The 64,335-nt window shown below is 37.0% G+C and overlaps 3 protein-coding genes across 3 annotated transcripts; 2 read left to right on the top strand and 1 right to left on the bottom strand.

Annotated features, from left to right (window-relative positions):
- Nucleotides 1–988: 988 nt before the first annotated feature.
- Nucleotides 989–15,142, top strand: LOC145770306 (interleukin-1 receptor accessory protein-like). The gene is made up of 15 exons (XM_082581905.1): nucleotides 989–1,133; nucleotides 1,492–1,673; nucleotides 2,632–2,769; nucleotides 3,010–3,160; nucleotides 5,185–5,306; nucleotides 6,484–6,589; nucleotides 6,831–6,970; nucleotides 7,721–7,809; nucleotides 9,293–9,382; nucleotides 9,688–9,935; nucleotides 11,098–11,259; nucleotides 11,903–12,009; nucleotides 12,345–12,470; nucleotides 12,632–12,845; nucleotides 12,997–15,142. Exons 1-15 carry the CDS (start codon nucleotides 1,058–1,060, stop codon nucleotides 13,071–13,073), a joined length of 2,028 nt encoding a protein of 675 aa, XP_082438031.1. The 5' UTR covers nucleotides 989–1,057; the 3' UTR covers nucleotides 13,074–15,142.
- Nucleotides 15,143–31,376: 16,234 nt separating this feature from the next.
- Nucleotides 31,377–39,339, top strand: LOC145770432 (uncharacterized). Its single transcript, XM_082582075.1, has 10 exons — nucleotides 31,377–31,574; nucleotides 32,302–32,468; nucleotides 33,077–33,223; nucleotides 34,146–34,293; nucleotides 35,029–35,150; nucleotides 35,327–35,432; nucleotides 36,342–36,487; nucleotides 36,848–36,936; nucleotides 37,110–37,202; nucleotides 37,328–39,339. The coding sequence occupies exons 1-10, from the start codon at nucleotides 31,502–31,504 to the stop codon at nucleotides 37,614–37,616; spliced, it is 1,380 nt and encodes a 459-aa protein (XP_082438201.1). The 5' UTR covers nucleotides 31,377–31,501; the 3' UTR covers nucleotides 37,617–39,339.
- A 187-nt stretch (nucleotides 39,340–39,526) lies between these two features.
- Nucleotides 39,527–57,703, bottom strand: LOC145770182 (uncharacterized). The gene is made up of 14 exons (XM_082581768.1): nucleotides 57,571–57,703; nucleotides 56,327–56,487; nucleotides 55,620–55,751; nucleotides 53,618–53,753; nucleotides 52,648–52,745; nucleotides 50,182–50,287; nucleotides 49,005–49,156; nucleotides 47,617–47,702; nucleotides 46,344–46,606; nucleotides 45,774–45,935; nucleotides 45,350–45,456; nucleotides 44,775–44,900; nucleotides 44,050–44,269; nucleotides 39,527–41,941 (listed from the first exon to the last, which is right to left on the bottom strand). The coding sequence occupies exons 1-14, from the start codon at nucleotides 57,701–57,703 to the stop codon at nucleotides 41,874–41,876; spliced, it is 1,950 nt and encodes a 649-aa protein (XP_082437894.1). The 3' UTR covers nucleotides 39,527–41,873.
- Between the last annotated feature and the right edge of the window lie 6,632 nt (nucleotides 57,704–64,335).

A 64,335-nucleotide genomic window follows, 5' to 3' on the forward strand; every position in this document is an offset into this window, starting at 1 on the left:
ATATTAAATGAAGCAGCTGTTTTTGGATTTCATTCTAGGTCAAACATAACATTTGCAAAAATACTTTGAAAAAAATCCTTACATGGAAAACTGTTAGCATGTACAAAATACCTTGCATATAATTGTACATGTTTGCCCAGATATGAAACATTACTTTCAAAAACCAAATGGCTCTCTCCTTCATAAACAACTTTTATGCTTTACTGTAAGGAGTGATATAAATTAATCAGTGTCTTGAGAAAATAAAGACAAACAGCAACTGAAGTGGTTTAACGGCCATGACGAGAGAAGAAAAATTATTTATGTCCGCCCCGATAGCTCAGTTGGTTAGCGCGTGACTTCTGGAACGAAGAAGCTTCAAGATCAAGTGGCGCTGGTTCGACTCTCGGAGTGTGCGCTTGATTAAGGACTGCTCTTCATTCAGTGGCATCTAATGGATGGAATAGTTCCCTGGTAACAACACTTCAACAATCGCAAACTTCACTCTGCCAATCTCGGTGACCGGCCTGCGTCAGTGATTCAAAAGCCTCTACAAGTATGCGTGACTGCCAGGATTAAGCTCTTCAAGAAGCTTTCCCAGTCCGAGAATAAAGATTCAATCAATCAATCATGTATTTGGTTTAGGTCAAGGTGGTCTCATACTTGATTCAAATTTCGGGTATGAGAAGATAAGGTTCTCATTTTACTAAGCCGTCGGTACTAAAGAGAGTAAGGTGGCCAGTTCCTTTCTCTCGGCCGCCTTTTCTTCAGCAATTATGCTTAACCAATTTATTGCAACCTAGGTAGAGTTGAGTGGTGTTTTCAACAACCAGCTAAGCATGGAGTCGAACCTATTTGGTTTACTGAGGAGAAAAACATAATTTTCACGTTAGTTGTGAGGCTTTAAGCTATTTGGTCTTGGGCTCTTCAATACTTGTATCCAATATTACAGTACACAACCCATACTAAATTCTTTCCACAGTAATTGCCGATACACATCTAATGAAAATGTTAAGTTGAAGAGTAAGTTTGCCCAATGTTGCACTGCACATCACAATGAGGTTTCTGCGCTTGTAACATGGAAAGAGTTCTGCTTCTGTGTCTCATTGTTTCCCCTACTTGTCCTCAATCTGTGAAACATGAAGATAACATTGGTGAGGAATTTTGATACGTTTTTATTTATAAACTTCCTCGATAGTGCTTTTGTAATTACTCCTTGTCCGCTCGATATCATGATTCGCTTTGCTTTAGAATTCAAAATACGACCTTTTATGTCAAACACCTTATGCTTCAATCGAAAAATAAACAGCCCAAAATGTAAATACTAAACTTATGTTTAGCAAAACTGCTGAGTTTGACTGCTCAAGTTTGGAATTTTTTATTTTTTATTAGATTGATCAGATGTTCCAATCATTTCGTTGCGAACCTTGTGCTTGGTGCCAAAAAAATTGTGTTATGCTGTAGAAAAGTTATGGCTTTAAACAAGTGAATGATTTGATTGTAAAATTTCAGGGCAAACGACCAGGAAGTGTGTGGAGGAAGTTTGGAATGACAAAGTTTTCCTCGGATGGCCTCACTCTTTGCCTTGTAAGGTTCTTGAGAAACACTGGCAGAAGAAAATAATGTCCCAGGATTATTCAGAAGTGGAAATATTCGAGTACGAAGCTGACACCATTTTGGATCAAAACGCAACGGTAAGGATTGATCATTATTTGTTGGAAACTTTATTCAGGAACTGCAAAGACTTCCTTTAAAGCTTATCCTTGTAGTTTCGCATACTTGTAAAAGAGAGCTATACAAAGCGGTCAGTGAAATACTTACAGTAGATTAAACTTACACCCCAAGAGCCGAATCATCGTGGCTTGACCATGTCATTTTTTTGTACGCAAAGTTGAGCGCAAAACCGATTGTACTACAAAGAGGAAAGATTATTCCACTACCACTTTCGCATGTTTTCTCATTGAGCACAAATAAACTAGTTTAAGCTAATTGGTTGAGTTAGCCGAAAGACTGAGATGGCGAGAAAAACGAAGTTTTTATTGTTTGTAGTTTTGCCAATAAATGGTTAAAGCTTTCTCTTTCTCTACAGGACAATCACCCTTTTCTTAGTTTCGCATAAGTTAAACCACTGAGGGTACCAGAACAAATAGGTTGTTGTTGTTGCATGTAAATTATTCCATTTATTAGATTCTTCTAATAACTTCACAATGTACTGTAGATATTAACAACATGTTTCAGCCTGATGCTGCGTGTTCGCTGTGGTAATAGTGATATACACTAGCTTTCAGGACATGTGTTATGTGCTGTGACAAATGGTGTTGAAGTCGAGGTTATCGAGATTATACCTCAGAACAACGTCTTCACATTCAAGAAATTCTATAGCCAAGTGGATGGTCTACCACTGGAAAACTATCTGGAATCCTCGCCATCCTCTTCATGGACACTCTTGAAAAGCAGACACTGCGGAACTAGACAAACCTCACTCTCTAAGACGATACGTTGACAGCCAACAACAGAGAAGCCTTAGCCATCCAAAATGCTCTCAATCAACCGCACCCAGCTATTATCTTTGAAATAGAACTAACAACTGCAGACAACGCCATCTCACTAGAACTATCGCATAGAACTTTAGATGTCCATTTTAATTTGCAGTGCATCATTCGAGATTTGGAGAACAATCGTGTCTTGTACAATAAAAGTGCGAATCTACGCACCAGCTTCTCGAAGCTTTCCTATGACATCATGAATTTCAGCTATGACACACCGAGAAGTTATTTACTAGAAGGATGGGTGAGGAAAATGTTATTAAATTAATTTAAAGATTGCAGGCGTTAAAATTTGATCTTAGTATCTAAAAAAACGCTGACTAATGAAACAAAAGTGTTTGACTGAATAAAGAAATCCAAGTTGTTTTATAACGTTCTTCATATTTATGATCCTTAATTTGTTTTGAAGATATGACAGTTGTAAATATTTTGACAATCCTATGGATAACCAACTTTTTCAGAACCTGTATTTCTGTTACTTCAGGTTACTGGAAACACGTCCGATTGTATTGCCATCAAAAACAATCTGAATGTCACAGAATTACCACAGCTTTCGTGCTGGGATTCTTATGACCTTTCATTGCCAGGAGATAGACTTGGCAAAGTGATGAACGACGTCTCTTTCCTCTGTCTTGGTAATAAAGCAGTTCTTATATTCCAAGATAAGTTTTCCATATTTATCCAAACAACATTATGCATTTAGTTTCCACGTGTTGAAAGTATGTTAAAGATTATTATATGACATTTCATAATATGATAGTTATGATTTGATTTGTCTTTTGTACTCTGTAAGATAGATTCCTAAAACATGTTCCCTAGTCCCACACAATACATCAGCAGCAACAAGAGCTACCGTCACCTAATATTTCTGCGCATGTTTAGAATCATGTTTTCTTGCTTTTTATACTTGTTTTTACTTTTTTATTTTATCTAAAACTTAAAAAGTAAGGCCATGGATTAGTTGTTAAGATGGGCTTCTCAAGAATTTAATTGGTCTTACTTAACACCTTTGCAGTAACCTCGACCATAGGAGGCATATATATCGAAGGCAAACTTTCACGCAGATGTTTTCTGTTGCAATTTGTCCATTTATCGAAAACGTTTTTATGTCCTTCAGTATAGAGCAGCGTTGAAATAGAAATGTCACTTTTCCTGTAACGTAAAACCTGTTCTGTAATGTAAACATAATATTGGCTTTTTGGCCGATTATTCTCTCACTGTGACCGTTTTATAAAGACCTTATGAGCCAATGTGATTGAAAATTTGTCATATTCATGGAAATGATTTTATTTTGTAACATTTGGAAATGTATGACGACACCATGACCATTGGAGTGACCGACCTATCTTCAGAAGGTACACTAGTCAGAAGGCCCTCTAGCTAGATGGTCCACTGGTCAAAAAAGTCACCTAGACCACCTGGCTAGTGGACCATCTGTCTATGGTAAACCATCCAACTAATGCACCTTCTGAGAACTGTCCATAAACCACCCCTTACAGGATGGGTTACATTCACTTTCGCCTGAATGCTTGGTACCATTCCACTTTTTGATATATAACATCGGTTTTATCTTTTTCGCTGAACGTGGAACTTGTCTATAACTCATTCTTATTTGAATTTTCATGTATTCAGATTTTTTCATATTAGGAAGGTGTTAATTCGGTTTGTGGTGTGAATAAGTAGCAAGAGAAAGTGTGAAAATGACCTTGATTTTTTTTGTTACATATGTGGCAGTTATACTGTTCCTAACCAAAGGCAAACCATAACAAGTTTTGTGAAACAAGCACATCTTGCACGCTTTACTGTAAAATTGCCTGGGTGATCAGGACAAATCATGGGCTCCACATACTGCATGTAAAGCTTGTGTGGCAACCTAAAACGATAGATCAATGGAAATCCTAAATCCGCTCACAACATTCACGAAAACCATGCAAGCGAAAGTTTGTCCCAGAGTAACGTTTCCCAAGTGTGCATGTGAAATGTGAATTTCCTTTTTTTCTGTAGAATTGAACGTATTTTTACGTAGGCTATCTATTCTATTCAATTTCTTCAATTTTATTTTTCTTTGCTGGCGCAAGCATATAGCGAATGACATTACAAACACACAACTGTAGCACCAACAAAAGGAAAAGATGGCAAAACCAAAAGGTTTAAAATATGTATTGGGGATTTGCACAGCCACCAAATTACCTACTTCATAACACGAAAAAAATAACAATGTAGGCATACTTTTGTAAAAAAGGGACGTTGAACGTTTAGTGCTAGCAGATAAACTTTGAAAAATTGGGTTCATGTTAGCATACTTCAATAAAATTAAAAAAAAATAAAACAGATCTTGAAATACCTCAATGTTTTCATTAATATTATGTTGGTATCTGTTGTGTAGACTTTAGACTTTATCGCAGACCTTGTTGACATAAAAGGGTTCAAATTCCATGAAACGCCATAGTCTACCAATATAGATCAGGAGTCGATTTCACCAATTTTTACCAAAACAGCATTCAGATATCATAAAATCCTGATGTGATACAAAAAATCTGATGTGATTTTTGAATGCAGCACCCAAAATATACCCTGGAAAGACATGTACTATAGTACTATGCTGACACAAAATGTGTGTTGGCTTGTGTAATTCAATCTTTCATATTATTTTGCTTAGTTCCAACAAGTATCAAGCCCACCATCCACAAGCACATGCTCCCAAACTACACTGTCACTTGGTACAAAGACTGTGGACGGCTGCCCGAAGAACATTTCTTGGCTGGCCATTGGAATGATGAGGTAGGGGAAGCATGGTCGTCATATTACCAACTGTATTACGCAGAACCAAACTGAGGACTGAAAATTCAATAACTCTTTTTGTGCGTCTGTTGTGTAGGGGCCAGAAGCAATAATGTAGTTAAGTTGCACAACATCTCAATTTGGTGGGCAACTGACATTCTATCAATATCGGAATAATATTATCCCAATCCACCCCGTTAGCTCAGTGGTTACGCGCCCGGCGCAAGTTCGACTCTCGGGATATGCGCTTGAGCAACGCATTTTCAGGACTGCTCTCCATTCAGCGGCACCTAGTGAATGGAATAATCCCCGGCAACAAGACTTCAACAATCGAAAAACTTCACTCCGTCAATCTCGGTAACTGACCCTGCCTCAAGAGCCTCTACAAGTATGCGAAACTACCAGGAATAACCAATCAAGGCTTTGTCAGTCCGAGGATAAGGATTCAAAACCAACCAACTATATGAAAGTTTTTGATGGAAATCTAACTCTGTGTGCTGTGCGGTGTGCAACATAGCCTACCTATCGTATTCAGGCTTTGCCTGATGTTCGAAGATTTAGATTAAATAAACAGGAAGGACGATAAGCCAATCTTCCTGTCCACCTTCAGGCAAGATACCTCAAAGCGTCTTTACAAGACCCAGTTTCGTGTTCTTTGTGAGTGAGGACCGACATCTTTTCAAACGTTTGAGAGAATGATTCCAGCACCGAACCAATTCGTCGATGATAAGTCCTAATATTTGACGTGATCTTTCAGTCTCGTATAGTGTTGAGTGCCACATAGGCTACTTCAAAACGTGATTGGTTGATTGTATTGACATATTGCCGGCAGCCGTGGCCGAGTGGTTAGCGCGTTGGGCTCGCAGTCGAGAGCCTGCATGTTCGACTCCAGCCACCCGCACTTGCTGTTGTTTCTCTGGGCAAGAAACTTAACGATAATTGCCTCTACCTAGTGATCGATTTCGAGTAATGGGTAGTACCAAATTGAAGTCATAAGTAGAGTAGACAACCGGAAACAGACATTGCCGTCGGCTGCAGCGTGGGTCAGGTGTATGTCGGAAGGCGTACACCGATGCATAGCGCTCAAGTCCGCTTTCTCGCAATGCAGGATAAAGATAAACAAACAAACAAACAAAATGCACAAAAGTATCGACATTATATTCGAATCTTGTTTCAGCTGACAATTTCAAGATTGACCTATGAACATCCGGGAATCTACAGTTGTGCAGTCACGCATAACGGGATGAAAAGATTTGTTTATCATTCCCGGCTTTGTGTTGCTCGTAAGTGTTTACAACTAGCTTTGTGGAATATTGAACACGTGCATAGTTTGACACGTGTTGTAATTTATGGTGCAAAACATGTGGTTGTTTAATTTTTTTTTTCAAACTCCTTTTGTTTTTTAAAACGATACATGTTTGAAGACGATGTTTGCTAAACAATGTCGCTGATGCAGAATCATCACAGCAGACAAAAAACAAAAAATGTTTACATTTTATTGTCAGCTCTTTGTTGTATATGCAGCAGCACAAGACATCTCCCAGCATACAGTCACGTGCATGAAGAAAGTGTATCACGTAACCATGGGAACGAAAGTTGTCGTTGAATGCCGTGGTAATACTAAGCTCAATAACGCCTTGCACCTGGTAATTCAATGGTCCAAGGTAAGTACGCATAATTGTTAAACAATGTAATAATAGTGTTTCTTAAATTGCATAGAACAGGGGTTCGTAGCATATGCTACGGCAGCTTCAAAATTGGACTTATTTCCAGTTTAAACTAATATGTCTCAATGATTGGTTTCCTTGGAGAATCTGCATCAGTAGGAACTGAGTAGGTATGCTTGTTATGTTTTTCAAAAAATCTGTTGTGCAACTTTTGTTAATCTTGTGCTGTTCAAATGACGTTATATAAATTGTGATTGTTTTCGCATACATGCTGCAAATATATTCTTTTCGTATTTTTAATTGTTTTTTTTAACAAATCCAATCTGGTTTAAAGATTTGTTAATTAATCACAACAAATTATCTAAAGCACTCCCTTTATTAGTTGATTTTAGAAATCTTTATCCTCAGACTGATAAAGCTGCTTTATTAGCTTCATCCTGGCAGTTTTGCATACTTGTAGAGACTTTGCACTACTGACGCAGGGCCGGTTATCAAGATTGACAGAATGAAGTTTTTTGAATGTTGAAGTATTGTTGTCCTTTAATTATTCCATTCACTAGGTGCTACCGAATGATGAGCAGCCCTTGGATTGTGTTGCTCCAACGCATACCCTAAGAGTCGAACCAGCGTCTCTTGATCCTGACGTTTCAATGTCAGACGCTTAACCAGCTAAACTACTGGAGCGGACATTCAAAGCTCTTCTTCTTTTTCCAAACTTTTATTAAGTTAATGTTTTCTTGCTATCAGGTAACAATTGGAGGGAACGCTGTGAACTGCACCAACCACCTGCAAGGAGAGGCAAGAAGCGAAAACCACGGAAGGGTGACATGCTCCTAGTAAGTCGTCACTTCACAGTACACTCAGGGGTCACAATTCTATCGGCACTCACATTTTATACTAATTGGTCGTGGACTGTGAACACACTTTCATCACACAAGATTCCCGGTTCTAGCAACTTAACTTCAATCAAATATTTTGGCCTTCTGCCTACACCAGGGCTACTCAACTGGCGGACCGCGGTCCGAATCCGGACCTGCTGCGTGTTGATAGTCGACCTCAGGCTTTCTGAAGAATAACCTCATTGCCACTTTTTGGACTTGGTTTAAACAGATTTTAACTAGGAGAAAGCATTTTTTTCTGTGATTATCCTAGTAGCTGGTGGCGGGCCGCGAAAAATTTTTTCCCACGAGATTTCTGTCTCATTTACATATTTTGGTAAAAGTTTGTATTAAATCCGTGTGAATGCAACATTTTCTCTATGGCACGGTTTGTTCAGTGGCTTCATACCCTGCCTAGTGATCGTGAGAACGAGGGTTCGACGCCCGTCGAAGTCAAACTTTTTTTTTCTTTACATTAATTTTTGCGGTGCACAAGAGCTTTTCAAAAAAAGTAGAGTTAGGGAAAGCTTATATTTTATTATCATTGCAGAATTTCATTAGCAAATAGTTATTTCGCAATCTGAATCAACCAATCTCTCAAAACACTTTCGGAAAATCTTACTTTTAGAGTGACTAAAATCAATGAGACAGAAATCTCGTGGGAAAAAAAATTTCGCTGGCGGGCCACCCAGACCCCCAACTCTTTGTCAAAAATCTTAGAAGAGTTACATTTTACCTAAAAAATGGTTTGTCACTATCATTGATAGTTTAACTTCCGTGGTTGGTATGAAATAATTTACTCACCGGACCGCTAAAAGCATTCAATTTGTCACACTGGACCTTTATTAACATTAGTTGAGTAATCCTGACCTACGCCCACACTTCATGTGTGTTCACTCATGCTCGTCGGGTTGCCCCGCACGTTGTTTAATCGTTTTTTTCCATTGAAACAAAACTTCTTTCTATGAAATCTCCAAATAAACTAAAAAGGTTGTTCTAGTTTTGATCAATAACGACCTTGGGTTGGCATTTCGCGATGTGAGTGCTCCATCGGTCATCATGCAAGCAAATACCGCAATGAAATGTAAAGTTACTGAACATTACTTTTACAGTAAAGTCTGCAACTTCAAAAACATGTCAAATTGTAACTGAAAGAACTATGTTTAGATTCACAAGCTCATGTAATACTCCTTGAAAAAAATTAGAAAAATTAAGTTTTAGCTTCAAGTTGAACTATCACTGCGCTGCCGCACATATATCTATCCTTGCTCTTTTGTTAGTTGTACACACCGTCTGTTGAACCATCTGTGCTTCATTTCAAAATTCTTCACTGATTCAAGTCTTCACAGAGCTTCAATATGACATTATCAAAATGATAAGATTTTAATTACTGCTGTAGTTCTTTCATTGTTATATATTTTTTATTTTGTTCATCTCGTAGTCGATTGGATCAAGTTTGTTTTGATCGTGTACCCAGTGACCTGGAGCGCCAAACTCCTCCTAAAGTCGTCGTCATGAGATTGGTTATTGAGTAAGTGTGTACAATTGTGTTGGCATCTTTGCAACCAAGTTTTGTGCTTTGCGTTGGAAGATCAAACCCAACAGTTAAAACTAAAATTTTCAAGCAATAAAAATCAATTTTCAAAAGTATATTTTTCAGGTTTTTGAATTTTGCTTCAGTTGAAAAAAAGTTTTCATGCCTAAAAATATGAACAAGATAGACAAACTGCATATTCAACATTTCTTAAACATATCTTGCAGAAGAAGAGTTTTTTTGCTTCTCATTCTAATTGGAGGATGTCGGACTAAAATTCATTTGTTTTTATTCTCATCCAGAGATGTAGATGTTGACGATCTTGGATTGTACATGGTAGAAATGACATCAACAGTGAAAGGATCTCTGATTGCTCAAGAGTATATTTCTCTGGAGGAAGACTACATTCCTTTCCTTCTTGGAAATGTGAAAGTGATTGTAGCTTGTGGAATTCTTTTGGTCATCATCATGATGTTGGTGTTTATAATGTGGTGGCGAAGAATTCACATCAGAATATTTTGTCGTAGAAGATTTGAACCCTACCAATCAGGTGAAGAGTTTTTCCAGCATCATAAGGAGCCATCTTGCTTATTATTTCACCAACTTAAGCATAACGCAAAATTACGGTCCCAGCACTGTTCTTTCCAATAAAATATAACAAAATTTGATCAACCTTTAAAAGCGTTTTTAATATACTGCACGAACTGTTGGTTAGGTTATAAACTTATAATAATTGAATGCACTTTTGGTAGAGAGGTGATTTTTTAACCATAGACAGATAAAACCTATTAACCACAAGGCATTTAACGTAATAACATGACAACTAAAAATTACAAATGTTTTCGGCCATATTCGTGTTAGCCCTTATCAAGTAACCATGTTCTTCATAAAGTGAAATTACAGAACTGATCTACACACACAAAACCCAGTCAATAAATATTATCAGCTATACTAATAACTTTAAACATCGGTTGCCACTCGACCAACTCCCCATCCATGGCGATAGTATGAAAGGATTGTGGATTTCTATTTAAAAGTTTCCTAGAAATGTTTTTAATAAGCGGCTTTACTGTTCGAGTATAGAAGAGTGATGTTTTGTCTTGTGCACCGCTTTGCTGCCTCGAGGCATGGCCATTAATTGAGGCTTGAGTAAAGATTGAACAAAAGCATTGAAGACTCCTTTCAAATAAATTATTTCAGTAAACATCTCAAACAACAATGTCAGGTCAACTTCTTCATGCGTTTCAAATGAATTGACTTTGTGTAAGTTTGAAGTAAAAATATAACATATACAATTGTCATGGCATGAGAGGTCAAGCTTGTATAATTGTATTTTATCATTAAAACCGCTGCTTGTAATGACGTAGTGACATGATGGCAATGACGTATATCAACATATGTCAATCCCGTTTCAACGTATTATGTAGATAGTTAATTCTTGCTTTTTTTTGCCAAAAAATATAATCAAAATACGTAGGTTGTTAAGTTTTGGAACGTGGTTGACTTTTCTACCTAGCGCCACAGGATCAATAGAGGTTTAGATCAGGGCGAATTTGTTAAATTAAAGCGTGACCAAAATATTTAAGAATGAAAGATTATATCGAACAAGATATTGTAAATAAACTTTTGGAAATGTTTTCTACCGTCTTGAGGTACTAGCCTACCTCGGCTTTTGTGGGACAATATTACTCTATTAAAAATACATCTTCTAGAAACAAAGCTGTATGGAGTCTATCTTTCCTATTATTTCTCCTATGACCTGGACACATTCGCACAACGTCAGACGCGTGACGCAATCGCGTTCGTGCGCGATGAACTTGAACGGCAAGGTTATAAAATTTATGACGAAACAAAGGACAACTGTCACATAGAAAGTATGTATTAGTCACTAATGGTTTTCCATTTCGAGAAAGTTAGAATGTATTTTTAGTCGACTAAATTTTAAGTATGCTGAAAATTGAATGAGGTTGTTCACCAGGCATTTAGTTAAATAACATGATGCGTTCTACTGGTGCAAGTTCAGCTTAGTTTGCACCAGTGGAACGCATCATGTTATTTAAATTTTGATTTAAGTGCCGTATGGGCGAACGACATGGAACTGGCCAAGAGAAAAAAACTGGCTCTTTCCATTCGTTGTTATCAAAAATTTAGCATAACGAAACCTTTATCTTATTCCACAATGCTTGGAGTCAACTAGTGGACCACTTACCTTTTATTTAGTACAGTTATGCTGGTTATCATGGTACAGTTAGTACCTCCAGTACACTGGATATGAAAAATCGTAATAATTGCATTGAAGCACATGCGTTGCGATTTTTGTAGCTAGGGAATTTATTGAGATGTGTGAAATGTAATTATTGAGACGTTCAGGAATGTACGTTTTTGTTAATTAAATAAATATGTTGAAATTGCTTGAATAGTCTCTCCTTACGAAACCATAGAAGGATATGCAACACCATGAATTGATATTTCTCAATAATTACGGTTCAAACAATTAAATGCGATGATGTATTTCAGTGCGAGAGAAGAAGGCGATCTCCTACATGAGACAGAGCCATCGAATTGTCGTCATAATAACATCTGAATACGTCAAAGACCAATGGAGTGTTTCTATTCTACAAAAGGTAAAAGTTTGCTGATTGGTTGGTTGATTTGTCCAAGCTCTTTATAGACCCATGTAGCCAGCAAAGGGTTCTGTTCAAAGGCATTGTTTATAAACGGAAGAAAGGCCTCGAACCTCGGTCGCTTGATCATTTAGTCACATTCATTTCAACGCCATTCATTAAAACATGTATGCTGTTAATTCACATGATGGGACACCTGTTTTATCTTATCAAGCGCACTGAGCACAACATGCAACGTTGATGGGCAGTTGCAAATGGAACTTCTTTATCACTTGTTTAATTTTTGATCATTAAACACTAAACTAGTAGCTCAAAATCCTGTTTTAAACAAATAGGGTTTTGAAGAAACGATCGCATCTGAATCCAAATTGATTTTCATTCTATTGCCGGGGATGAAAGAACATATCAAGCAACAAGCCGCTGATGATGACACATACCGAATGATACGAAGAGCAATCAATGTAAGTATCTTGCCACCGGGCTTTTGTACCACTTCAAAGTGTAGGAAGTTTTGTAATAAGACTCCAAACTAGTTGCAAAAAAAAAAAGAAAACGTTTAAGTGTTTTTGAAGTTATTCTATCGTTTTCTTCATTTTGATCTATACTTATTGTTTCACGTCAGATGAATTACTCTCTCGAGTGGTCACATACATGTAAATTCGATGAGAAATTGTTTTCCCTCTCCTTGGAGCTCGCGATGCCAAAGCTGCGCTCCCAGAAAGTGATGCGCCACACATCAACGTCGTCCTCTGTGTCGTCACAATTGGTGCTGTATAAGAACGAGCTGGTACGAACCATAAGCAGCGACACAGGGAGCACAGCAATCAATTCACCAGGTTAGATTGAAGATTTGTAACAATCGTTACTTGAAACGTTTGTGGTCAACATCAGATACAATTCAAGTGCAAATATATTAGCATGCCATCAAATAAGCAAAAAATGCAACATATGAAAGCTCTTTGCTAACCTGCCCTGCAATTGTCACAGTGGAAAAAGAGGGGATGTTTGTCCAGTTCACAATCGATCAGCCACCCGACGATGGAGCAACTGTTGCATCACAATGACAACTTCAACCTTGTATGGTGTTGAAGCTGCGCAACACGGTACTGCGCAACACGGCACTGCGCTTTGCCACGATTCAAGCCTCGGTGTCGAGGTAGATCTTGTATTTTGAAGGACAAGTGCTGGCAGATCTTTTGGGCGCTTTTTGACTCGCACTGCAACAGTCGACATATCAAAAACTCATAACAATTGTTTTGAGCTTTATAATTGTGCTCGCTTGTTTCTTAAGGTGGGATCACACAATTTTGAAATTAGGTGACGTATCCAATGAAACAGAGATTGTTATTTATCGCATGCAACAAGGAAACTATTCGTGACCAATATTTGAATCCGCAATTTGTCGAATTGTAGCGGTACGTTGAGTTTTTGTTACAATACATTGAGTATTTGTTACGGTACATTGAGTATTCCAATCTGTACTCTTTCATTTTGACTTATTGATGCAAGTTCGTTTCCCAAGCATCTGTAGCTTTGTTCAATTGTTCATGTCTATATGACTTTGTTTCTATGTCATTTTCTCACCAGTATTTCTGCAATGTATGTCACTGAGGCCAACATGTGACTGAAAATATTATTAATATGTCCGCTAGGTGTCCTTCATGCTTTCGTTTGCACTTACTACAAAGGTGCAGTAGATTTCCCGTTCAATCCTGATATACAAAGTTCAAGCGTATACAATGCTTTTACAGTATCACCTAATAGAAACTTTTAAGCTTCTAAACGAATTCATTTCAGCTCCTAGAAATAATATTACAGTATACCGACCACGCCAGATACGACTCCATTGTGCCGTCATAAGCAGCTCTGTGGTGCACGTAACACGGCGGTGTCTCGCGATACCGCTGCAAGGCGTTTGTTTCAAGCCAAATTCCGTGAAAGAGCAATGGCTGCACTCGCAGACGAAATGTGGTGTTAGTAACGTTTATATCTTCTGTTAACCTTCCTTGTCTGAAAATAGCCGCTTTCATAATATTATGTATAAGCTCTATGTAAATTTAAGGATTGCTAAAACGTAGTTTTTACATAATTATTCTCTCTATTACCGCATCAATCATTTGCATTTGGCATTTTAAATGGTTTGATCGCAAAGAATTGAGAGAAAATCATATATACCAATTTTACCAATGTCTCACTGGCAAACTACGTGTGTGTAACTGTGAACCTCTATGTATCCAGTAGCTTGCAGGAAAAAGATATACTCCTTCCCTGTGTATTTAACATCAGGAAAAAGGTCAAACAAAAGCCAATTTTTTTAAACAGGAATCTAGGTAGCAAACATTTTTGAAAAGACTTTGAAGTCTTTTCTTTGAATGACCTTGAAAATTTTTGAAGCTATGAAATAAACACAAAATGTATCTACAAGCAGCAGCGATAGAACCATTATTGTTTGTTTTCACGTTTGTATACAGCACAAAGAATAATAACAATCTTCACCAACTTTTTATGTCCTTCTGGTGCAAAAAAAATCAATGAAATTGATAATAATTGCATCAACACAAAATTGACATGCTTAGAAACACTCATTTAACTACCCGACTTGGACATTCGGCACATTGGTCCAAATTCACTTGTTTTTCAAAAACAAAATTTCGTTATTAAACTTTTCATCAAGTCTTCTTATGATTTTACTGATCTTCTTATGATATATATTTTTCCTGGCTGCTCTCTAGCAGCCTTCCAGTGTAGTCCGGGAACATTGTGAATCTGGGGTGGTAAAAGGATAGACCCTCGGCCCCAGAAGCTCAGACGACGACGATTTTACTGATGATCCAATAGGATGCGTAGTGTGATAAAATATTTAAAATATAGTAGGCAGTATCAGTTCAATACTTTATTAAAACTGACTTTTCTGATTTAGTGTGATAGCCTACCGTTTACTTTGTTTTGCTTGTTTTTGTTTCGTTTTTCAAAGTGCTAATTTTGAGATTGTTTACATTGCTTTTATGAATATGTCGTCACACTTTCTTAGTGATTGACATTCTAGATTTCATTCATTTTCAACGAGTGCTTGCGTTGATTTTGTCACAATTAGTTCTCTCGCTTTTATTTGCGCAAACAAATAGAATTATGACAAACAGAGTAATCTTGTATGTGGGGTAATCTGCAAAGTGGGGTTCATTAAACCAAGGATACGGAAGAAAGGTAAAGTCAACACTAGGGCAACCACTTTTTTAGCAAAGAAATATAAATTTTAGCTTCCAATTATACAAATTTAGCCCGAATGATGAATTATGTCAATTTTTATTGAATAGTTTTGAAATTTTTTATCGTATCAGCCTGAAACTTAGTTTATGTGTGTTGTATTAACGGCGAAGAAAGCAAAAAATACTTCATTGTTTGCTTTCCCAAGTTATCATCAAAATTTTTTTCCGTTTGCCTTTTTTCCTACAAAGCTTCACCGCCAAAGAGGTTGCTTGGCCGTACATTAGCAAGTCGTTCAAATTTGACAAAGCATCATCTCGTTCTATTTACGTTATCTCTGCCCTATGACGCAAGAAATAGTCTGATATTTCTGTTGTGATCAGAAAAGTGATCATGATTTCAAGAACTGACAAAGGTATTATTGTGAGGAACATGATGTTTGAAAATTCCTAACTCCAAAGGTAAAACTTTCCACGGAAAATCCTGCAGGTTGAAACTTTCCAACGAAAATGAAAGTATGAAAAAAGGAACTAGCTTGTTGCTTTTTACAATTGTTGGCCCTATTTCAACCAACTGATTTTTGCAAGACTTTTCTGAGAGTTGAACCAAGGAATAGTCTGTCTTTGCTACCACTGTGACAGCATAACGCCAAGTCATCAAGCAACGTTGAGTGACTCCAAAGTATTTTGAAATACTTCCGTCATTTCCTGCCGCCACTAAACTTTTGAGTGCAAGGAATCTAAAAAATGAAAACTGCGGCTGTTGTTGTTTGTTAGGAGGAAAGGGATATTGTCTTTTTCCAAACATTCACAGCCTTCGTAGACTGAGTGTCGTTGTAAAATAGCAAGTGCTTGTTACGTTTGGTAGAAATGATGACAATAAATGACATTTCAATAGAGCTTGTTGAGCCTGAATCAATGCATCAATGCTTGTTAGTTTATCCCCATCAACAAGGAATTGTTGGCACAGTTGCAAATAAATGCAGCTAGTCGGCAAATGGAAATCTGCTGACCTCTACAGTAGCCCCTGAGGTCAACTTCTGGAGCTTGTTTGTAAATTTGTCTCCAAAGATGCACGTTTTTTGCCCCCCTCTTATTTATTTTTGTAAACAAAATGAGTCATACCCAGTGTTGCTACGCAAAAAATTGCTAAATCTCTGCAAGCATTATTCAAATAGAAGCGTTATTTAAAAGTCCCCACACGTCTCTACGTAAAATTTGGCGTTGATTAGTCAATGAAGTCCCCCAAAATGAAGATTTTTCTACTGCGTATACGTTTCATTTTCAAGTAGATAACTTTGGAGCATATCAAAGGCGTACTGTAGCTTGATAGGCCACAATCAATCTGTTCAATCGGACCATGTTTCAATTAGACAACTCGCTTATTCGGCTGGGTACTGACGTGGCCCGATTAAGCGGAATTAACTTTACAACAAAATGCTCACCAAATCACAATAATACCAAGGCATAACAGAGAAAAGTAGAAAAAACGGAAATAAGCTTTTCAGATCATGTCTGATGCGAAGCAAAAATTTAGCAGGGAGTGTTAGGGCTTGCCCCAAAAAATATTGACAAATATAACCTTGATTGCTTTTTGTACATTTTCACGTCCAATAGTAATGAAGTTTTTCATCAAGATGCACACCTTGCATTGGACCAAGTTCATCCCGTTATAATTGGATTTCTCAAAACGATTGAGTGACAAGTTTTAGTTGAAAATTGAAGTTAGGATTTGAATATTTTTCATGCACCAGAGAAGAATTTCATGTTCAAAGTTTTTCAACTGGTGAAACCGTGCGTTCCTAATGCCACCCTTTAGGTTAAGCCAACAATAAACTACTTTTTTGCAAAAAGCACAAATAATTAACATGCTTTTTCTAGATCGTTGGAGGGGAGAGGCACTTGACAAAGCGCCCCAATCAAAATAGAACAAGTTTGATTGGCTTACTGTAAAAAACTAAAAAATACCATATAGGGATTTACTTTTCCCTGCAGATGTCCAAAAATCTCTATCGTAGAGACAAATCTCTACGCGTGGCAATGTTGGTCATACCATTTTCTGGACATGTTAGGCGAGAACATGCAGAATTCAATGCTTTTTTAACTTGTGATGTAACAAAGGCATGATACAGAGCACACTGATGACGTAACTATGCATTAATTCTATGATTATTTACACATTGCATGATACAATGGCTGTGAGATATTTATAAATACCGTTAACAAATCTTATTGCAAATATCATCACCATATTGGCAACAAATAACTGCACTAGAAACCGGACGCTTGCTTATTATTACCGGGCAGGAAAATGGTGTGACGGAACAAGTGATATTGTCAAGTCTGCACTTATAAGGAAATCCCACGTTAAGCCCCCATTTGATCCAAGTTGTACCAACAATTGAACTTACTGGTTCGTAGCGACAAGGAAATCCTGACGTAAGAAGAATTTCGTCATGTCACAATACGTTAATTCTTAGGTGGCGTTGTTGGTTTCGAAAGTTTCGAATGCACAGTAACGCGTGAAAATGTGAGGTATTTACGCCGAAGATAATTAATCAATGTTTTGGGAAAAAAACTTCATAAATTTAGTTATTCTGACACTTGACACATTCTTTTATAAAAATCTTTACTGAAAAACCACTGAAATAGAGCACACTCAAACACGAGAGTAAACTTCAGGAGTCTGCTTTTCACCCCCCTGAGCTCATGCGCAATAACTCAATAACTTCAAATCTGTGATTGTCAGAGCTATGTAGAACAACTGTTGCAGACAACAACAATTTTCATTGTTTCGGTGAAGTTTTGCTAAATTTTCTTAGGTTTGCAAGTACAGCAATACAATACTAGTGATGTGATGGCTTATACAGTATATGATATTTACTTGCTGGTTAATTGCAAAAAAACAAGTTGAAAATACGAAATTACGTTGAAATGACGTGTTTACTGTAATACTAGTCCATGAATGAAACAATGGAGGTGATATGGTGCAAGAACGAATGTAATATCTTCCTTTCTTGAGGAAATTCCTTGTTTAAAGTACAGTAAAGGCATACTACTCTCTTCGTAAATATTTTCCTCAGTCACGGTTTCATTGCAGCATCGCCTATAGGCTACTGTTGCTTCGAAACTAGAATTCCTACAGTTGCTGAGTGGGGCGGTGTGATAATCTTTTGGGCGTTCATTTACTTTGCCAAATTTTGTCTACTTTTATTTAAAACAGCCTTGGGTGCAGTTCAACCAAGTCAACAACTTGGGTGCAGTTCAACATTGTTCAACATTGCAGTTCAACCATTGCAGTTCAACCGAGTCAATTCTATTGTATGCATTTTTGTGATACAACTAATATACTGTACAACTTAGTTAAATGTTACTGGAAAAGTGAATACTCAAAAAATGGTCACAGTATTTCATTAATATTTATTCATTTATGGTAGAGTAGACGATACGAATTTCATAAACATGGCCTTGGCACATAGGCGTAGCCAGGGGGGGGGGGGGGCGAAAGAGGCCATGCCTCCCCCAAAAAAATTTTCAAAGTTTGGATTCCGAAGTTGAACCCTTTGTTGAAAATATAATATAATTTATATAAATTTATATCGTTTTCCCAGACATCTGGCTATTAACACCCTCAGGACTTGTTTGAGACACACAGAAAAACACCAATAAATTTTGCAAATTGTAAATCGCGCAAAGTTTACGCGATTTACGCTTCTTTTAACTAATCTGTGGAAGCAATTTCAGAATCGCTTACTCTGTTGGGTTTTTGTGTAACTGAGTTTTTTGTGTTCTCTAATTTTAGCCGCAGTTTTTGCCCGTTCGTGTGTAACAGCCACCTTTAATAAGTTAATAGCTGTTTATCTGCCTATAAATTTCATACAAATATTACCCTAAAACTGTTTCCAGAAAGCGCTAAATCCATTATTTGAGTGTAATTTTGCAAAAATTTTCCGGGGGAACATGCCCCCGGACCCCCCTAGAATACGCATGCCTTCGGTACGCTCTAACCCCTACCAGCTTTATTGCTTCCCTTGCTCAACCCACCAGGATACGCCATTGCACATCAGGTGGAGATGTCTTAAATCAAACACTTTGTCGTTCTCTTCAATTCATCAAATATTTGCCCCCCCCCAATTTTTTGTCTGGTTACGCCACTGCCTTGGCAGCAATGTTCCAGTGTGTTGATTATACCATCGAGAATGCCTAGTCTTAGAAACTGAGCAGTGAGCTCTGCATAACCAAACACCCATACCCGCTACATTACGAGGCGCGAAGCTCCACTTTTCTGGACATGCTCAAAGGGTCAATATACTGTTCGACATGTTTATTAAAAATTGTCAGTGGCTTATCATCAACAAGAAGCTAACTTTAAAGTTTCACAGTTTAACGTGTCAGAAATATGATATTTTATAAATCATAAAACATTGGTAGGAACAGTAGGCTGATGGCTGATCGCCGTGAAGTTCCATCGCAGCTCAAATCAGCAAGGGGGTGGAAAGTACTGAAGGGTTGTATGACCATTTGAACAAGATTCTGTTATTGTCATATGTACCAAAACGAAACAGGAATGTCCTCATGGTGTCGTCTTCACACTCTTCTGTTTCCGTCACTGACTCTCACAGAAAACCTACAGTTATCATGGATTATAACAAGCATAAAGGTGGAGTTGACACTCTTTATGAAAACTGTGAAGACTTCGATTGCTTGAGGAAAAAAATCGTTGGCCAATGGTTATTAATTACAGTTTGATAAATGTTGCCAGTAACAACGCATTTCTCATAATGAGAGACAATGGGAAAAATAACAAAAAACAGATTTTCTCAAACAACTTAGCTTTGCTCAACCGCATGTCAAAAAAAAAAAGGAAACTGGATGGAGAAACTAAACTACTTGCCGAAAAGTTGGGGTTCATCGATGCTGCTATTTCAAGCACTTTCAATCGCACAGTTCAAAGTATCAAACGGAGAAGATTCTACAGATATGCAAAGCATACTCGATCTGCATGTGTCACTTGTAGCCGCCGGGTTTGCCTATGACACAGAAAACTTCAGAAAAACCAATATTGCTTGGAATGCTGAACAAATTTGTTGTAATGCTCCATGTTTCGTCGTTTTTGTGTTTGAAATACACGTGGTAAAACTTCGCTTGTTAAGATTTCTTTGCATTTTATCTGAGAGCTAGTAAGTTAAAACAATGTCCTGGGTAAGAAGCAAACCTCCCAATTAACATTAATGGTTGTTTTGTTAAGGTTTTATCAATATCAAATCATTTAAAATAACAACTTCACTTTGAGACCAGCGCATTTGTATCGAAAAATATAAGGAAATGCCATGTGGACAATTTGTCAACATCTGTGCCGATTAAGTTACCTAAAATCCCTGCTAATAAGGGTTAAAGACCAAAGCTGCAGGTTAACAACTTTGGCCGATGCTTCTGTTAGTAAAGAACAAACAGCTAACCACATAACTATCTTTGGATACCAAATCCATTTCGTTTCCAAACGAATAATCTGCCTTACAAATGGTACGGACTGAGTAGGCTATATGCTACTGCACTGACTAAAAGCTTTTACTAAAGGTAATGAATGAGACATCTCGCCAAACTACAGTCTACTGAGATCAAACATTCTGTTTTGTTCAAACCATAAACGTTGTAGCATGGACTTCTAAATAGTAGCACCTGGACTGGACACTCAGTGGTCAACATGAGGCCAAACAGTTGGTACAACAGTTGGCCAACAGTGGGCCAACAGCCTAGTAACTAACCCTGTTGGCCAACTGTTGGCCAACTGTTGTACCAACTGTTTGGCCTCACGTTGACCACTGAGTGTCCAGTCCAGATGCTACTATTTAGAAGTCCATGGTTGTAGCACTTGCACGATAAGACCGATCGGAGCAATTACGAAAACTTTCTACAATGGAGAAGCGATCAGATATGTTTTTAACAGTTTGATCAGCCTATACCTTGTTACAAATGTCTGCTTAAAAATGCTCTTTTCGTTACGAAACTAATGTTTTACGTTGATTCACGTTGCGTTGATGCACACGATATTGTTTTAAACATCTAATTAATAAATTTATTTTGCCAATGTGCTTGAATTATTGAGCATGGTTCATCCGCTGAATAACTTGAAGTTTTGAGAATCAGCAAAACAAAGACTTATTTGTTCTCATGCGTCCAATAACTTACCCGTGTCAATTAAAATAATGTGAGAAACCGTAGCTTAGAATAATAAAAATCTGTATTTATTCTAATGTCTGCGACGCATTGAGCCAATTGAGCCATTGCAATAAAACAAAAGTGAATCTTTTACAAATTTGTCGCTGGAAAAGTTGGCTCATAATCGTAAATCAATTATAAAAACTTTTACTACTTGTGTGTGCATATAAGCCCAGTAGAAAATAAGTTTATATCTTCAAATTTATATTTAAAATAATAATAATATATTCCTTCAAATTGATTTTCTTATTAATTTTGATTGAAAACCGACATTTGTTGAACAGCTTGTTGAGAATACATCATTTATAGTGTATTTAGTTTTACGACTGACTGCGGGACTACGAGGTGCAAGGTATAAGCTACCCTGTCCATCACTTTCTGTACAATGATGCCACTGCAAATGTTTTACAACATAGAAATTGAAAACCATCTACGTTCGGGTTGAAGTTGGTTTTCATGCACGCTAGATAAAGGATTCCAAATGTTTTAAATTTCCATTCAAGCACTCACGAAATTGAAACAACAAAATAAATGGCGGCTGCCAGCTGCTGAAACCTCCTACTCATATCTAAAGTCATGTATTGCAGATAAATCGTGAAATGTGTCCCAGAACGAAAATCTATTGCTCTTAGCGACTTTTGCAAACGCAAATCGAAAGATATTTAGCAAGAAAGTGTAAATGACAAGCAAGAATGCATTTCGGTTATTCTCAAGGAAGTTGACTAATGTGAGTTTTAATAATTGGAAAGTAACAGGGATTTTTGAGAATATTGTTGACTCAGTAGAATCTGCAGCATGCTAAGATTTTCGTGAGGTGATTCAATTTCGTTTTCTGTGTTTTATTAAATCGATTGCATTTAAGATTGCTTAATTAAACAGCCAAGAATACCCCGATCCTGAGTAAGTGATGCTGTTCAAGACAAACATATCAAAGAAATATTTTTATGTCTACAACATATTTGTTGGAAGATATTCTTTTGCAGCAACTGCGTTCCAAAATGGAATCCTTGTCGAAACGATGCGAGAAAAGTCACAACCCGCTTGCGACCTAGAAGTAATCATCTTCGGCTCGGCGTCTGGATTCCTGGTCGAGTACTAACGATTTTAAAAGCGGTACGGATTGTGTTCTTTTTTAACATAGCTGCAAAGCGACAAATACCAAATGTACGACAAATGTTATGAATAAATCGCATTATTGTTACAGGGGACACAAACTCGTTGAAGTTTTGTTTTCACTTGCACTTTGTTGATGATGCTTGCTGAGGAACGCAGATTAATTGTCCGGACTATCAAGCGCCAAGTCATCACATCTGTTAGGCATGGTCATTGGTCATGCACAGATTTCCTTGTGTTACTGTACTAAAAGTTTTTGCGGCATATGACATGAGTTCTTCTTCACCCAAAACATTGTCTTTTTAAATTGCTAAACGTCTACAGACTGAGTTATTTAAAATCAAGTATCCGCAGAATCACAGTATGCTGCCAGTAACTTACCATTACCAAAGGTGGTAGGCCTATTGATTTGCCAGAAGATGTTGCAACAGAGCAGCAAATGATTGCAGAGATTGCGTCACATCGAAAGTTCGATCAAGTTTATGCTAGCTTTGGTCACATTGAGGACAATTTTACAATCGGTCTGGGTAATACAGAATTACTGATATCACCTTTGTCTTGGTCTGAGATACATCGCCACATAAATGGATAATTGCATTAGTCTGAACCGCATTGTGACATTATATGGTGACATTAAAAGTAGAACAAACTTCTATTGTCACTTCGAAAGCAAGTAGCGTTAAGTTGGAAATGCAGCACGTATATTTCCGAGCATTGTTAAGGGATTTACCAAACTCAGTAGTGTTGAAATTACTCAAAGGTTGATAAATCAGGCAAAAAATAATGTTGCACATCTACAGCAGCATCATCGTCAATAATGTTGCACATCTAATTATTTATATATAACAATTTTCACACTTTCAACAAGCATTCAGATATACATTTTTCAACTCCTAAATAGTGAAGTCGTGGCGAACGCAATGCAATGCAAATTTATAATCATCATAATTCTTTATAAAATAATGTCCTGGTACAGCATCTACAAAAGTACAAAACTAAGATGGCGTTCTTTGTGTTCTGTGGTTGCTGATTGTTATTACATAGATGTTGGTGAACACGCCCTTTATGATGTCACAATTTTGAAGACTTACACACAGAATACTTCAATGTTTCTAACTGAATGCTTGCGGAGGTTTCTTGTATCGTCCCTCTATAAATAAAAGAACAAGTACCCACCCACGCTCAATGGATGGCCTCCCACCCACGCTCAATGCATGGCCTCCCACCCACGCTCAATGCATGGCCTCCCACCCACGCTCAATGCATGACATTCTTAGTCAATTTCAGGAGCAAGAAATTTTCCAAGTGATCAAAGCAAAGATGATCAATCATTTAGATAAAACAGCCGCCATTGCATGCGAACTGTGATATTTGTACAAGTTAAGGAAGTTTGAAGATGCTTCTATTTATAGAATTGTTGCAGAGGTGGAGAGGTGATACCTCACTAGTTCTAACTACCGGCCCACGCTCTTTCAGCCTTTTGCTCAAATCAACTTTATTATCAAAGCACATACTGTACTTGAAGCGATGGTGTGTATGAACCTACGCTCATTACAAAGTGCGAAGCAGCATTCAAACTAACATATTGCAACATGACAGAAGTTTAGCTATAAGGCGAACACAGCTCATCAAATATGTTTGAGTCCGATCTAAATATAAATTTACCATTGTAGTGCTTTAATTGAACTTCTGCAACGTTTTATGAATGTTAATATGAGTTTACACTTTATACAATATTGAGATTGTGTCACGCTTTGGGTGTCATGAGGCATTGAAGTGACAGTAATCACTAATCATAGATGTAAGTATCAAGCTTTCTTTGTGAATTTTGCATTATCAGTTATCATTAGTTTAAGACAAAGAATGCAGTTTTAAAGGTGTTTCTTACGGCAAAGTAGAATATAAAATGAAGCCTGGTTTACGACTAAGTTAAAGTGTAATTAAAGGAACGCCCAGCGTTGAAACCTATCAACTTTCTTTGTCCAACGCTTCTTTTCATATTTGATTTGTTGATAGTGTTAGAACCTTGTCCTTCTAAGGAAGGGAATTTCCAGGATTAAATGACCTTTTGAGAATTTCCTGTTACCGGTTTTGCAAAAAAATTCCGGAATTTCTTGTATTTGAAATTCTGCCAATACCAATTCAAAAGAATTTTTCCAAAATGATGCACTTTTAATTTTTAGCACAAACTGCATCCAAAATTGCAAAGCGCCAAATAAAAAATTCGCAAGCTGCCCGATAAAAGTAGGTCAAATGGGATTATTAAAATTTTTTACTAAAAAGAAACACTGCGCTGAGTTTTCCTACAGTTATCATACGAAAATTAAATAATGCAAACTTGCTTGCTTTTATATTGTACAGTAAGCTATAGCTTTTAGCTTAGTTAAAATTAAGGAAAAGAGTTTGTTTTGTGCTGGCCATTTGCTATTTCGTTTGTAAAAATAAAATTTCTCATAGTAATATTAAAATTGTTTAATTTTTCCTGGATTTTAAATAAATTAGTAAATCGATAGCTTCGCTGGCCTAGTCTCAGAATTCTGTCAGTCTAAAAGAATGAAATTACTTCGGCATTAAATCTGGTTACAATTCTTCCCATCTCGTGGTAGACAGTTTGCGGCCGCCATAGGAATGATAAATATTATTTTATGAAAGGAAGTTATCACAACATAACATTTTATTTTCTTCTCTATGTGTGCGAGATACAACATCAGTAGATCTTTACATGCTTTTGTACCTGGAGGTTTGCATGAATTTACGGCTGTCATTGCGTAGCAATAATTTAGGAAATCTCTTGTTCTTACGTCATAAGCAATTTTTGCAATATCGGTCCACAAATTATTTTCGTCAGATTTGCTTCTGAACCTTTCACGGTGCCGCATTGTGATGAAGAATAATTGCAAAATCAAGAAGTTCTTTTCATCACTCACCGATGACGTGGAAACATTCATTGTGTTAAACTTCTGTGACTCGTTTGTTTTATGTTATGCTGGGAGATCCATAGACGTCTGCAAGCGTTGAATCAACGTAAAAATGACGGATTTTGCTGTTTAGAACTCGGGTAAGAGTTATTACCATGTGTCACTGATGAGTCAGTCAGAATTAAAACATGTGAACAAAATTTTATTTGCTGACGCATCACGTAAATTTTTGTGATGATTAAAGTACACGGACTTAAGACAGGTAGTTTCGCTTGAGCAAATAGTTTGTAGATAGTCAGTTTAAAAATGGAAAATTGTTTTGTAAAAATTTCTGACCCACTTCCGCGACCCACAAATGCACGTTCTGTAAGCCCCAGACAAGTGTGACGTCAGGCCACGCCAAAAACAATGCAAATCTATCTTTCAGAGAGAAGGAGTTTCCGGGTCAGTGATTGCGTAACGCATTTCTCAAACAAGGGAAAGGTTTCATGGATGAATAGTTTGTGTGGTAAATTAACTGCCCATACACAAACATAATACAAAATTCCCTTGCACAAAATATAAAAGGTTCATTCTAACAAGTCACCGTTAAGCGATTGTAGAACGGCAGCGAGGCGGCTATATCCAGAAACTACGTTTAATGTTGTGTGGCATGTTGCAGTTTATTTTAAGCAGTTTTGTTTTAATTTGCATCTTACGTTGCTTGCTATAGAAGCAACAGCAACAATTCAATGATGTTGTGTTGCTTGTTCATGTGCTGCGCTTGTTCATTAACTACAACTTTGACATTGAAGCAAATGGAGCAGCTTTGTGTAGTGCGTTGTATATTGTTAATGCATCGAATGAAATCACAAACTAAAGGTCGGTTACATTCAGTCAGCTTCCGTATCGCAGCTCCGGTCATCTGGTTACGTCAAAAAAACAGCTAATTCTTCAAAACTACCTTGTTCACGATTGTTCTCTGGTGGGCTTAACATACGGTATCACTGTTTCCAGACGTTGCCAATCTTATAATAATCTTTTACAACGCAGCAGAGTGATTTGAGTCACATAAGGAAAATGTAAATGAAAATGTGACGCACCGAGTAAATGCTTATAAAGATACCCCCGACTTGTTATGGATAGTGGATAGAAGCGTCGTCAACAAACGATAGAAGCATCGTAGTGGAGGTAGGATATAGTTGCATCGAACAGCAGGCCAAGGTTAAGCCAATAGGAAGTGTTTGCTTAGATTGTGGTTCTAGTCACGCTGCTATCATAAAGTGATTTTCCATTTGTGCTACAATAGCCTTCTGCAAATCACGTCACTGCTGCGCGTTATTTTGTCCTGAGGAAATACAAAAAGCTGCTCAGGATTGGCTTCAAACTATAGAGGGGGGGGGGGGGGGTAGATTGCATTGCCCTTGAAGTTAGTGAATAGAGACATATCTTCTCGGCTATAAACAATGTTGCTGTGGCAAACGATTATTCTCATCACTAATGTTTTCTAAATGAGTTTCTTATTCTATAATGTTTTTGTTGGATTGGAATCATCTTCATCACTTCACGGGTCTTTGTGGCATCTGTTGATAACCATGACCATGAACTTGGTTTGATTTTGTTTATCTTGCTTGTTTAACAACAAGATAAGATAATTTATCATTCCAACTACAGAAGTACAGAGATGTATTTTTTGTTAATATCAAAATTTGTAATCCAAATCTCTTCCTCATTGTTCCAACTTCTGTGTTTGTATTTTTTCTACTTGAGCAATTTATTTTCTTGTGCTTCCAAAGAGCTAAAGACAAGAAATGTTAAGTATGCCAGCAACAAAAAGCGCCATTCTGACATTGATTCACTAGAGCAGGGCTCGGCATCCACCGATCCATGGCCAGGTGTCGGTCAGTGAGGAATTTGTTAGCACACCTGGCAAAACAAAGGCATAGTTGTTATAAAATTTGCAAATTCTTTTTGAATCAACTGGGTTAGGGGTAAAGTGTAAATTTCATTTTTAAGAATTAGCAAACTTTTGCTGCGAAAAATACTCAAACAAACAAAAAAGGGTGAATTTCATGAAATTTTCTTCAAAAGCAGCAAAACAACAGCGACCAACACAATATTACAAAGTGGGCTGAACATAACAAGCACACTGCGGGGTGTCATTGACTATCATAATCCAAGTAGGGGGCATAGTTAGGGGAGCCAAGGGGAAAATTGCCCCCCTCCGTTCGAAATAGTTTTAAACAATAATGCAACCGACTAATGACAAGCTTGTAAGAGAAAGCAAAGTAGCTTACCGTAGTAAGGAGATTAATTTTTTTGATTAAATTCATTCGGTATTTAGCTATGTAACACTCTTGCTGCTAATAGTAGTAAGAGGCAGTGATATGCAATTTTGTTGTTTAACGTTTTGCTTACCGGTAGCCGACTTCCTACTGTAATGGCGAATGTTTGTTTCTACGTACGGCGTGCACCTCAGATCTAATATGAACATTAGATAAGTGAAACTAAAGCCCACCATTGAAACTAACGTTCTAGGTCTACTCCCTTTATTCTTAGAGCTGATTTGGATTTATGTAGCCCTAACTTAAATAAAATTTCAACCTCTGTTACAGCATCATTTGACAAAGTTTCACTATTAATTTAGGTTGAAAGTGCTCTCAGAATGTGCATTTTTAAGAGATTTTTTTTAAGTGTTTTAAGGGAGGCCCCCCAGAAGTTTCGCCTTTGGTGAGAGTCCATTGAGCGAAACCCAACCCAGCAGGCCCACTGCCTTGAGCAATAATGCTCATTCTCCCCCTCCCAAACTTTTGTGTAAGCCACGTACCTGGAAGCAGCTTATTGCTGCAAAATAAGTCTATAGGGCGTTCAGTGTTACAGTGATTGAATAAATTGAAATAGACATTATGTGGAATGTGCATTTGTGCATGCTCCAAACATATGTGTTTTATTGAACTCCGGTCAGCAAAATAATGCCTGCCTCAAACCAATCCGCAGTGCGAAAAAGGTTGCCGACCCCTGCACTAGAGAGTGACTACACGCTGAACGGGAACTCAAATAGGAAAGTTAAAATCGAAAATAAAAACGTAGTGTGTCAACATGATTCAAGATGCTTGTCCTAGTCGTCAGTGGATTGTTAAACATTTTCCAGTCATTCGTTCCTGCAAGACTCGGTTTCCTGCAACGACATCATTCAATATTTTATCAACGGTTTTACATTCGCATGACAAACTGAAGGTACTGTAATCGCTTCGTCTTCTCAAACCCAGTGTGCATACATAGTTTGTGTACTTACCAGTCTTTTGCAATTATTAGAGGTTGTTTTCAATGATAAATTGATAGTTAATTACCTTCCAAGCCTGCTTTTCAATGGAGTCAGAATGTTTTCTAATTATATGCGCCATGCCATAAGAAGTGATTTTCATTTGCCCTTTTGAAGTTATCAATTTTGGGTCAATGTTACATATAATTGCGGCATATTATCCTGTGACACCAAAAATTTCAACAAGTTGGAAATTGAGAAACAATATCAATAAACTTTACTTTAACTCAGCAGCTCAATTGCAAAACAATTTAAACTCAAAGATTGCTTTAAAATTCTAAATGTAAAAACAGCTTCTCAACAGAACGTTTAGCCAAGTACTCAGATTCCCGCCCGAGAACCAGCTGGGCCATGGCCTCTCTAGACTTGCCTCATCAAGGCGTAACCGTTTGCTCACTGGTGTTGGATGCTATGGTGCAGACATATGGCGCTGGGGCTTGGCAGAGAGTGCTGCTTGTGAGTGTGGTGAAATGCAGACGGCAGCCCACATAATCAAAGATTTCCGGGTATACGGACCACCTCATGGTATGGAAGGCCTAGTTTCTATCGATGACGACACGAGGCAGTGGCTAACCAACGGATGCCCTGACATATAGCGACAACACGAGAGAAGAACAGAACGCTGTAGGCTAAGCCTTAGTCTTGTCAGCTAACATGAGGCTAGTTATTCGAAGCGTCAACAAGTATAGAGACAAGCCAGAAAAAAATTCCAGAAAAATGCACCAACAGCTGAAATTTGTATACAAGCACGTAGCATGATATTAAGGAAGTCCAGTTTCGAAAGCAAGTTAACGTCTACAACAAACTCACTCTTCCTGGACTAAACAATGCTCCAGCAACCAAACTTTCTTTGTTTGCTGGAAACTGTTCTCTGCAAAGCAGAGAAATTGCAAAGATAACCAAAAAAGACTAGTGACCACCATACCCAGTAGTTCGACGCAGTGTAAATATTGACAAGCAAACTTGAAGTAAATGCATGTTTTGTCCCAAGAAACTATTAGAGAAGTTAGCGGTATTGAATTTCGGTACTTTAGGTTGGTACTGCATGCTCTGCTATGAATTGAGGCTGAATCAAATAACAATTTTATAATTTAAGCTAAATCCCAAGCAGACGTTTATTTCAATTCAAAAGATGACGTTTAAGATGTGAATTTAGTGAAAATAATATAACCCACACACCCTGAACTCGTTTGTGTTAGATCAAGGCTATGTACAACTGGAAGTGATTGGACAACGCACAGTTTAAGCTTAAACCTTTTCGAAAGCTTGAAATGTATTTGAAACCAAAACCAGCTCGCATATCAGAGTTTCAAATAGATCAATCTAGCAACCGCAAAGGCAAAATTTTGACCTATGATCGTGTGTAGGACTTCATTTTTGTAATAGAAATGTCTAACTAGAAACTATTGATTAATACACTATATACTATTTAGTATAAGTGGTAACACGATGTATAAATGCAAATGTACGTAAATATTACATCTTTCAATTGCAGTAGCGAGTTATCTTCCCCCAAAACCTACTTGAGTAATCTTAGCGGAAATTTGGCAATAAACTTTGATCAATGAGAATTTCCCACAGGTCTGATTATGGAAATCCCCTCAAACAGGACGTTTGTAAAACAAGCGATTTCATGAACTCGATCACTTTCTTGACATAAAACATGAAATTCAACATTCGAAATTTCCTTGGTTATCAAACAAACAAGGTGTCATGCAGACGGATTTCGTAATCTTTTATTGCCAATAAATATTGCAAGTAAATTGGCAAGAAATGACACAGCATAGGTTTGTATCATATTTAAATAATTTTTATGAGTCGGAGAGACAGTGAAAAGCACAATTCAATATCGATGTATGTGGGAGAAGATAAAAAGTTAATAAAAACAAGTTGTTATTTATTTAGTAGGTTACAAAATGTTCAAGAAGTTAAACTTGGTGTTTGTTTAGACTTTAGAGTGTGGATTATTATAATCGCAAGCGTTTTTGTAACGTCTTTAAAACTTTATTTTCTTTCATGTTTTTTAATGCAAATCTGATGAAAAAACATGGCAATGTTTGTTGTTTGCCAGCTTAGTGCAAATACCACCGGGCAAAACTTTTTCAATTTGAAACCTGGAATTTTTGCTCTTGAACTAATCATTCTGCCGGAAAATAATTTTGAATTTGGGAAATTTCAGCCACAATTTTTTTCCTTTGGCTTCGAAATATTCTTGCATCGGGTTTTTTGGGCAAAGTCAATGGTTCGATATAAATGTCATACTTACTATAATTATGATTTGTGTGATAAACATTATTTCCAATTGTCACATTGAGAGAACAATATAAGGAGGTTGAAAGACAATAACTATCAGAGCTAAACGCTGCACTACAGATGATACCAGAAATGATTTATCGGCCTCGATTTTTGCTTGAATTAAGATTGGCAATATTAAGCAGATGAAGTATTTGCAGAGATTCAGAAAATGTGCCTGCAATAAAGAAAACTTAAACGCTTTGCTTTTAAAATAAAAGTTTTATGAAGTAAAATTTTGCGATTTTGAACACCATTTTTTAAACCTTAGTCATTGTGCCTTTTCCGGGCACACGAGGTGCTAATTGTAATTGTTATTGCTTTAATACAAAAAGAATTATTAACACATGCAGGTTGCCATGCAACAAACACGGTATGGTAAAACATATAAATGACTTTATGCATTTCAGAAATACGTTGCTCCTTGTTTGTAGAATATCGTAATAATGCAGGTTGTGACTACGACTCTTTTGTGCTTTGTTGTGCTGCTGGAAATTTTCATGGCGCAGTCAGCAGTAGGTGAGTTACCATTGTGATGAATAAACTGCAATCTACAAAATGTATAGAGTGCGTACAATGCTTTTATTTTGCATACTTTTCAAATTTTTCATTTTAGAATGTGTATAATGTAGCTTTTCCACAAAGAGAATAACTTCGCACATTGTATACTTCAAAAATCAACTATTGTACGTTTTTACTAAAACGTACCTTTTAATAATAATAATTATATTTATTGTAGTTCTACAACAGCTAAGGGTTTTTAACGGCAGGGATCATTTTAAATTTTATATCAGGTTTACGACATCATCACATATTACCCCACTTATTCTAGCTGCTTTATGCAAGAAAGAATATAAATGCTAATGTATTTAAAGTTTTCTGTTTGACCCGACCTGGAATCGATCTCAGATATACCAGCACCAGAGCCGAAGGCGAAACCACTCGGCCACTGAGCATAAATTAACTTTACCATATCATTTTCCGAAGATCGCAGTTAGGTGATAAATAATTTGTATGCAACTCTTGCAACCATAAAAACTCTTCTGTAAAACCCGACCTGGAATCTTTGACTTACCAGCACGGTAGCACTAGACCCGAAGACTAAACCCCTCGCCCACTGAGCTTGCTTTGGAGTGTAATGCGTTTCTTCATTTACATTTACTCTGCGTTGCTTAATACTTAGCGTTGAGAATTATGTGACGTTTATAATTGTTGCGTAATAATTTGAGTTTCATATTTACAAAAGAGATTGCGTCCAATTGCATTGAAGAAACGGCGCCTTTGGAAGACAAACTGAAGGCATTCATTGGGTGGCCATACGCACTTGATTGCGGCGTCTTTTTCCAGAGTGAAGATTATGGTGTTTTCGACTTGTACGAAGACCTGGATTACGACTTTGAAAGTGACGTAATTGTAAGCACTCATCTATGTAAATATAAGGACAAAGTTTGTGTAAATGTAAGAACAAAATTTACACTATGCTGAGCTTTCGATTTGTTAGTCAAGCAAAGATAACAAGTGGAATTGAAGTGCACTATACTTTCTCTTCATAGCAAGCACAATTAGCTACGATAAAATTATGCGCATTTCAATTGATTGGTCTATGGATAAGCGTTGTATGTTTAAATTGGTTATAACGTCACCCAACAATGTATAGACGTAACGAAAAATACACTTCCTCGAATTTGTAATTACGTATCTTTTGTGTAAACTTCCTGTTCGTCAAGCATACTCGATATCTTATTTTGCACTGATTGTTCTGCTTCGACATCATGCACGTCATAACTTCCGCGTTTGTTGCTTGTACCTTTTCTATACCTCTGCTATGTTTGGCAGATATTGTTTTTTCTTGTAATGATCAGAATTAACAAAAAACTGAACTGAAGTGATTGTATGTGGGAGTTGAATTACTCTCGGCTCTCGGCCATTATTGCTCAAAATGTGAATTTGACAACATAAGTACAATTGTGTTCGATTGCCATGTAACCATGTTCTTATGCCAAGCAACTTGTATATTGCAGTGTGAAATTCGCGATGGAAATGGCGAGTTGCTATTGAATTCATCTTCATCATTTGATGCCCTTCAGTCTAATGGCGAGGACATCGGAGTTATTGTTCTTCCCGATCTTAAAGCAGATGACAACGTGAACTTTAATCTAACTCTCAGAGTAAGAAAATAACACAGAAAATGCACTACCAACATTTTCATGTTCTCAAAATGTTAAAATGAGTCAAGTTAGGATCAAAAACATCAAAACCAAACAAACTGACTTATCCTTATATTAGTTCAACTTGACTGCCAATGAAAACTGCTCACAACTAGTAAAGGGAGTGCTTGTATTTCGTACAACATGTAGATTGTAGGTGAAAGGACAGCGGCAACACATTTATTGTTTCTTTAAACTTTGCTGTCACGGCCTTTATGAGTCGTTAAAACGATTGAACAGGATTGTTCTGCAAAGGATTTCTCATTGCCAAAATAATTATTTTATCTACGTATGGACTATGTAAGGCTTTATGCTCTGTATGCTCTAACCAAAAATTGAAATATCATTTTACAACCAAAAATTACAAAGGATAGTGATCACTGCATGTGTCACTGCATTTGCCACTGCATGTGCCACTGCAAAATATGCCACTGTATCGTGTCTGATTGAATTAAATTGCATCAGCAGTAAAATGGATAATACAAAGAGCGAAGTTCAGTGAGCTTCTGTAATCGGTTAAAACTTCGCTACTCCTTTGAATAGTTTTTACACTTTTGTACTGCATTTTTCAAAATTGCGCATAAAAGTCAATTTATGGTTTTACTTGAAAAAATTGCAATATATTCAGCTCCTGAATGTTTGAGTACAGTAGCTACTTCGAGTTTTTTTTTCGGTTTTTCGTAAAAAAGGGCCAATGATTCTTTCAAGAGTCAGTTTCATTTAAAAAAACTGAAGTGAAAATATGTAATAATTTGTTAGTTTAAGGTTTAGATTAGTCATGCCACAGATGCAATAATTTTTGAAATATAAGCATTCATTTTGTTAAAGTTTGTTGTCAGGAGTTAGGGTCATTATAACAATTTCAAATCTTCAATCTTCGTAGGTCCCCACTATATCGAAATGTCTCCACATGAAAATCAAACTTCAACTGACCGAGTTTCGAGAACAAACATGTCAAGACTCTCTCGGTGATGACCTCATGTCACCAATTCCATCTAGCCGTGGGCATCTGAAGATCTTCACTTGCGAAGGTTAGTTGGAAAATGTACTGTAGTGATGAAAAAATAATTTGTTTTCCCAAATATGAAAATGGTAAAGTTAATTTTTAAAATAGTGAGCAAACAATAAAATAATTGGAGACGAAATAGAACTCAATTGTTTCAGGTTCTTTAGCTGATATTTTGAGAGATAATAATAGTTCCTTGAGATGTACAATTAATTGTACATGTTTATGAGAGTTCGTATTAGCTAAATACATTAGTTTCATGAGTTAGTACCATGCGAAGATGCTATGTAAAGGATCAGTGGTTCAATTCCACTCATGAAAGGAGAGTTAATTAATGCTCAAACCCAACTTTTTTAGGCCCAGTTATCTTCTAAACTTATTAATTGTTGTCATGTTTGGCCATTTTTCTGCAGCATAGTTGTACATTGAAAGGTTCCGCTTACTGCATTGAATAGTAAGCTGGGGGCATGCAAAAAGATGGTCCGTTGTTCGTATCAAAACGTTGAACGCTTATCATGTCAAAATGACGCAAAATTCATTAGGCCACGTGTGGACAATAATATTGTTATCTGATCATTTCACTACATGTAGTCCAGTGTTGATTATTTAAATTAACAATGAGTGGCTAGTCCAAGTGAGGCCTTCCTGGATTAAAAGGTGCTCAAGGTCAGCCCATAATTCTTCATCAAAGTAACTGTTCATTAAACTGATTGTTCATATTTTTATTTGTTTTATTTTCATTATGTTTGTTTTTTTGCAGTACCAAAAAGTGTGTACCCAAAACTGAATTCTATTGAAAACAAGAATGAATTTGTTTACCACTGGACAAGGAATTGCTCAGGACTTCCCACAGGCGTTAAGGTTTATAATGGTAACACAACGGTGAGTTTGATCTCAATTAAAAATTGATCACAGATTTAATAAGGCACCCTCTTCTATAGTAAACGTACAGTGCCATCCACACTACTAAAGTTTGCGTGTTAAATTGGATTTTATATGTTTAAAAAGAGAAGAAAAAAAAGGTCTTTTTAACTAACCTAGAAGTCTTTCATGTTTAGCTGCGTATCCCTTCTTTGACCTTTGACCAAGGCGGCATCTACACCTGCGCTGTAGAATACAAAGGAATGACTAGATATCTATCTTCCGCATCTGTATGCGTGGAACGTGAGTATATATTTTTGCTTTTTATTTTAGTTGATTTTAAGCTTATATAAATAATTTTCCAAACAAAGATAGCTTGCTACTTTTTAATCCATAAATTGAGTAACATTAACAGTTTGAAAGACATTTTTCAAAAATGTTGTTAGTCAAGTTGCAAAGGCTACGTGCAAATGTATTCGTGCTAATAACAATGACAGTGTTAGTTTGACTAACGATGTCGCTTGTGTGTTGGACGCCGTCCAGGTATCTGGGTCAGTGCCGGGCTATAACGAACCTAAGATAAAATAAAACTTGGCTCGTGTTTTGTCTAAATTTGTATTTTCAGAATCTATGCCTTGGTATTGCTAAATGACTATGACGTGTTAATGGACGTGTAAATGACGCGTTTACTGAATGATGTTTATAACGTAACATGGTCTGAAGTGTCAAACGCTGTATTGGCAAATTTTGCATGATGTTTATTCATGCATGACCGTAGGATTGAGTCACTTTCACGCAGCTAAATGTCCTTGCATCTATTGCGCTACACTTTTTGTTTACAGTAGTGTTGCATTTTAAAACAAGTTGTAAATTTGACAAAGTTGTAAAAATATCCAAAATAAAACGAAAAAAAAGGAAACAAAAAACATAGTATGCATAGCAGTGACGCACGATGACCATTTTTGTGGGTGTTCAATTTTTTTACGAAGTTTCAAACACATGCTCGATTTGTGCAGGGACTTTATATCATTCTACATTAGTTATGATATAAAGAGCCATTGAGCAAACTACAAACCTAATGTATGTATAGCCTGCTCAAACAAGTGAACACCCAAAAAATGGTTGTGGTATTGTACAATATATATGTACACAACACATGATATTATTGAAATGTGTTATCACTAAAGTGATGAACAAAATTATGTCATCCAGATTCACAGACCTTCGTGACGCCTTCGTTTGTTTGCAAACAATCAGAATACTACGAAATAGTGGGAGACAACGTGGTAATTCAATGCTTTGCTAATTTTGGCACTGGCTCTATTTCACCAAACAGCTTCTATGTACATTGGAAAAACGTAAGTTTGCAGTTTAAAACTTATTTTCGACTAAAGTAATTATGTGTTGACTTTGTCTCTTTGCCTTATACAAACTTTGTACTTGTATATTCTACGAAGCATTGGTTTTGCTTTTTATTAACCCTTCAGTTTTAGCTGCTTTGAACTAGAAATTCAATAATTTAGACATTGAATCAACTACTTGTAAGCAGAAACTTAATCAGTGTACAAAAAAATCTTCCCCATCGGTTATGAGCCATTTGAAATCTCCCACTTTTACCCCTTGTTCAAAGTTCTGACAATTGCGCTTTGCAACGTCAGATGATAACTCTTCAAAAACTAAACGACATTTTTGATCAACTGACTGTAGCCTATATTTAGCACCAAGAAAATGAGACAACGTCTTTGATTTTATGTGGAAAGCCTACAGAAGTGGACTCTGCAGTTGCTTCAAAGACATCTTGCACTTAGTACGTATCGGGTTCTTTATTGCTTCACGTAATGTTTAGATAGGAGTGATAAAGAACTTTGAATTGCAATTAGTGACTGGTTTAACGATGCTTTGTTAGTTTCCGGTTTATTTTTGATTTCTTGATTTTTTTAACAGCGTATCGCTATTTTCAAATAAGTTTTATCATTTCAGCAAGCTTCCTGAAAGCAAATGTTACTTCAGTCCTCCTTCAGATGAAGAGCGAATTCCTCCTCCTGCCCTACTTGAAGTTGAACTCATTATAAGGTGTGCGCTTAGATCATTATAAACTTTTCAAACAATTGTGACGCTACAAGTAAGTTTTGATTCAAAAGTTCATGAAGTGAAAATCATTGTTTTTTTGTCATATCATATTTTCATTGTTTTTTCAGAAATATTCAGCTATCAGATTTTGGGAGATATGAATCCGTCCTTGGAGTAATCATTGAAGACAGCAGCCGTATCAAAACGAACATAACGGTTATTCAGAAATATAAAGCTAGTGCACATAAATCCAGTATTCCTGGTTTGTCGTTCGGTGTTATAGCGGGAATAATAATTGGTGGAATTATATTTATAGTTATAACACTGACTGCTTTTATCACTTGCAAAAGAACAACTATCCAAAGACCCAAGAAGTTAAAAGAAGAAGAAAGGAAAGAAAAAGAGATGAACGTTTGATGGGTATTATGCATGAAGCAAGTTTGATTGAAACAGGAATGCGCGAACCACACCTGTTTGCTTCTTGGAGCTCGTGCATGTGTCTATACTGTCTAAGAACATGTGCTACCTGAGATTATTTGTTTACGTTGTGGTTACATTCGAATATATCGTGAGAACGTTATTGTTACCGCGTCTCATGTAATACGCGTAGTTTGTCAGTAAAGAATAAACTCACTGCATTTATTGCAAAGTATTTCTTGTAGATTGTTAGCAATCCAAGTTTACAGTGCACAAATGCACAACCAATAAATATTGCTCACACATGAACAACCCACAATACACAAGCTATGGTCTCATGGCATCACATCTCGTATGTGTCCAAGTACTACTTGGCTTTTCACAAACCCTTAAACTCTTTTCTGCAAACCCGTTTCTGTTTCACGAATTTGTTTAACTTGCCTACTTCAAACAAACTTCATCTTCCACACCCAATTTGGTTGTAGTTAGTATTTAGGTGATAAGGTCTTATGTCAAAACAATAGATTCAATGTTTAAAAATGGCTGCCACATTGGCACCCAACCAATCGTATAAATGTTTAAGCTTTGCTGTAGATTGTTCCAAATAATTTCCATTTCTTTCGGAAAAGTTGCAACAAAATAGTTGTCAGCTTAAACCATGATACTTTTTCAATTTTCTTTAGCCCATTGTGTTTTTGAGTAAATTTACTTTTTCTTGTTTTATGCTTTGTTGTGAAACCGGACGTTTAATTAGTTTTTAGGTTTTACTTGTTTATGATTTTAGTATCGACCAAGGGCTGTGATTTTGTTTCAAGCATGTGGTGTCAGACTTGATCATTTCGAACAGAATTACTTTATCAAGTTTGAACCAACGAAGTATTCTACGAATAGTGCGGGCGTCTACAAACAAGCCTACTTGTACCTTGCATCTGTGCTTCTCAGCCCCCTGCTACTAGCGTGTGTAATGAGACAAAATAATTTGCTGTCCACTAGAGTGGCAAATATTTACCGAGAAACAAAAGTTGCTTTTAAAAGTTGGAAGATTTTTTGAATGAGGTTGAAGGAAGTTGCGTAGTTTCTGAAGACTAAAAACGGACTGGATGCAAGAGAATTTAGTTTGTGTTTGAAGCAACTCTCTGGATATAGGATAAGCCATAGTTGTATACAAACTCTGAAAGGAATTTTCTTGTGTGTTATTATGCCACTGCCTTGAATTACCATGTTTGCTGACTAGATTTGTGCGCTGCATTTACTTTCACTACTGTTATAATTATTCATCACTTGTTTCACATTGCTGTGAGAATGGTCTTTCATTCACCTGTTTCCTCAACTTTGTAACGGGGGCAATGCCGACAAAGCCAGTTTCGATGCTAAAATAATTAATTGAAAATGCGAAGAACAAAACATTTATTCCCATTGTAATCGCCGTATGATTATTATTTGCACAATAGTGTCATGGTTAAATTCTTCTTTTGTAGTTTCCTTGTGCTTGTTTTAAATGTATCATATTCTGTTGTAATATCATGATTAACGATCTGTATGATCTATGCGACTATGGCTGATGCACGGTTGATGTCAACAGTAATGCCCAGTCCTTCATCTTTGGAATAAAGTGGAGTTCAAATATGAAGATTTCTGGCAATAAAAACTATTTTATCAACATATTTTGTTCATGTTTAAATCTGCAATTCACAGTTGAAGGCAAAAAAACCCAACAAACATGTTTATTGTTTATTCTTCGTGTAATCTTATAAACAAACCGTAAGATCAAACAAAACAGCACAACAACTTGTCTCTTGAATCATGTTGCCCTAAACAACAGGGCGCATCAAGTTTGAACAAAAAAGCATGAAAACATAACATAAAGTACAAAACTGAATGGATTGATTCAAATTTAATCCAAAGCAAACGGCACACCATCTCCATTTGCAAATTTATTGTCAGTGTACAGTAGTACGATACAGCTCCCATACCATTGTGTTAAGGTTAGCATTATAAAAGAGCTAAAAGTAAGAGTGTGAGGGTGGTCAAAGTGCAGTAAATTAAATGCTACGACAGTAAAATAAAAATTTTGTGATTCATTCTATCAGTCGGAAAATAGTGATATTTGCTAAGTAAATTATATTTACAAAATGGTGATACCAGCTGCTCCGTGTACTGACGCCCACACAAAGTTGAGACACATCTTTTTGCTAAACAATTTGCTGCATAAAGTCTAAAAGACTGCATAGATATGGCATGACGCCATTTTTTTTACTTTTCTATCACACTTTCGTAAACAAAGCTTTGTGAAAACTTCTTTGTGATAACGATTTGTGAACCGGCTTAGTAGTTAGTCACGTGAGAACAGTTTTTTTTTTCTTTGTCTGAAGAAAAATGAAAATTTTCGATCAACAAAAAGAAAATAAACGTGACAAGAGCTGCAACGAGTGAAAGTTTCAAGGCGTACACAAAGAGCTATATGGCCTACGCCCAGGCGTAAGAAAACACGCATCCACATAATTATGACAGTTAACATAATGGCACAATGACGTCAATAAAAAAACAATGCTGAACTTAATAATTTCTTAACGTAAGATTACGTGATAATTGATATTTTTGACATTTGACACTTTACAAAAGCAACAAATTACGATGTTGAAAACATCAGGCTAACTCAAGTGGTAATCAGGTCATCATGACAATGTGCGCTTGATCAGAAACCATCAAAGTCCCAAACGACAATTTGGTGTTTTCTAATAATTTTGGAATCTAACGTGGCTTTCAAAATTGATACCAGAGTTGACAGTAAAATTTCGCAAGTTATTGACTAAAAGATTTCATCTCTGATTTACCTAAAGCAACTTTGCTTGTGCCTTTGGTTTGTGTTGAAAGATCAACCATGGGTCTTGTGGCTTACGAGTGTAGCCTATAGTCTACATTGGTGTTTTTCAATCGTTTTTGAGCAACACGTTATTGCATTGAAATAATCTTGCGAAACACCACACAAAATTCTGCCACAACACAATAACAAAAACAACACAACAACGATTCAATCACTTTCAGTTTTTTTCCATTGCGAAATATGGGCCTGTTTGAATAAGCACAAAGTTTATATTCGGGCAGGATTGCAAAAACACAAACACGAAGTTCTTGTGATTTTGACTTTCGACCAGTGTTCCGTGGAACACGAGCAAAACTATTAAATTTTATGTAAAATAACTGACAATCTTTCACGGAAAACCAGTGTTTCGTAGAACACCGGTTGAAAATCACTGGCCTATGTATAAGCCGATGCAGCGCATCACCAGGATGAGGGACAATGTCCTGAAACCGAAACAACGAATAGCGGACAGTACAGCGGCGCATCAAATTTATAAAAGAAAACGAAAAACATCTTTAGCAGTTTTGGTGGTGACATGATGATATCATTGTGAAAGCAACAGTGGGAAAGAAAATATATTTTGATTGCTGCATGGTTGGTTCAGAGCGACAAGCAACATCTTTAATTTTCTCAAAAGTAGTCACAGTTAAATATTGCAAACAACTTTATCGTGTACATTTTGTTTGGATTGTGGCAGCTGGAATGACAACAACACACAACTGGTGACTTGGAATGTCTTGTAGTGTCCTTTCTGACATCACATCTGAGCAATTCCCTGTGCTCTTTCATCTTAAAATTTGCGGACGGCGTAAAAAGTCACCTGAAATAATCTTCTGTCATCCCACACGTGATGTCACGTGGGTAGGTCACCGTGTCATAAGGGTGACGTCAATAAAATATTTTCAATTATAAAATAACAGCATTTGGCTGCATAAGTGTTCCATAGATTTTGAATTTAAATTCAGTCTTAAGCTCTAATGGCAAAAACAAAGCCTTGCAGATGAGGTAACCAGGGAATTACTTGTCACTCCTTCACAAAAAGACTTGTTTGTTGTTGTTGCATATCTGATGTGAGAACATGTGGTTTCCACAACTTCATTGAAAAGTTGTGGCACAAAAAGGTTACAAATAAATACTCTTAACAGGATGTACAAGTGTGGCATATATTTGACGGTTTCCTTTCGATTTTCTGGCGGTGACTTCTATTGTCTAAGGACAATGCATTTTTGTCGTCACTGAACCGGTAGTCACGTGCACAAAGGTTTAACCAACTGGCAACAAGGAGTAGTCAATTGCAACAACTTCTATAAAGGATTGATAGATCATCACATTGTGCAATGGAGGGACGCAGTACGAAGTACTTGAATTCATTATGATCAGGTTTGGTCGGTCAACTATGAAAGAACATTGAGAGACATTTGTTCTTCTTCCTCAATAGATTCTTGTTTCATATCTTCCACTCCTGTAACCATACCATGGAATATGTTTCACATTTTATTCAATATTTTTAATGTTATCTCTTTTACAAATACATCTTTAATAAATTGTATGTTTTTGTCATATCAGTTGTATGCATACAAGGTAAGCAGTGGCGCCGGCAGGGGGGGGGCAGGCGGGGCAGCTGCCCCCCCAATGTTTTGGGCATCTTCTTTTTAATTTTTTTATTTTTATTAATACATATTAATATTATTTTTTTAATATTTGGATCCCAACTTCAAGTAAGTCAACTTAAGTTGCAAGGGGGGGGGGGGGGGGGGGGGGAGGGGGTAAAAGCTCTCTCTTTAAAAAAAGTATGGAAAACCTTGATGACTAAATTGTACAGTAGATAAAAAGATTTTCTACAGAAGCAAAGATATAGACTTTTTAAAGTTTTAACTAACGTCACATTGATGTAGAAAAATAACAACCTGTTAAATTTTTGATACCTCACACTCCCATGACTTCTTCAGCGCGCATTTTGGCATTGGTTGCTTGCGGTGATTCTTTCACTTAAAACGTTTTGTTTCAGCAGTTTTGAGTTGTTCAATTCTTAAGTTGTAAAGGAGACTCAATTTCTCCAATATTTATCATTTATGTTTCTTCTTTAATCTCAGCAGAGTATAAAACTTGTAAAAGTTTTTCATTCATACGACGTCATAAATGAAATTATATCTCAAATCGGCGTAATAACGTGACATCATCTAAACATTTTACCGAATAATAAATTAACAAATTCGATCGTCAAAAGTGGTTTGGTGGTGGTAAATATTACGTAATGAAAAAAATGTGACAAGGTTGGAAGACATTACGTCATGTATTTTCAATACAAATTGAAGTTTAAAATTGATTCTTTTGTTCATAGTCGTAACTCGTAATCCACCTTCAAAGCGGTATTACAAAGAACAATTTTCGATAAGGGGGGCATCAAGAATATGTCGACATGACTTTTAAGGTTTACGTCAGCCCCCGAGATCAGTAAAATATAAGGTTCTCATTATCGTGATTGTAAGCCGCGGGAAATTTTTTCTCTAAAAAACAGATTCCCGGGAAGCTAAACATTTTTTCCAGCCCTGGTAGAAAACAAGAGAAATTAAATAATATACCACTGTCTTGCACCAGTGGCGTAGCCAAGGGAGGGGGGTTCGGGGGTTTCAACCTTTTAAATTGAATTTACGGATGTTAATACACTGTTTACAAGAAAAGCTTTAGCCTATGATGTAATTTCTCGTCAAACTGTGCAAGGATGCAAGCCATCTGCAACTGCTGAGATCGCTTGTTCGATCTAGATTAACATCTAAACAGCTATTCGTTATACAAAACTTGAATATATCAAAAATAACCCAAAGTAACTTCATTGTCTCAAAGCTTTTTGTTTGACACTCATCAAGATGTATGACCTCTATGACGTTACATTTTCTAAACTTTGGGTTGACTTCAGAGCATAAAAGTTAGTGACTTACCGGAATAAAATCGCTTTTTGAATCAACCAAGAAGAAAATTGATAAATAATAAAACTGTAATAATCTCGCAAAAAAAAGCAATCAACCTATGTCTCTAAAACAAAGTTTGCCGAATTTTAAACAAAACTGCATTAAAAGAGCGAGTTTTGCCAATACCAAACATTCAAATATCTCAGTCTGGAATTAGCAACAAGAAAACATAGAGACTTAGCTTTATTTCCGAAAAATGCCGAAGAAAACATGATCTTATCCTTTTGCTATGCCACCGGACAGCACCATTTTACAGAAATATTCATACCCACAATTTTGTTGAAAATGCTCTCAGAATGCATCAAACTGAAAGTAATTTTTCAAAAATTTCTGGTGGAGGCCCCCCAGACCCCCCGCCGCTAAGTGTCGCCTTCGGCGAACACGCCATCGGGCTGCGCCCGCCGGCTGTCAATACCCCCCCTTTCAAAATTTTTGACTACGCTACTGTCTTGCACTGACAATATTTTGCCCCCCCATTGTTGAAGGTCTGGCGGCGCCACTGAAGGTAAGATCAAGGTAACTTCCAGCATCCACAGAAAATGTCCAAATTCAAAGTGTCTCTTCATGTACAGTATGTAAGCTACTATAAGTTGTTACTAACCTTCAAGGTCGATGTCGGTTACATCCGTTTCGTTGCTGATGCATCTTTGAAATACAACGCCTTTGTAAGAACTTGACGAAAGTTCGCTGCCGGAAGACAATTTATCAAATGCTCGGTTTTGCTTTTGCGATCTCAGCTTTGGCATAGCTTCCTCAAGTTGGAGGTTAAAACGAGTCTTGTCAAAATCATCATCATTCGACCACTTGATGGAGTAGCTGAGCTGCATGACAGTAAAGGGAAATGTACTACATACTTGATCCAAGCATCGGAGGATGAGAAGATAATGTTCTCATTATAGCTTGTTGTACTAAGCCATCAGCACTAACGAGAGTAGGGCGGCTAGTTCCTTTCTCTCGGCCGCCTTTCCTTCAGCAACTACGCCCACCCAATTTATTATACCCTCGGTAGAGGTGAGCGGGGTTTTTCAACAATCAGCTGAAGCTGGGAGTCGAACCAGGATTGCATGATTAGAAAGCGAGCACCTTATCCACTGCGCTACCCCACCATGTTTTAAAGCTAATAAAACTGAACATGATTAACTTCCATTGGAAGCGATCTAATCTAAAATTTGTGGAATACGTTGATTATTTTACAAATAAAAGTAATCGAGATGAGTCGGTTAACCGAAGGTATCGAATAATTTGTCTCAGGTAAGATGCGACTGAGTCATGGTATTCGCTGTGCAGTGATAAAAAGTAAGACAGGAAAATAAAGTATGTATATACTTGAATAGCTCTTTGAATCATTAGACAGCCATTGTCGCTAGAGTGATATTGCTCCAAGTATTCCAGGATTCCTGGGAATATGATGAAAATCAACTTTTTTCCTCGTTGAATCATTTCATCAAAACTCTAAAAAACATAAATATTCTGTCACAAGCGATAAATAATTCAACTTTATTAATTACTTTCTATAACTTTCTAGCAGACACTTCGCAAGTATACTTTTTTTGTAGTTACGTCATACATTAATCATTTCCAACAAACCAAAAGATGGGTAAGCGTCGGCAGCAGGACCTGGATTATAAATAATGGGAGTAGCCGTGTTCGACATAGGCTTCGAAAAATAGATTGAAACGCCATTTTGGGAATAACAAAACGTTGGTTTGGAAATGTGACCCTTGAAAATTAATGTCCCATGCATTGTCAGAAAAAGTCTAAACTCACACAATTGCCTACGATTAGAAAAATTATGTGGGGCTTGCTTAGAGCAAACTTTTTCGAATTAATTTACATCTCATGTAGAGTACTCCATTTAAGGAATAAGCAAATTAATTTTTTACGATTGTGTTTTAACAAACCTTTTGCAGCAGAGCCATGCTCCAAGCATCATTGATAAAACATGAAGTCAAAAAGATAACAACTCTATGGCTCTTCTGGATCAAAAGCTGACTGCTTTCAGCTCTATCTGTTATTAAAAACACGATTTTGAAAACTAATATGTCCTAATAACTAAGAAAAATCTTTCACCTAACATTCTAGCTCTAAAAGAAATTTCAGTATTACATTTTTTATCATTCATGCTCCATACTCTTTTTCTGAACTAAATTAGTTCGGTTGGAAAATTATATTTGGTCGTCATTCCAGGTGTTCTTCAACGCTGCTTATGGTCAAGAAACAAGGCGTTTACTTCATAAGGAACAAAGACTCCATTTAACCAAAATAATTGGATCATTTGGTTGTTATGTTGTCGGATTATGCTAATAATTGTGAAGCAGTTCTTACAGCATCCACTACTCCAGTCTCTTCGTTCGTCAAGAACCGTGTATCCCATTCCTTCAAGCGCGCGTCTTGTTGCTCGAATGGAATCCTTGGTGTGATCCAGACAGAACCGGTCATACTCATGGGAGTAAGTGTATGCCAGGTATGCTCCGTATTTCTTATCTTCTGTAAATCAAAACGATTTTGGAGATCGCAAACAAATTTGAAATGTTTTTATATAGTAGATGTAGCTAAAGACTAGTATCCAGGGCCATTGAGCTGATATTTTGGGCCCGTTACGAATGAGATTCTTGGGCCCCAAATCAAGCCATTTAGTAAGAAAAACGCACTGTGTCCAAAGAATACGCTCTGGTTTTTCACATTTTCGGACCCCTTGAATAGGTTCCGAGCCCGGGTCCAAAAGTACCTTCTCCACCCCTTGTCAACGCTACTGCTTGTATCTGTATAATGTAATTTGCTCTGCTGGACTTTTTGCTTGGTTTTGAGGACTTTCTTGTGGTATTAATAGCATTTATTATTTCACAGTATGCTTACATTACACATATGCAGTAGTATACAACATGAGCTACATACCTTCAGTGTACATTCCGCAGTGTCTTTTCAAACAGACTCGGACGTATAGAACGCGATGGAATAAGATGAAGAATAATAACAGAACAAATATCATGGACACGGTGATCCCCAAAGCAAGTGGATAATTCAAAAGCTCTGTGACGTCATCCCGTTGCAAGTGGAATGTCACATTAACTCGTGGGTGACCTCTTGCGGTACTTGCGGTAGACAAAGAAGTTTCCAATTCCAACAAATATGCTCCAAAATCATCTTCGGTGATGTTTCTGTAGATAAGTAAAACTAAAGAAAATTCAAATTCTTTAATAAAACTGAACACAAAAAATAAATCCACTCATATTAGAATAAAATATTGATTTAAAATTAATGTGTAATATTTGTTGAAGAGTTTCTTGTACCTTTGTAATTACTGTATGTTTTGATAATATATAATTTTACAACAAACATCTTTTCTGCACATAAGAATAACTTCTATTTTCTATCTCAGCTACAAAAGATGTTTTAAAACATAAACAACAAGTGAGAAGAGCTTAAATATCGTGCACCAGTTTTAACAGAAACAAAGTTTCAAATCCTTTTAACTGATCATTGTTATCATTAGTTATTTGAAGTAGTCAACTTACGATATACGAAAGTGAAGATCAATTGAGCTAGTTCCTTCACAATTTTTGAGATTTCTTTTTTCAATCTCACTGCAAAAGTAAAGTTTTTATTATCTCAATTCCTCATTGCAAACAAAGTTGCAGACATGAAGTGCTGCAATCAACAATTGAACGCTTTACTACTTCTCTAGTTGCAGACGCGATGGGCTTTTGTTTTTCATTTTATGATGTGACAAACTTTCTGTTTCGAACTTGACAAAATTTATTGAAATTGCTTCTTCAATATCTGACTTGAGTATTGTTAGCATTTGATGCAGATTTTATTTTTCTTGTCTAGATACATTGGTTTAGGCTGAACAAAGCTTAAATAAGAACAGAACTGATACGTCTTAGAATGAAGCCACTATGTCCATCAAGCGTTGCAATTATGATCAACTTTGCAAGTTTTGTATTTTATTCCCAGGTTACCGACGTAGTTCATAAACGACCATAGTTTGTAGTCTTTATATAGATGACATGCTAGAGTGCTAGACATTATAAATTCAATTTTGTTAATGTTTTGCTATCCCTCTTGCTCTGTAATAAATTACTGCGATAGTGTACAAGACTGTTTTTAAAGTAAACAAAACCATTTTAGCACTCAGCATTTATAAACAATGTCTTGGCAAGCTTACAATTCACATGATATGTGTTGGTTTCTATTTTCATGATAGGGACTTCCACATTTATAAGGATGTGTCAGTTCACCATCTTTGAGTTCCTGAAACGTTGCAACATTTACACATGGCTATGAAATACAGTATATTTACTTTGAGAATGATTTTAAGACAATTTACCAAGACTTCTAATTTATCTGGTCTAGGTCTTTACCAGATCGGGTACGGAGCTTACCAGATGGAGTGGCTGTCTGAGCAATCTTTGTGATCTGCTTTAATTGCGTCGTTATGTTCAACACAAATGAGCGATCTTCCTTGCAGTCAACGCAATGCTCGGTACTCACCAGAACAGCTAGATAGATCGCTCCTGTTTACATCACGTACATCCTTGGCGCTGGCTGGTTTAGTTGTTTTTCAATCATAAACACGCTTCGAAATTGCCGACGTGGTATTGCCAATGTTTTTTTTTGTTTTTTTTGTTTCATAAATTACAGGAGTTATCCATTTATTTTAATTCGTTGTTCATATTTTTTTTTTCAAATCAGGCTTAATGCCTTGATATAATTTTGTTATTTATGAGTCCTAGAATCAGCTAAAATACTCTTTATATTTAATATGCGTCTGGATAGCATATGTTAGATCAGAGCACCACAAAAAGGCGAAGTGATATTTGCTGCGTTTAGCAGCTTAATAAACTGGATGAAAATTTGCAAATTGCTTAAGGCCCACAAGCCTTTAGAAAGAACGATTTCATTTCACGAGCAATTGGAAACAGATATAAATTTCTCTTAGTCAATATGGTGCTACTACTGACAGGATGAAGAAGACTTCATCCGTATCCGCTTCCAGCGACAGATAAGTTAATACAATTCGGATACGACACAAACGAAATGAGGACAACAGCTGGCACACACTTAACATAGTTTTCATCAGAATACAACTTCTTTCAGTATGAAGCTACTGTCCCCAAACGATTAATTTTATATTGTTCTGCCGTTTTGCAAACTTATTTTATTATACCTTTCGTTAGTTAAACGTTTTTCCTGTAATTAATAGCCTAACAACTAAAATACGTTCGCCTTAAAAGTTTCAAATCTAAAGAAACAGTTTTATAGTATGCATTGCATCTACCACTAGGCGTCCACTACGATTAGATAAAGATCAAAACTCGAACTAAAAAAAATTTGAAGGTACCATGCTAAAAATATGTTAAATAGTGAAAGGTTTATAAATGACAGGACACTGTACATAAAACATTCCGGAACAATGCAACAAAACTACTTCTTGTTCGAGGCAACTTCGATGCACTAACATGTTTGATCTTTGTTATGTAAAGATTTTCAATTACCGGTTCATTCTAAAGATGTTCATAAAAGATAACAAACATATGATGCACTGCATTTAACCTTTTGCCATGTGTAAGTGAAGTGGTTTAGTGTCGGTTGCTGCTTGCCTATTCTTCCTACGCACGTGATAGCAGCCTCTTCACCAACATTTCTGTAGACGATCTCGTTAGAGCACGTAAAACTCGGCTTGCTCAGTAGTTGAACGGTGGGACCTAAAGTGGAAATTAGTAAGAAAATATCCCATTAAATAATCTTCCTGCATCGAAAGTGAAAAAATAATTTGAGACTAGTCTCTTGTACATTGCACAAAATGAAAATGTAACATTCAGTGCATTTTTTTTATGCTGAAATTATTCAACTAACATACAATATTATAAGTTACTTTATGCAAATAGGCCTCAAAGCACAAAGCAATAACAAGATAAGCAAGTCCGTATACTTTCAAAATACCACATACTGTATTATTTATTCTGTAAATTAAGAATCAGAGAGAAGGCTTCTTTGGCAGGCAAGTACCTATTCGGCTTTGGACTACAAGGTTTAATAAACGAAACATTCCTGTTTTCCGTTTTTATTTGTATTGTTTCTGCATAGGATGTAGGTAAAGGTGAGTCCCATGCTTGATCTAGGCATCGGGAGGTGAAAAGATGAGGTTCTAATTATACTAAGCCTTCGGCACTAACAAAAGTAGAGTAGGTGTTTTCTTCTACAAGTCAGCCCACCATGGGTAGAGGTGAGCGGTGTTTTTCAACAACTAGCTAAAGCCGGGAGTCGAACCAGGATTGCAAAGCGAGCACCTTATCTGCTGCGCTATCCAACCGCATATGTTGTAGAGCAGGGCTACTCAACTGGCGGACCGCGGTCCGAATCAGGACCTTCTGAGTGTTGATGGTGGACCTTGAGCTTTTGAAAGAATAACCTCATTGCAACGTTTCAGGGCTTCTTTAAACAAATTTCTACTGGGAGGAAGCAATTTTTACTGTGATTATCCTAGTTTCTTGGGGGTTTCGACTCCCAGACTCCTCAACACTTTCTCAGAAATCCAATTCGAATTCGAGCAACATTTTACCTAAAAAAGTGGATTGGTGCAGTACAGATAATTTAACTTTGGAAATGAAGTATTTACCGGACCGCTAAAAATATTCAACTTGTCAAACTGGACCTTTGTTAACATTAGTTGAGTAACTCTGTTGTAGAGTGACAATTAAAATCTTACTCTAACCCTCACAGTTCTTACATTTGGAAATGATTCTTTGAGAATTCATTGGCTTCTTCATTCCTTTGTACGTCATATAGCAAGTGTAAATACCCTCGTCTTCGAGCGCTACCGATGGAATGATGAACTGGAATCAAATTATGAATATTGTTACTTACAGAGTGACTATCTATAAATCAAATACGTTGACGAAATAATATGAAGATGAGGCGTACACAATAGGCCTTCTGGTTTTGAGCTTTTAAATCGAGAACATTTGTATTCCTAATAAAGTCACAAAGTAAGTTTGTTTTTTTTCCCTTCATGACCATGTCATGCATTATGGATGTACTTTTGTGGCGGGACACACTTCAAGCAGCTGCTTCTTTGCCGAAGAAACATGAGATACCGTAGTACGTTTATTAATGCAGACGCAAAGGGTCGATAGATTGGTATTAGATTGGTATTAACCTAACATAGGTCTACAGTTTTTGTGTTACACGATGCAGACAATTGTGCAATCGTAATGGTGAAGAGGTTGTGCAGGTTTCACGGTTATCAGTACTCAGGTTGAAAAATAACCTAGGCTACTTCAGAGCAATTTTCACACCTGACAGTAGCGAGTGGGCAAGTTTTGAAATTACAATTTTCTTGCAATTTGTATCCGTATTTGTGTCTCTAGCACCAATTTCTTGTATTTGATATCCATCGTGAATACTTGTTTTATCTTAACCTCGCGTCAGCTTCTTGCTTTTATTTTACCGTTTTTATTTCTAACATACTGTATTTCAATCATGCAACTTGTAACAATCATATTTCAATTCAAAGTTACTGTCTGAGTTTCTGAAGCAGATTTTATTCTCCAGAGTAGCAAAGTAAAGCTATGTGACCTAAGAAGCATTGTTTGCGGGGTAGCTGCAAGTACCACTCATTATCACTATTAACAGTCAGTGCCATGTCACATTGCTGATCATATTATGATTGATGTCGATAACCGACGTTGTGGCGTGAAAGACCAGCTTGTGATAGAGATGTCAATGGTAGAGGTGGCGTTGTATACGTAGATTCGTAGGGGGCGTAACTGTTTTTTTTTGTTTTTTTTTGTAACTTGTGCTTGTCCTTTGTTGTTTGCATCGACCCTTTCTTTGAAGACTCTGCAGTGTTCCACGTGCATCTTTACTCAGCTGCGCCATCACTCGGAATCATTACAACAAGTCGGATATAGCTTTTTCTATACAACTTGCTGTAACTACAACAAGTGATTATCTTTTTCAGATAAACCGCAGTTTTAAATGCACAAATGAAATGCCACGTATCCCTACAAGTTAAACCAAGCAGTCATCATAAAGACCAATAACGTTTTTTTATCGTTTCATTTGTATACCTACAACTGGTCTAACACGTTTTAGCCTTGAAGCACCCTTGCAGCGATGACCGATCGATCCTAGATTGTCTTTATATTGTAGTTCCATCGGCCGACTTCTTTCAATAGCGTGTGGTAGGGGGAAATAGTATGTGGCGTTGGAGATCAAAAAATTAGAACAGGAAACTTTTATATTGAACGCGCGCGCTTTTGCGTTAACCGGAAGTGAGAATTGCCTGAAGCAACTTTAAAAGTATTTAGTAATCTTTTGTTTGTATTTATTTTCTGATTGAAGAATTTTATCAGTAGAACTTGTCTAAGTTTAAATGTCAAAAAAGTGATTAGTGTTAGAAAGCAAATCGACTTACAGCAAGCAGTTATTGTCCCAATTGAGACATTTAAAACAGCTGTTTGAGTTATTGAATATTGGCTCGCAGATAAATCTAATCACCAAATTAAATGTAATTTTTCTTCTTTTTTTGGGAAGCCCCTCCCTGGTATGGACCTGTCTCGGCCAATTTGGTTAAGCCAGAATCCGAACAGGAGTCGGCCGCTTCCATTTCAACATGTACAAGTGAGTTTGTCTCCCTCATTGGCTTGCGGAACAAACTGCTATCATGCCATTCTTGAATGTCCATTCACAAGTCACCAAATGGAATGCATGCTATGGCAGCATTGGTCAAAGCTACACTCACCTGGCTTTCCATCACCTACCCTGAAATTTGAACAATCCTGTCTCATACGTAAGAACTAGAAGTGTTAAAACATTTAATATTTTTGAGTTATCTTTTTTTCTTCATATATGTAATGGACTATTTTCCGGATGAGGACATAAAGGTTGGTCAAAAACGATTTTATTTCATTTGATTTGATTTTATCTCTTTGTTAGTGTTTTGTAATTGATGTCAAATATCTCTGTTTTATCCAATATTATTATTTGTTTGGACAATAGGCTAACTGGTATGTATGAACTAGTTAATTTTTTGAAGTCTAATTTAGTCTCCTAAATGTACTTTTGGTTTTCAATATGTACAAATCAGGTATCTTTAGATAACCATGGTTTGTTTGGTATTATTAACTCCATGGCTAACTAAAGATATTCAGGTGGTACAACCATACATCTTCAGGTGGCCATGTTAACTCACTTTATTTCCTCTTCCGATCGTGCGATTGGAACAATCCTTAACCCACTGGTACTCCAGGCCAGTCGCTCCATGTCGTCCAGGGTCTATTATTCGGTCATCTAGGAGATGCACAACAAGCGTTTATGATGCAATAACAACTTATCGTCTGAGACTATTTCAGAACAAAAATACATCAAACGTTTTTAAATTAAACGAGGGATGTAGCCACAGGACTTTGGGAGCACAAATCCGGCACAATTTATCTTGCCCCCAAAATAGGTTTTTAATGTTATTACAACGTTTTAATGACATTGCATTACATAATTAATGACGCTACGTATTTAGCTGCATTCAGTAACTAGATTTTTAAATAATTCTCTAGTTCAGATATTAAAATATTTGATCCCCAATAGTTGATTTTGTCTCCCTATAAGTTCAGTTTCTGGTTACGTCACTGGATAACAGTAATCAGAGCATACATACAAAGTAACAGTTGGGAATTTGAAAGCGCAATCATCACAAATAGTTGGGAAACTAACCAACTTCCACAAACAATAAGTAAACAAAACAACTCTGTGAAAGTAAAGGCTAACCGCTTAATGGATTGATTAAACCTCTGCTGTGTGTTTTAGTTTGTATGTTGTGATTCATCATGGCAAACATGTTCCAATCATATGTTGACGCACGTACCATTTGTAGTTACACTGGGTATATGAGGGAGCCAACACAAAATAATTTTGAAGATGGCAACATGACAAAATAATTTTCAAGGAAACAAATACAGACAGTTTGCTTTAAAAGTTGCTTTTAAAAAAACTTTTGTATCTTGAATTTCAAACATGACTATATTTAATGAAATATTTTCTTTCAAAATTTTTAGCTCTAGGCTACCTCTTTTACCTTAATCGGAATAGTGTTAAATGTGTTCATACTACGCAGCAAATATTAATATAAATGTTAAAGATTTTATTCACCGCACTTTGTCACTCACCAGAGCAGTATAATTTATACAAACGGCCCAGTTGAGCCTTCCGGGTGTGTACTGGAAGGTCTTTGCAAGGTTCAGGTTGAAAAGCAACCACACGCAATCGAAGTGTCATAGTCAAGCATCGTTGTATAGTTGGTGCCTGGAAAATAATTTCATGATTTCATCATGTACCGTGTGTTATGTTTCACTTTATCAATGCATCACAGTTTGTAACAAACTGTTTTTATATGAATTAAATACGTTGATACAAATTTTTCCCCATTTTGCTGCTCTAAAACGTCACAATTGTTGTTATCAATCTGCTTGGTTTCTATTTGAACGTCTGATATGAGGATTTTGTGGTAACCGATAGAGATGGAGGACGGAGGTAGCCCTTTGTAATATGGAGTTTATTTGCAAATTAAATTATGGTTATGATGTTTGATATCTTTTCAGGTATTACCGATTTATTGCTTTTGCATATTTTTCAGAACAGGCTGTGGAATTTTTAGAAAGTAATAACTATAATTGATATAATTTGCTATGCTTGGCTTTTTTGCTTGGCATTGAGCACTTTTTGTAGTATTAGTACTATTTGTTGTTTAATTCACTAACTAAGCATGTTTTTGTTCAATGGATAAACCGTTAAAAAATGCGGTCAGTATTTTTGAATTTGAGCCGTTTTTTTGGGCGGTCGACCTATTGTAGTTTCTTTTGCATTATGTAACGTTTTACGTCTTAAAGCAGCTGTTCATTTTAGTAACAGGAGACAATCAGTTTTATAACAAGCAATCACACGGTCATTGATCACCTTCTAAACAGTATGGTTCAAACATCTGGTCTTCCAAATAAATGAATTCATGAAATACGTTATAGCTCATTGTGTGTCAGTGTTAATCTGTAAATTCCTAACTTTTAACTTTGAGCTATTGTTTCGTTGTTTGTGATCCTGTCGATCTGAACGCTTTTTATTTTGCGTGGGATGGTAAGGTTTTGGGTGTCTTATAAATTGAAATTGTCTTTCAATACTCAAATAATTTCTGCATATGTAATTTAGTCGCCAAGAATTCGTTTTAAATACTAGACCTTATGAAATCGGCGACACACTATTTTGTATATTAGTTCGGTATTACAAGATCACCGAAGTAAGACAACTTTGGATCACGTGATAACATCAACAGTGTTCAACAAAGATGTTATGACATCATGACCACGTTGTGTTATATCGTATTGACTGACGGTGGAAGGACCCCCCGCTATTTGATTGCGTGCTATGTAACTTCAAAAATAGTAAACAGGCGTTTTGGATGCGTCTACATCGTATTTTGCAAGGTAGGAAATTCAAGACTTTTTCGTTTTTTTAAAGTTATCGTCCAATAAGAAAATTACAAACGTAACATTATCCCAGTTATCATTCAAAGTTATTTATTGAACACCAAATTTTTTATGCAATAAACACTAAATGGTTTTAAAATGTATACAAGAAACTGTTTACATTAAAAATACCATAACAACTCGATACAATTTTTTCTCTATAGCTTTTCGTCAATTTTCACAAAAGCGTGTCTTTATGCCTTTCCGGTTTACAACAGAAGCACTCAACTTCCACACAATTAGCTGCAATGTGCAATCGAAGCATTGCAAACTAATTGTGATGTTAGAACGGTCTTTACTTCGAGTAAACATGAATCTACCGCACGGGCATTATTGCACGGAAACGCATGATTCATAGATGCCAAATGACATGCACAAGATATTCCTTAGAAGTGAGATTCTCCGGCCCCAAATCAAAGAACTTCAAAGAAAAACGCACTAAATCCAAAGAACATGAAGCGTTTATTCAAGTTCTCTGGCCCCTTGGAAAGGTTACAAGCCCCTGAAATCATTCCGAGCTCAGTCCCAAAAGTACCCCTTGGACGCCCCCCGGTCAAAGCTACTGATTGTATGTTATTGCGTTCTCGATAAAAAAAAGGCTTTTTATTACTGCCTGAAACAAAACGGAAATTGAACATTTATCAATCCTTACCCTAAGTTCTAGAACATATTCATGGAGTCCTTGCGGCGACAGATCAGGTAATAGCGTCCCAAGGTTATCCATTGAGTAGATTGTGGTGTTTTTGGTGTTAATGACAGTTCCATTGTCATTCAGAACGATACACTAAAATAAAATAATATAAAATTAATTGGAGCACACCAAAGCGCAAAAGAAGCATGAGAATAAAACGTAATAAGGAATATATCAAGCTGAACAAAGTACATCATCATGATATGAAGACTTGAGTTACAAACTACTTAGATAAAAAAAGAGAGTTTTGATAAAAAAGGAAGTCAATTAAAGTATTGCACATTTACATAAAGCCACGTCTTGAACGATGTGGTAAGGAAAGATTTCTCACGAAGAGATAAAGTTACCTCCTGTGGCTAAATTTCATCTATTAATAGGACAAATTTAGCAAAGAAAAAATGCAAACTGCATGGTAAATGTCTAAAATCGTAAATGAAAAAAAGTGATAGGTGTAAGTTTATCTTGATACAAGCAACAAGTTAAAGAAAACCTAAATGGTCGATGACCTCTACTGTAATCTGTAAGAGTTGGTGTAGCAAAAACAACTTGTTTACGAAATGAATTTACCCAAAAGTTGTTATTTTTGTTAAGGTAGTTATTTCTGTTCAATACCGAAGCAATTGAACACTAAACAACTTGCCAATAGTTTGATAGTGACAGGCACTTACCTTCAAAACATCATCCTCTCCCAATCCTTCATCGAACCATTCCAACGGACTGTAACTGCTTTGTTCAAGAAACAATTCCAACTTGATCATATAAGGCCACCCCTCTTGTACCACCTGAACGTTGTCGTCCAAATCTACTTTGCGGCAATGGGAAAGATTTCCTGTTAGAAGATTAAGATATAATTTTATAAAAAGAAACATCAAATTTCTAAAAGAAATATGTTGTGCTGGTAAAGTCGTATTGAAGTTACGCTTGGAAAGCAACCGGTGCGTTCATCGAAAGTTTATGACTGGATCTTGTCAAGACATCTTGAAACATGATAGGTATTAACTTTACTCAAGTTCCTCTATGACATCACACACAACACAATGGCAGCAACGTCACTCGTAAGAGGATGATGGGCATGGGCCTGGTGTAATTTGGGATGTAAACGTTTTAGCTTTTGGTTGACAGTTCTGTGAAGAATGAACAAGGGTAAAGAATGGCATGTGGCCGCTGAAGTCTATGCGCGCTTGAAACAAGTATCTAGATGCAATATTCAATAAATGCTTCATGATAGCGAAAACGACTTCAGTGAGAGGGACTAGTTTGAACAACTTCAGTAGTGACGCACGTAACAGGCTACAACGACCAACTTTGAGAACCACGACGGCGTAAAACCAGGCAATGCGCGGGTTCTACACTCGGGGAGCGTGAGAACAACGCATTTCAATAACAGTTCTGCAATCAGTAACATCTAGTGAATATAACGACGCTTCAGCAAGCGGCAACTTTGACAGTTTACCCTGCCAATCAGTGGCGGATAAAGCAAAAGAGTCATGTACCGTTTTACAAGTTATTCAAAACCACCACACAGAAAATTGTTATAATTCAATCAAATCATTACGTACAAAAATGTATCATGTTTGAAAATTTGCTTAAAAATACCAAGATTGATTTATAATCACAGTCATTGATAAATGGCTTAAACCAGCGGTTCTTAAACTGGGGGGCGCGCCCCCCTTGGGGGCCGCGAGCGATGTCAAATATGTGACTAAGTGGATTTATTGCCAGGATAAAGCAAAAAAGTCCCAATGCCATTGGATCTCACTGCGTGATTCACCGTGAGGCTCTGGCCTCCAGGACTCTACCAGCTGCAATGAAAGATAAGCTTACAGTAATCATACGAGCCGTCAACTTCGTCAAAACCAGTGCCGTCAATAAGAGACTGTTTACCAAGCTGTGCAAGGATATGGATTCGAACCATAAGACTCTCCTCTTCCATACATCTGTTCGTTGGTTATCGAAAGGTAATCAGTTAGCCCGCGTGTATGAAATGAGAGATGAACTGATGCTATTTTTGGAAGCTCATGGGAAGCAAGATCTCCTTCTGCCATTTTCATCAGAGAAGTTTCAGCTGGAGTTGGCATACCTCGTGGACATTTTCGAGGCCCTCAATAACTTAAATTTGCTCTTGCAGGGCAGAAATACTAACCGGATTAATAGCTATGATTCCATTCGAGCATTTGTGGCAAAGCTGGGGTTGTGGCACAGCCGAATACAAATAGGAAATGCATCTTTATTTACCAACCTAGATACTCATCATCATCATCATAATCCATCGTCGGTTTGTTCCCCACTAGTGGGGGTGGCCGATTGTTTCCGCGCAGCAATTGTTTTAATCCCTTTTCTCCATTTCACCCTGTCCCTTGCATCTTCCTCCTTCAGTCCGACTTTTTTAAATTCATCATTTACTTGTTGTTTCCACGTTCTTCTTGGACGACCGCGTTTCCTCTTCCCATCCACCTTTAGATCTAGTGCCTTTCTAAGAAAGCTTCCTTCCTCCCTCCTTATCACATGTCCATACCATCTTACTCCATTTGCCCTTGCCAGTTGGTCTATGATCTCTCTTATCTCTAGCATATCCAACAATTCTTCAGTCCTTGCACTTGCACTTGATACTGCACTTGACAAAAAGCAACTTGAACTGGAAGGTGAGCTTAAGGCTGAAGTGGAGGCTCACCTTCAGCTTTTGAAACAAGAATTCGAACGCTATTTCCCAAACTTGGGTGACACCGACCTTCCAGAATGGAAGATGACAAGAAATCCCTTTCGTGCTAACGAGGACATTCTTCCCGACGGTTTACAAGAGGAATTCTTGGAAATAAAGTGTAACTCCACTGCAAAAGACGATTATGAAGCAATGCCACTAACTGATTTTTGGGTTAAATATTTGCACATATACAAGGGAGTGAATGGACAAAATACTGAAATCTAATTCAATCTCTCTAAACACTAGAATAAGAGTTTTACATGTGTACATTTGGTCAGATCTGCTATATGGCTGTGAATCCTGGACTGTATGCCCGAAGATAGAGAAGAAGATCAACAGTGCTGAAATTTGGTTCATTCGTAGAATGATGGGAATTAACTGGATGGATAAAATCACTAACGAAGAAGTGTGGAGACGCTCTAGGTGCACCCCTGGCGTCCTCATCACAACTATCAAAAAAAGGCAAATGACATTTATCGGGCATGTCTACCGCAAACGCGGAATTGAACACTCGGCAATGATGTGGCGACTTCCTGGTCAGAGACACCAGGGGCGTCCACGTTTGGAAATCTTCAAAAATCTTTCAACATGGACAAACCAAAATTTTGAAAACCTAATTAGAACTATGGACAATCGATCGTTGTGGAGACTCACGGTAGCCGACGCCTTATTCAGGCATGGCCGATGAAGATGATACAAGGGAGTGGGTAGCGTGGCAATACGCACACTTCTTCCGTTTTCGTCCACTTATCTGTGCGAAAGTGGCTTTTCTACAATTTTAAACATAAAAACAAAACATCGAAACAAACTTATTGATTGTGAAGCCGATCTGAAGTGTGCATTATCAGCTACAAAGCCTCGAATTAAACTTTTGGTTTCCGAAAAACAATTACATCCCTCACATTGATGAAAGCTAAATATGAATTCCTGTAGTCATAACACTTTAATGTTTGCTAATTTTGTAGTTTGGTGGGGCGCAAGTTTGGATGGCACGTCAAAGGGGGGCGCGGCTCAAAAAGTTTAAGAACCCCTGGTTAAACAAACTTTGACTGAAATATCCCTGTCACATGTTAGCCACAGAAAACATAATTCAATGGTAACAAAACTGTAAGCTTGAAACATGAGCTAGCTTGCTCAAATTATTCAAAAAAACGCTCACAACCTGGGTTTTGTGTTAGGTATACTATACTATGCATGACAGACATGGCGAAGTTTTCCACATTTTGGGCCTAGCACAGATTTATTTAAAACAGCTTTGATTACTCTGATAAATCCGGTGATAGAGCTGTATCACTGACATATTAATTGTGGAAAATTCCACAATGAAAGACTTGAAGGGATGCCATTCTATTACAACTGGTCGCTTCCTCAAATCGTAATTCTCGAACAAGATTACTGGAGTGACTGGACTGATAGAAACAATGGAACATTTACAATAAAATTCAGTAATACAAAATTTGGTTTGCAATTTATGTATTCATTTATTTTTTGATGCGAAAGACTATTTATATGTCTTTCGCATCAGACTGAAACACCAAATTTTAAAACTATTGCTCAAATACACAACTGCGGTGAGATGGCGCAAAGGATAAAGCGTTGGTTTTTCGATAGCTCAATTGGTTAGCGCCTGACTTTGTGAAGGAAAAAGCTTTAAAACAGTGGTTCTTAACCTATGGGTAATTACCCACATGTGGGTAATTTCAGGATAGCAGGTGGGTAATCAGCTGAACCAGAATATTTAGAATTTTAGGTGTAACAAACAATGTCACAGTTGTAAGTGGTAAAGTTGCTTTATCACTTAAACTTTTTTTTGATGTTTTGAGTCCGTTCAAAACAACCAAACAAGCACAGTGATATTTTATGATTTTTAGAATTGTTTCGTCATAGTGATTTATTTTTCGCATCATTTTTGTTGCCGGTTTTATGTATTTCATTTTTGTGTTCATTTACAGTTGTTTTATGAGCAAACTTGATGGCTGCGTTGCTGTTAGCAGTTGTTTGAAGTAGTTTATACAGTGTAAATAGTGTACATTTAGAGGTAGTGTTGAGACGAGCGAGCTATATTCTTTTGAAGATGAAAGCTTGGGAAAATTCTGGGGAATGATGGGGAAAGCATATCCAAAAGTTGTGCGAAACCGTTGACTATGTTTCCTTCCACTTATCTCTGTGAATCAGCATTTTCAAGTGTTGTTGCTTTGAAGTCAAATTTCGAAACAAGCTGTTAGATCAGAAGTCAGATTTGCTTTGTGCAGTATCCAAAATCAAACCCAATATTACATCGATTGTACACAAAAAAAGCGCAAATGTCTCACTGAAACTATTGATGCCGTTCTTTACATTAAATGTTGTTTTTGCTGAACAACGCTGTTTTATATTTTTAATATGGTAAAATAGATAAAATTAGATTTTGGGTAATGGGACTTTGATCTGGACAGAAATGGGTAATAAGGGAAAAAAGGTTAAGAACCCCTGCTTTAAAAGGACGCTGGTTCTACTCTCGGGGTGTGCGCTTGAACAACGTATTCTAAGGACTGCTCTTTATAGTGGCATATAGGGAATGGAATAATTCCCCGGCAACAACACTTCAACAATCGGAAACTTCAGTTGGCCGATCTCGGTAACCGGCCCTGTGTCAAAAGCATTTACAAGTATGCGAAACTACCAGGAATAACCAGTCAAGGCTTTGCCAGTCCGAGGATAAAGATTAAAAACCAACACCAATAATGCAAAGCTGTTTCGACACCCAGCTTAAGCTGGTTGTTGATAAACACAGTTCACCTCTACCAAGGGTGTAATAAATTGGGTGGGCATAATTGCTAAAGGAAAGGCGTCCAAGAGAAACGAACTGGCCATCCTACTCTCGTTAGTGCCTAGATCCAATCTAATGAGAACTTTCAGTTCAGTTTGAAAAATAATGTAAAAAAGTAGGCTGGTGATTTTTTGATTTTTTGAACAATTCATATGAGTAAAAAAATAAACAAAAAAAATACAAGACAAAAAGACAGTTGCTATGCTGATCGAACTTGGTGAGTTATCAAAGGTGTTGATGGTCTTGAGGGGAACACTCTTGATGCTTTAGCTCATCACGTAGAATAAGGGACCTTATCTTTTCATTCCACGAAGCTCAGAACTGAGTGGGGCCACTTTCACCTTACTTTACACAACTGCATGCCTCGGAAGTCATAGCAAGTTTGCAGGTTAGGATTTCTGTATCAAATGGCAATTCTAAAAAGTGCCACCAATGCATGAATTTTACCTTTTGTTTGTGCAAATCCGTCTTGGAATAGAAAACAAAGCAAAATCACACTTACAACCAAACGCATACTGCTTGTTAATCTAAACATTCACTTAAACTCTGAAAAGATAAACAAGATTATTGGCAACTTGATCACTTTTGGTAACTTACTTTCAATAAAATAACATATTGTAAGAAGTGTGTTCACTCAAAATGAAAATCTAAAGATGAAACACTGAACAATGATGCTTCCGGTGATTTAGTCTTCACATCAGTTTCAAAACTTGATTTATGTCCAAACACAAAGGAAGCAAACATTGAGAAAAATGTTGTTTGTTCCTTCCGTTCATTCAATCAGTTCAAAGATAATTCAAAGTTTCAATCTTGCATTTACGAAGTCACTTGGCCTTCATCTGTCCGGCAGGATTAACAAAAATGGCCGCCAGAAAGAAACTGGCGCCGGATACCGATTATAATGAGACCTTCATCTTTTCGTTCCCCGATGCTTAATATCAAATAGGGGAACCACCTTTACCTTTATTGCTCTAATAAATTACTGGGAAATACATCTAGGCTGGCAATAATTACGACCTAAGATGTCAATTTATTCACGTGACGAAATATCCACGATACATCCTAAATTCTTACCATCTTGGGAAGGAAATGAGTTGTTTTCCTACCACCTGAAATACTTTCACTTACGACGGTTAGCTGGGAGCCACTACGGTTGCATGCAATACATGATTGCAGCGCCTGCTTGCTTGCTTTCTACAAAATTTATGAAATTCCCCACCACATGTTGTATCGAGTCTGTTTGAAGCAAACAGAAGACGTGAAACAAAAATCTAGAAAAAGTTACTCAATATTGCTTTCCGAGAGTTTCATAAAGCGAACAAACATATACGAAATCTGTTACTACAATACCTTCCCGCCATGTAAGTAATAACAAACATTTCATTCACATCCAACGCATGTAAGATGCAATATGCTAGTGAAAGCCGCCTAAGCTGTGATGGATGTTTTAGTAGGAAGAGCAAGGAAGTAATCATGGGATTGTTGCATGGCTTTGCCGGGTAACCGAATAATGCAGGGAAGCACTTCGAAAGTAGGACAATGCTAGAACAGGAACAACAACATGTTTCACGTTGTAACAATATAGGCTAGATACGGGTCGAGTTGCAAATTCGAAATTGTTCCATCGCAACTTCATATTGCAGTCTTGTAGCACATACTTGATCAAAACTGGGCACTGTGTACTAAACTCAAAATGGACTAAGTTTCTAGCCATAATGAAGATGGAAATACATTAAATAATTGGGCAAAATATGAATAACATATTCAACTGTGATCTTAATTTCAAACAACATTGGTTGGTTAATATTACATGTGCCCAAACTCGTTGTTATCTTCAACACTCATTTCACTATTTTATAGAAGCTTGTGCTGTACAAACCCGTGACTGTTATATTTATGTTTCATCGCCTGCACCATGCATGTCAATCGAACTGTTGTTCAGCAAATTCACCGAAATTGTCTGAAATTATGAATAAAGTTCACCAAAATCTGAACAGTGGCGGCAGTTTTTTATTCAAACAAATACGGATGTTACGAACAAATCATACCTTTTATTTTTAGTCGCATTTTTAGCCAATCAAAGTTGGGGGAGGCGCAACAAGCACTATAGCATCAATACATTCATATCCAGTTTGCAACGAGCTCATGTCATTCGAGTTGAAAAGTATCTTCTCTGTTTTCTTTCAGTCTACACTCCAAGCTATTCTCGATAGGCAGGTAGCCGACTATATAACTCAGTTTAATTGTTTTGCTTTATCGTTAGAAGGACCATAGGCTAAACACAACCTGGATCTAAACAAAATATCTAGTTCAAGATCGTAACTCCGATCAGCATCTAGACAGATGAAGCTGGGCTCGCGTCTTCCTGCTCCTCAATACCATGTGTGATGGTATTGCTGTATCTTCTTTAATTTAACAAAAGCCTTTGGAAACGTTTTAAAAATAATACTTCATGCAATAATTTACTTACAACAGTGATAATCCTTCTATCCGGCGAATTGAGATTGAATCAATTTATTGCGTAAAGCACTCATCGGCCGTCTATTTTAACGGAGTATCAGTGTTTTGGTTTTGATTTGCAACTTAATAGTCACCAGCATTTTAAATGACCTGGTAATTTGTACTTCGGAATTTAACTTCATCGATTCAAGTATTGTGGAACAACAAACTGTCACACCAGACTTCCTAACATCGTGCGTATTGCGCTACATCTCAGCTGACCTAATCATTCTTTTGCGTGTTCCGTACGTTCATTGACGTTGATTTAATCCAGCAAAAACGATATTCGTCGTTAACATATGTGCCTGCACAATGCGACACAGTCTTGCATGTCCCTCCGACAGCGGCAAGTAACGCGCTCAATCGCTGACACGCTCTTTGTTGTCCTACGAAGTTGTCACGACTTTGCTCAGCTTGGTATGACGTCACATGCCGTGAAGAAACGAGTAACAATAATTTCTATTTCTCACATGGTTTGATTTGTCAAGATGATGGATAAATTTCACATCGAGCGTTTTGTTTTTGGATAAAATGTACTTGTCACTAATCGGATGGTCCGATATTTGATCGGAATTGAAGTCACTGCACGAAGCTGGCTCATTTGTTACAAAGTACAACCCAGACAGCAAACCAACAGGTTTTTACATTGATTCAACGTCTGCAGGCGC

This window comes from Aplidium turbinatum, chromosome 5 (assembly GCF_918807975.1).
Source record: "Aplidium turbinatum chromosome 5, kaAplTurb1.1, whole genome shotgun sequence".
Taxonomy (NCBI): Eukaryota; Metazoa; Chordata; class Ascidiacea; order Aplousobranchia; family Polyclinidae; genus Aplidium; species Aplidium turbinatum.

Excerpts from the sequence above, each read along its gene's own strand:
- LOC145770306 (XM_082581905.1), top strand. The coding sequence starts at position 1,058 with ATGGAAAGAGTTCTGCTTCTGTGTCTCATTGTTTCCCCTACTTGTCCT. Across the intron at positions 9,936-11,097 it reads ATTTGAACCCTACCAATCAG|AAACAAAGCTGTATGGAGTC; the intron begins GTGAAGAGTTTT and ends TACATCTTCTAG. Across the intron at positions 12,471-12,631 it reads TGATACGAAGAGCAATCAAT|ATGAATTACTCTCTCGAGTG; the intron begins GTAAGTATCTTG and ends GTTTCACGTCAG.
- LOC145770432 (XM_082582075.1), top strand. The coding sequence starts at position 31,502 with ATGCAGGTTGTGACTACGACTCTTTTGTGCTTTGTTGTGCTGCTGGAA. Across the intron at positions 32,469-33,076 it reads ACTTTGAAAGTGACGTAATT|TGTGAAATTCGCGATGGAAA; the intron begins GTAAGCACTCAT and ends TGTATATTGCAG. Across the intron at positions 35,433-36,341 it reads CGCATCTGTATGCGTGGAAC|ATTCACAGACCTTCGTGACG; the intron begins GTGAGTATATAT and ends TATGTCATCCAG.
- LOC145770182 (XM_082581768.1), bottom strand. The coding sequence starts at position 57,703 with ATGGCAGAAGGAGATCTTGCTTCCCATGAGCTTCCAAAAATAGCATCA. Across the intron at positions 55,752-56,326 it reads GAGAGGATGATGTTTTGAAG|TGTATCGTTCTGAATGACAA; the intron begins GTAAGTGCCTGT and ends ATTTTATTTTAG. Across the intron at positions 46,607-47,616 it reads CAACACATATCATGTGAATT|AAACATCACCGAAGATGATT; the intron begins GTAAGCTTGCCA and ends ACTTATCTACAG.